Source organism: Tenrec ecaudatus, unplaced genomic scaffold (genome assembly GCF_050624435.1).
Source record: "Tenrec ecaudatus isolate mTenEca1 unplaced genomic scaffold, mTenEca1.hap1 Scaffold_321, whole genome shotgun sequence".
In the NCBI taxonomy this organism is placed as follows: Eukaryota; Metazoa; Chordata; class Mammalia; order Afrosoricida; family Tenrecidae; genus Tenrec; species Tenrec ecaudatus.
This window is the reverse complement of record NW_027459045.1, coordinates 118498-190586: the sequence shown is the minus strand read 5'-3', so window position 1 is coordinate 190586 and position 72089 is coordinate 118498. Positions and strand designations below refer to the sequence as shown.

At 48.0% G+C, this 72089-nt stretch overlaps 1 long non-coding RNA gene across 2 annotated transcripts; it reads right to left on the bottom strand.

Annotated features, from left to right (window-relative positions):
• Positions 1-22861: 22861 nt before the first annotated feature.
• LOC142436476 (uncharacterized) lies at positions 22862-47781 on the bottom strand. Of its 2 annotated transcripts, XR_012781957.1 has the most exons (4): positions 47547-47781; positions 31379-31433; positions 24505-30218; positions 22862-24382 (listed from the first exon to the last, which is right to left on the bottom strand). It is a non-coding gene; the product is annotated as an uncharacterized LOC142436476 (long non-coding RNA). The 2 variants fall into 2 exon arrangements; XR_012781956.1 differs by lacking the exon at positions 47547-47781 and having other exon boundaries at positions 31379-31564.
• Between the last annotated feature and the right edge of the window lie 24308 nt (positions 47782-72089).

Below are 72089 nucleotides of genomic sequence, written 5' to 3'. Positions count from 1 at the left end.
TTGAATTTAAGTTTGGCAGACCTTCCCCAATCCTCCCAAGACTGAAGGAAGTAGAAGTAATGGAAGTCACTACTTGTTCCTTCATGAAGTGCCTGCAGGCTGTCCAGCAGGTGAGACAAATCATCTGCTCCGACACCTTCATTTTGGGCCCAACCAAGGGAAAGGTGAAGAGGCAGCCCACAACTTGCAACCTGGAGACTGAACGTGGGTAAAGAAGCACTGACCCGAGACCTTAGAACCTAGGGGGACTGGCCCATACTAGGTGATACTTATAACACCAACTGCTATTAAAGTAGTGGGGAAGGGGCCGTGGATTCATCAGTCACAAGTCAAAAAAAGCCCTCCCTGAGCATATCCTGAAAAGATGAACACTCAGAAAGACAGAAAAACCCTCAAAATTAAGGCTTTACAGAACTTAATTGTTTTTGTCTGAGCATTGCTGTCAGCACCCGCCATTTCGCCCAACCACAAACACATCTGTGGACTGCTACTCGAACCTCCAACAGTGAATATGTAACTTCTTACACTGGGTCTGACCCCCGTTTCCGCTTTGATTTGTTTGATTTGCTAGGAAAGAGCTGGCATTCCGGATCCTTTAAAGGTAAAGGGCACAATGGGGCCCATAACCGGAATCCCGTCCTATGGGTGCGGAATACCCTCTTTAGAAAGAAGGCTCCAAACACACCATTTCTATAGATGCCCGGCTCATGGGCTCCCTAACTGCCAAGGGGAGGGACATTGCCATTGTGCAGCTTAGGGTTGTGAAACTATCATCTTCAGGGTGGAAACTTGTTAAAGACGACCCTATTGTTTTTACAAGAATGGGACTCAAGTCGGAGGGGTTTGATCCCACCACGTGTATGGTTTCCAAATGTAACCCAATAAGAACTGGATTCAAGCGTTATTGGGTTCACTGGGAACACATGGGAATTCAGTATTATGTAAATGATAGAGATCCCGGGACAACCTTTACTATGCAGCAAAGTAAAATATGGCAACTTCCTGTCCATAAATAGGCCCAAACCTGGTGATAAATCCTGAAGAGCCACAGCTGGGTGTCATTAAGATTCCTTTGCCGCACCCTCCAGACTCTTCAGTAACTTTCCCGTTCACTGCCAGCCCAACTCAAAGGGCCCTTCCCATTCAGGAGCCACCTCAAGGTTCTGTGTTTGATACTCTGGATGCTGTATTCCAATTTATGAACTCAAATCCTAACCTCGCAACTGATTGTTGGCTTTGTCTGAACCCTGCTCCCCCTTACTCGGTAGGCACGGCTACAAATAGCACTATTGGTGCAGAGCGTAATCCAATTAGAAATGTTAGTAAGAAGGATTACACGAAGCAGCAGTCTGTAGGTGAGGTTAGAGTGGACTCAACTCTAGCTCACTTTAAAAGATTACCAAGGGCGAAGACTGTTTTTATTCATCTAATTATCCCTTTAATATATCAAAATATCAAGATTTTTGCCTTCAAGCTGTTCCTATTGAACCAAATGGTGATCCTTATTTGTTATCTGCCCCAACGGGTACTTGCTTTACTTGTTCCACAGGACTAGCACCCTGTCTCCTTTCCCCAGTATTAGCAGCAGACCCGGGTATTTGTGTCCTAGTGCATGTTATTCCTCAAGTGTACCTGTGTTCTGGTGAAGGAGGTAGGGATAACTTTGGAATTTCTGGATGAGCTAAAAGAGCCCCAATGTCAGTCCCACTGTTAACGGGGCTTGGGATTATGGGATTAGCTGCAGTCGGGTCAGTTGCTTTAATACAAGGAAACTTAAACTATCAGACTCTTAGTCAGCAAATTGCTTTAGATTTACAGGGATAAAAATACCATGTTTCCCATTTAGAAAGATCCTTAGACTCCCTTGTAGAAGTGTGTTGCCAAACCGCCGAGGGCTTGACTTGCTCCTTTTGAAACAAGGAGTGTTGTGCATGGCATTAGGAGAAACTTGTTTTATGCAAACCATTCAGGAATCATTAAAGATAGTTTAGCCCTGGTTAGGAAAAGATTAGAGGAAAGAGTCAAGAAAAGAAATGAAGAAACCAATTGGTTTGAAAAGCTACTTAATTGGGCAACCTGGCGAACCACCCTAGTAACGCCCCTAGCCGGACCCCTAATCCTCCTCCTGCTAAACCTCACGTTTGGACCAATAATAACCAATAAGCTAGTGGCAGTCCTCACACAGAAAGTACAAACCATAAAACTCTTAGTGCTGAGCCCACCATACACTGGGCTGGCTACCGCAGATTCAATGATTTGAACTCGGCTAAGAAGAGGAGGGAATGTAGCAGCTCTGGGCAAAGCTTAAACAGCCTTGACAAGAGAAGTCATTTTGAGCTGATAGAAGCCATTATGAACAGTAAATAAACTAGCTATGAACTGTCAACGAACTAGCTGATATTGGGGAGGTAGGCTGTGCAGACGTAGCCCAAGGGAACGTACAGAAGGAAAGACCAGAGCAGGTAATGTTCAACTAAGAATGGCTAACTGCAACACCCTGCTTCTCTACTCTACCTGCTTGCACACCTGCACATTGCAAAAGTACAAAAACCTTTGGAAAATTAGACTGGGGGCCACTCAGTCTCCTCTCAAGAGAGCTGACAGTCTCTGCGCAGAAAATAAAACTTGTTCTGTTGAACTTGCCCGCGGTCTGGGTGGCTTTCTTTCTGGGAAGAGACAGTAGCTACAACAGACACAGGTGGCGCCATTCTGCCTGGGAGTGGAGTCATGTGGCTGGGAAAATGGAAGCCGCAGATTGTGGCCTAGCCGAAAGCCAGCCTGGAGCCAACCACCCAGCCAGAGACCTGCCCAAACCAACAGGGTAGATGTGGGCGCTCCCAGCCATCCTGCTTGGCGGAGCCGCAGCACACCACTGTGTCCCAGTCTTGGTGCAACAGACTCCATTTTGAGGCCTGCACCTCCATCTTAGCTCTCAAGACTGACCCCTAACCGACCTCCCCTCCCCTGCTCTACCCCAAATTCCTGGAACCAGCTCGTCCCAAAGCTAGAATGTTTTCTGAATATATGGTCACTCCACCCCTCCCTCACATATAGATAAGATTAACGACCCCTCTGAAGCACCTATGTGCGCAGATCCTCCCCAGCCATGATCGAAATACTCTACGGACAACCTTTTCTTTTCTCGCCTCTTCCTGCAACTGATTGCCCTCTGCTAGCTTCGTACCTTCCATACTTGTCCTTGCTCCGCAACCTTCTTAGACAACACGAAAACTCCCCCATCCCTGAACCATCTCCGACCTCTGCTGATCACCAAAAACCAGTGCATCCTGGAAATGCTGTGTTAATTAAATCCCTAGCACCCAGAACCTTAGCACCCCGGTGGGAAGGCCCTTACACCGTAGTGCTCACTACTCCCTTGGCAGTCAAGGGTCTTGGAATAGATTCCTGGGTACATTTGTCCCGAGTCAAGGCAGCAGTGAACTCTGACCATGGCTCCCAGTGGTCTGGCTCAGTCTACTGGTCCTATGTCTCTCCGCCTCACTCGCCTCACCAAGCCAGCCAGCTAAACCTAATATAATTTCCCCTTTTGCTAGCGATTTTACTTGACTGAAAACTATACCAATTACGCCCGCACTAAGCGTTATGATTATTTGCTGGCCACCGCTGACTGCCCACCCACAGGGTGCAGAACACCCATATACTTAAATTTCACTGACTTTAAGCGGCATCAAGGAAAAGCTGATCCCATTATTTGCTACCTGTATGACCAGAAGACAACTACCCAATGTGCAAAAGGTGAATACAGAAAAATGTAGGGTGTCCTTGGTCTTCCTGCCAGATACTTTACCTTTCCCTTTGTCCCCAGGGATGATTCTACTACCATAAATCTAAATACACTCTCACAATCCCAGACCCCTGGGATAGCCGCTGGACACCTCTGGTTCCAGGAGCGTGGTACGCCACTCGCCGAGAGAAATTTCCAGACGCCAAACTCTATGTATGGAGGTCGCTACTCCAGGTCCAATCCACCATCCACTGTAATATTCAGATCCAAGACCTTCAACTCACTAAGCAAATTTCTAAACCTTCTGAGTCTCCCTTCTCCCAGCTTACCCTGCTACAGCAGGGACTGGCCATCGCCACTTTGCTGGACTAGCCAACCTCTCCACCTGCTGCATGCGTGCAGCCCTAGAACGCCCTCCTCTGGTAGCAGTACCAGGTCCTGCCCTGTCATTTTCATCCAACGTAAAGACCACAAAACCCATAACCATCCCCAATATTCCTCTGTACATCCAACCAGAAAACACTCAAGTGCCCTTTTGCTACTCCAATCCATCGACACAGACATGTAATGTCACCCAAATCCCCTCCAAACCACTAACAGCGCCAGAAAAAAATTTTCTTTTGGTGCAACTATACACTAAGCATTTAAACATCAGTTCTACCTTACCCTTTTGTGCCTGCCCGTCACTCTGGTTCCGCAGCTCACTACATACACTCCGGCTGAGGTCCAGGACAAATACATCCAGGTATACAGTCGCCAAACTAAAAGAGCAGGTTTTCTTCCGATAGCAGTGAGAATCTCCTTAGCCTCAGCAGCAGGTGCAGTAGGACTCAGCGGCGGGACCCTTAGACCCTCTATCACCACAGCAGACAAGTTATCCACACGCTTCCAGCTGGCAGTCGATGCCTCTGCCAAATCTCTAGCCTCCCTGCAGAAACAAACAACCTCTGTTGCCCAAGTTGCCTTGCAGAGCCGCTGCACTTTAGACCTCATCACTGCTGAAAAAGGAGGAACCTGCTAATTCCTCCAGGAGGAATGCCGTTATTACATCAATAAGCTGGGAATTGTGGAAACTAGAGTCCAGACCCTCAACAAGCTAAACCGTGAGCTGCAAAACAACAGATTCAGAACAGACGGATCCTCTTCCTGGTGGAACTCTTCTCTGTACTCCTTCCTAGCCCCCATACTAGAACCCATAATTTTAGTAGTAATTTTGCTCTTAATTGCTCCTTGTCTCATTCAGCTCCTGCAAAGTTGACTCTGCGAAATCACCCGTATAGCAGTCCACCAGCAACAACAACCTCTCCACCCTGTGCCAGGCCGCAACTCCCAGTACTCTGCCTGGAAAAGCCCCTCCCCTTGCTCTTCGCCCACTACCCACAGGAAGCAGTTACAGAAATGGACTAATGTTGTCCCTTTTCCCTATAGGGTCAGTCTAAAACGTCCTGTCTTGGCACAACAGACCCCATTTTAGCTCTCAAGACTGACCCCTAACTGACCTCCCCTCCTCTGCTCAACCCCAAATTCCTGGAACCAGCTCCTCCCAAAGCCAGAAGGTTTTCTGAAGATATGGTCACTCCACGCGTCCCTGACATATGTAGGTAAGATTAACGACCTTCTCCCTTCGGAAGCACCTGTGTGCGCAGATCCACCCCCCCACCCCAAGCTATGATACTCCCCAGCTGTGCCTGCCAGCAGTGGGCATAAAAACGCCGCCAGGATTTTTTCCCTGGCGTGGCTTCAATAGCTCAATACCCTGAGTTGCTGAACCCGCCACAAGTTCGCAATAAAGCCTGCTTCTAAAACTTAATTAATTGGGTCTTTGATTCTGTTTTCGAGTCCAAATAAACTTTTACACTGAGCCTCGAGAAGGCTTTGGGAGTCAAAATCCTCCCAGCCTCCAGGCAGCAGCGTCCCAGCCCCCACCCAAATGCAGCCCGGGAAGGCAGGCACAGAGAGGCACATCAAGTCCCGCACACCAGCAAGAAACGGCGCAAAGACCGACACCAGCAAGAAACGGCGCAAAGACCGACACCAGCAAGAAACGGCGCAAAGACCGACACCAGCAAGAAACGGCGCAAAGACCGACACCAGCAAGAAACGGCGCAAAGACCGACACCAGCAGGAAACGGCGCAAAGACTGACACCAGCAAGAAATGGCGCAAAGACCGACACAAAAGGCTGGGGCTGCGGCAATACGCTACAAGCGTCCCCAGGGACCTCCACCGTATTGGGTGGGGCGCCACTTGGATTGGCTCACCTAGGCCAGGTGAACTCAACCCAACAATTCTCCCAAGGGTGGTGAGGTGAAAGGAGCCCAGAGGGGCCCACAACCCGTGAGACCAGCATGGGAAGGCCCACTCCTGGGGCCGGCTTACCTCATAGCTTCCAGTCACACAGCACCGCTTCTGTTCGAACATCACCGCTTCTGTTGGACCTCACCTGGGGCAGGTGTGCCTCGGTCCTCGGCTCCACGCCAGAAACAGCTCACGCCGAGGCCTGGTTTGGGATCCTCTTGAGTTTTATGAGCGGTTAGGGAGGCGTGGTCGATGACGTAGTTCGACCTCATTGGCTGTATTGTTGAATTGAATTCACCTGGCCTAGGTGAGCCAATGCAGGTACAGCGCCCACCCAGGCGTAGCTCCCCCTGCTGGCTGGAAACCTGAACTTCTGAGCATGCAGTGAGCCTCTACTTCATGAGCCGGTAGCTCAGACCTCTGAGCTTGTGTAATGGGCCTGCCAGTCCCTATGCTAGCTCCCTAACAGGTTTTCCAGCCAAAGGTCTGCCTTCTGGGGCTGTTCTACAGAAAGCACTTGGTTCCTGACCCCTACGCATTCGGGGTGGTGGATGCCCTTGCTTCCATGCTTGCTTCTATGTAATTCTGGAATGGTCCTTGTTTCACACGGTCGGCGAGGTCAGGAATTCTGGGCTGGTTGGCTACCAGGCACAAAATAAATAGCCAACGGATTGAAATCTCAACCCCTATATTGGTTTATTATGGACCACACAGACTTGTCTTCTGGAACTTCCCTCCTCAATTTCTGAACCCTTGAACTCCTTGCCACCTCTACGTGGAAAACAAGGATTCCAAACTCCGATCACCACATCTGCCTGCCCCCCCCCAGTCCCTCTGTGGTCCCCCTTGTCTTCCAGAGGTGCACTGTCAACCAGCAAAGTCGGGCCTCTCCATTTCTCAGAAGCTGCAGATTGTTACGTGACATCACCCTGTGTTTAAATGTTAGTGATTATGCTATCTAAAAAACAAATCTGAGCCAACTGGGGACAAACAAAACTCATTTCAAACACCAGCTCTGTCTCCCATAAGGTCCCGTGTACAACTGCTACAACACAACAGTGGGTCCTGCTGGGTCTCCACTAGCATCTGGGAGGAAGGCTATTTATTACCGGGAATCCTACCTTGGTCCCTTGGTGTTAATTGCAGACTCACTGGGTGACAGATTGTATGTGACACGCACCATGTTTCCCGCAGCAAACACAACACTTTGTCAAACTCCGTTTGGTATTGCTCCATCCCTCCATCATTCTCCCTAATGACAAAAATAATTAACACATTCATATAAAAGCACAGGATGAGGAGAGCTTTAATTTATTCATCTAGTTCAGGGTCCTCCCTGTTATCAATATATGACAAGTTAATGTCATATATTAATTAAAAAGCAACAGTGAAGCAATTTAGGAAACTGAGGGATTGTCATGGGTCCTGGTTGTGACAGCATGTTTTGGGCATCATGGAAGATTACAGATTTGCCTTCTGTGGTATCTCATATCCATCATCCAAAAACTACCTGCTCTTAAGGGTAGAGAGAGCGAGCTTGTCTTTGAAAAAGGTGCCTGGGTCTCTTTTCCGGTTGCCGCAGCGCTAGGAACCATGAGTACCAAAGTCTCTCGCGACACCCTCTACGAGGCGGTGCGGGAAGTCCTGCACAGGAACCAGCGCAAGCGCCGGAAGTTTTTGGAGACGGTGGAGCTGCAGATCAGCCTGAAGAACTACGACCCTCAGAAGGACAAACGCTTCTCTGGCACCGTCAGGCTTAAGTCCACCCCGCGCCCCAAGTTCTCAGTGTGTGTCCTCGGGGACCAGCAGCACTGCGACAAGCGAAGGCCGTGGAGATCCCTCACATGGACATCGAGGCGCTCAAGAAGCTCAACAAGAATAAGAAGTTGGTCAAAAAGCTGGCCAAGAAGTATGATGCCTTTTTGGCCTCAGAGACCCTGATCAAGCAGATTCCTCGAATTCTGGGCCCGGGCCTGAACAAGGCCGGGAAATTCCCTTCCCTGCTGACCCACAATGAGAACATGGTGGCCAAGGTCGACGAGGTGAAGTCCACCTTCAAGTTCCAGATGAAGAAGGTGCTGTGTCTGGCAGTGGCAGTTGGCCATGTGAAGATGACAGATGATGAACTCGTGTACAACATCCACTTGGCTGTCAACTTTTTGGTTTCGCTGCTGAAGAAGAATTGGCAGAATATCCGTGCTTTGTACATTAAGAGCACCGTGGGGAAACCCCAGCGCCTGTACTAAGCTACAGTTCAATAAACTTTATTGTTCCTGTTAAAAAAAAAAAAAGAAAGAAAAAAGTGCCTGGGTTTGGTAGCTGCTCACAGGATGGCAGGTGTAACGTATTATGAGAATTTAACAAGGCTCTGAGAAGACGGTTATTGGAAGTTCTGGCTGGAGGGCAAGGCCATGACTCCTGAAAGATTCTGGATCCAAAAGTCAAGTCAGAACTGGATGCCACAGACTTTCTCAATCCAGCCCTCTTTGCCCCTCCCCTAAGGCCAATACATTTCTTTTTTTTTTCTTTCATTATTTATTTATTTATTTTAATCGTTTTATTGGGGCTCATAAGGCTCTTATCACAATCTGTACATACATCAATTGAGCAAAGCACCCTTATACATTCGTTGCACTCATCACTCTCATAATTCACCTTCCACTTGGGTTCCTGGAATCAGCTCGGTTTCCCTTTTTTTCCCCCCATCCCCCTCCCTCCCCGATCCCACCCCTGGTCCCTTGATAATTTATAAATAATTATTACATCTTATCTTACACTCCCCGGCGTCTCCCCTCACCCGCCTCCCCCTTGCCAATCTCCCAGAGAGGAGGTTACACATAGATCTCTGAGATCGGTTCTCCCTTTCTACATGCCCTTCCCTCCTGGTGTCGCCACTCCCACAGCTGGTGTTGAGGGGTTCGTCTGTCCTAGATTCCCTGTGCCTCCAGATCCCCACTGCACCGCTGTACATCCTCTGGTATAACCAGGTCCGCAAGGCAAGGTAGGATTGGGGTCATGATGATTGGGAGGGGAGGAAGCGTTCAGGAACTAGAGGAAGGTTTTGAGTTTCATTGTTGCTACACTGAACCCTGAGTGGCCCATCTCCTCCTCACTACCCCTCTGGAAGGGGGTCCAGCTGTCTACAGGTGGGCGTTGGGTCCCCATCATGCACTCCCCCTCTTTCACGGTGATGTGATTCTCACCACCACCCCACCTTTGATGTTGGAGACCTGGTCTCCTCTGTCCTTCATGATCACCTATGTTGGTGTGCTGCTTCCGTGTGGGCTCGGTTGCTTCTGGGCTAGATGGCCGCTTGTTTGCGTTCAAGCCTTTAAGTCCCCAGACGCTACATCTCTCAGTAGCCGGGCACCATCCGCCTTCTTCACCACACTTGCTTATGCACACTTTCGTCTTCAGCCATTATGTGAGAGAGGTGATCACACAATGATTGTTTTTGTTCCTTTGTATCTGCTACATGGTCCATTCAACACCTTGTATTCGCTTAGGCCGTGTGCTTCTTCTCTGTGGGCTTTGTTGCTTCTGAGCTAGATGGCCGCTTATTTGCCTTCAAGCCTTTAAGACCCCAGACGCTATATCTTTTTTTGATAAGCCGGGCACCATCAGCTTTCTTCACCACATTTGCTTACACACACGGCTGTCTTCAGTGATCATGTCGGGAAGATGGGTATCCTGCAATGGCTGCTTAGCAGGGCGAGGTGCTATTGTATTGGGGGATTATGCATGAGGAGGCCCAATGTCCATCTGCTACCCTACTACTGAACCTATAAATATATGCATATAAATCTATTGCCCCCATAATCATAAATATGTTTACATATGTACATGTCTGTATTTAGGCTTCTCTGTATGCACTTTGCCTCCTACTCCTTTCCTCTATTTCCTTTCGCTTTCCTCCCGACCCATTACCATGTTTAGCCTTCATTCTGGATTCAGTAGTTCCTCTCAGTTACCTTGCTCTTGGTCACTCCCTTCCAGTCCTCCCCTCCCCTCCCTCCTCTGGTTTTGAACCATTCGCTGTTCCCTTGTCCCTGTGTTGGGCGACACCTCCTCCCTTCCCCTACCTCCCACGCTCTCATGTCCCTCCAGGACCGTTGGTCCTGTTGTTTTCTTCTCTCATTATTTGTCCAGCCTATCTTGTCTAGGTGGACCTGCTGACATAGTAATACGTGCATACAAATGGATATGACTTTGACTGCGCCCAAGTGGCCCATAAGAACATGGCTTTGACAGAAGCAACATCGACACGCTGATAAGCAGAAAAGCCACTAACATACAAAATTTACTGGGTAAAAAAACAAAACAAGTTTAAAAAGACTAAACAAAAAGATAGCAAATATTAAAAGAAAAAATTGCTAGTAGTTCAAGGTCCTTTCATTGGCCTTTAGGAGTGTTTTCTAGGTGTAGCTTGTGAGGCGCCACGTCCTGGCCCAGAAGACCATCCTTTCTACTCCCTCGGGCTCCCTTTGCTCTGCTTCCTCCGCTGCTCCATTGCATGTCCCCAGTGTTTGCCTCAGTGTGGCGGGGTCAGCTCAGTTGCCCATCCCCCATTGTGTCTCAGGTGCTGTCCCGTGTAGGGCCATGTGTTGGTGCAGGATGTCATATCTCGTAGTGTGGTCAGCTGAATGGTCCTCTCTGTATGATGGGCTCTTCTAGCTGGTCTATCGACTTTGGGCTTGGTGGACCCAGGTGTACTCCACTATGTCCTTTCTCCTTCTTTTGTTTCAGCTTCCTTCTGGATGTGGTGTGGTGGGTCAGTTCCTTTCCCACTCCAGACGATCTATTTTTGTTTTCTGTGGTATTCCCTTCGAGTGTGGGGGTCGGCCTAATTCTGGTTTGGGCCGGCTTGTCGTCCAGCCTCTTTGTGTAGACCTCTGTACTTTGCGTTGTCCTCCTTGTTTGGTGTGTCGTGTTGGGGTCCGTATGCATGTTCCAAATCTGTGGGGACATAACCGATACTCTCCCCCGGGTGGGTTAGTACCCTGCCCCCCCCATACCATCCATTCGGATTCTCCCCCTCCCGGTTCTCCCTCTCCCTACCCCACTACCCCTTCTTTATGCTGGGCTCTTATGTACCTCCCTAGGTGTGGCCTGTCCTCCCTCCAACTATCTATGCTTCCTGCCGTTTATTGTGGGATGGATGTTTATTCTTCTATTTCTGTCATGCTGATTGTACTTACCTCAGGGGACTCATGTTGTACCTGTCCCTTTGGGTCTGGCTTACCTCGCTTAACATAATTCCTTCCAGCTCTTCCCATGAAATAACGTGTTTCATGTGCTCATCGGTGCTTTTCAGTGCTGCATAATACTCCATTGTGTGTATGTGCCAAAGTTTGCTAATCCACTCGTCTGTCGATGGAAACTTAGGCTGTTTCAAAGTCTTTGCCATTGTGAATTGTGCCGCAATAAACATTGGAGCGCATATGACTGGTCGTGTTTTATTTGCTGCTTCAACCGGGTATATGCCCAGTAGAGGGATGGCTGGGTCATGAGGTAGATCAATTTCCATTTTCTTTAGGTATCGCCAGATTGCTTTCCACAGTGGCTGTACAAATGTACACGACCACCAGCAGTGGAGGAGGGTTCCTACTTCACCACAGCCCCTCCAACACTTGTTGCTCTCTGATTTACTGATCTGGGCTAGCCTCAGGGGTGTTAGGTGGTATCTCATGGTTGTTTTGATTTGCATTTCTCTTATGGCAAGGGACTTCGAGCACTTTCTCATATGTTTATTGGCCATATTGATCTCCTCTCTAGTGAAAGTTCTTCTCATTTCTTTTGCCCACTTCCTTAGGGGGTTAACTGTTTTCCTCTTTTTGCAGGTCACGATGGTGTTGTAGATTTTAGTAATGAGCCCTTTGTCTGATGTGTCATTACTAAAAATCTTCTCCCAGTCTGTGGGTTGCCTTGTCACCCTCTTGGCAAAGTCTTTCGAGGTGCACATGCATTTTATTCTTATTAGATCCCATTTGTCGATTTCCAATTCACCTGTGTGTGTCCCCTTCCCTGTTGCAGTGAGCCTATGTGCTCCCTGGGCCAGTACTCTGAGATTAGTCCCAATTCCCTCCTTAATGGTCCTGATGGTTTGGGGTTTGACTTCTAGATCTGTGATCCACCTTGAGTGTATTCTTGTGCATGGGGTGAGGTAGACGTCTTATTTCAACTTTCTACATGTGGATATCCATTGTTTCCAGCACCACTTATTAAAGAGGGCATCTGCTTCCCACTTGACATTTTTGGAACCCTTGTCGAAGATCAGTTGTCTATATGCTGATGATTTTACTCCTGGGCTTTCTATTCTTTTCCACTGGTCTGAGTGTCTATCATTGTGCCAGTACCATGCTGTTTTGACCACTGTAGCTGTGTAGTAGGCATTGAAATCAGGTAGGGCGAGTCCTCCAATTGTGTCCTTCTTCTTGAGGAGTTCTCTGCTAATTCTGGGTTTCTTCCCTCTCCATATGAAGTTGGTGGTCAGTTTTTCCAATTCTTTGAAGAAGGTTGAGGGTAATTGGATTGGTATAGCAGGCCAATACATTTCTAAGGGTTATGGATTCTACTTCAGAATCGTTCTCAATCTCAATCCCAGGGCCCTCTTCACCATTGCTGGCTAGACCTGTTCACCTCTTGCCATATATGTGTGTGTGTGTGTGTGTGTGTGTGTATCACACACACACACACACACACACACACACGTATGGGTTTATTGTAAGTCTGGGTCTGTAGGTTTCTCGGGTGGGAAATGTCTCGGTCCTTGGCTACACACTAGAAAGAAATTCACACCAAAGCCTGGTTGGTGATCCGAGTGGGTTTATATACAGGAGAGAAGAAGGTTCCGGCGTTACAGTAAACTGAACACGGGCACCCTCATGACACTGCACACCCAGCCCTGCTGAGCGGAAGGCAGAGAAGCAGCTGAAGGGAAGGTTCCAGCCTTTTAAGGGCTTTCAGCTGTGAGGCGTCAATTAAGCTCTCCTGGCTTGGCCTTGAATTGGTGCATGCCCTTTAGCCTGCATTGGCTTCCAACCTCCTGTAGGGGGCCCCCTAAGCATGGAGAGGAACAACCCCTTGTCTTGCTACCTAACAGGTCTACATTCCTGTATGGTTACATTGAGATGGAAGTAGCCCCTTTAGACAGCCTGTGAGGTTCACCAGGAGCCACAGGCCCCAGCGTTCCCTGTTACCACCTTAAACCTTAAACTACTGTTGGAGTTTATATTATTTGTGCGGGTCTGTGGACATGGAATGTTTCCATGCCAGACCCTGAAGTTGCACAAATAAGCATCCAGAACAGAACTCATACAGGCTCTAATAAGATGCTCAGATGCTTCTTGCTAGGATGAGAATTCATCGAAGTTTGTGAGCAGTTCAGATCTTGTAAGGGAGAACAGGTCAGTAGTGTATCCAGAGAAGAGAGCAAAGGTCAGGGGAAAGGGAGGAGGCCCACAGACATCTGTGCTCTGTGTTTGGCCACAAGACAAGAAACCAGGTCTCCCTGAAAAAGAAAGCAGAACAGCAAGTCCCTCGGAACTAGGACATCTTTGAACCTGACCTATACAACACTCGGCTCAGGGAGGCGCCTTGGAAAACCGTAAAAGCCCGAAAAGAGGGACAAGGAGGAAGCCCAAGTCTTTGGTTTTCCCTGCTGTGCTTTCAGTGTTGAAATGTCTGTGCACGGAGCCTTTGAAATTTCAGAATCAGAGAGTGGATTCATAAGCCAAGCTCCTGCTTTATTCTTCAATGCATTTTAGCCCAACTCCTCCTTGGTGACACATGCAACAGAAATTCTGGACTTAGGAGCCACTTGGTCCTTGGACACTAGGAGATTACAGTGGAATCTGAAACAGGGCTCTAACCACCAACTGGACTGGCCTAGGAAGCCCAAGTATTCAGTCTCCCAAACACCAACCTCCCGTTGCTCTTCATCTGCCTCCACCTTGTTCAGCTTTAGTTGTCCGTGGAAGCGTTTGGCACCCATCTGATGCTTCAGAACCCAGAAAGGTAAAACTGGGATTCAAATGAAACAAGATGTGCCCGGGGCTCCTCATGGCATTTGTCACCTTCAGTTCCCTCTTCGGACGCAGATGTGGCAAGGTTCACAAACAAGCTTTACCAGAAAGAACAGCCTGCTTCCAAGTGAGAAAAAGCCCTTTACACATGAGTTCCTGAGGTCAGCCCAGCCCTGTGCGCCCCCCACCCCTCCCAGAGTCCCCTGCTCTCCGGCGAAGCATTAAAGCAAGTGGAAGCAGAGATTTGCTCAGAATAAAAAATCATTTTTCACAATAGCATGCCACATTCTGGATGGCAATCATGGCTGCACAAACCGTATCCATCCCCAGTCATAATGTTGCCGCCTCAGTGACCACACACACACATTGTGTGGCGAGACTCAGAGTCTATTCCATTTGTGATCAATTGTTTCCTCCCTCTCCACACTTGGCACTTAGGAGACATGCTCTCTGGAGGCGATTAAGGCTTGTCTTGTGGCCAATAATCATCTCCTACGCCTTCCTTTCCAGTCACTAATTTGATGTCTTCACTCAAAGAAATGCCCATAAGTTGAGGTTTCAGAGGAGAGCTCCTTGAGCTCCCCAGACAACAAGGGGGCCGAGTGTCACCGTCATTATCCTGAGCTGGGAGGGAACACTAGTGTTCCGGAGGCTGGGAATCCGTCACTGCCTGCCCATCGCACAGACAGAGCAGGTGCTGGTTATAATTGCTTCTAGACGTCCTGCCATGCTCAGTTGAACGTCAAAGCCATAAACGCTGCCAGACTACAATAAAACTGGAGTACGCAGACATTTCTGCATCACTGCCGGGTGAAAATACACTGAGTGGAGTTGGATGAGATGGCAGCAAGCGCTTAAGGAGGGGGTGCTGTGGGAATACCAACAAGATGACTGCCAGTCTCCGTTTCCTCCTCTCCTCTGCTTTGTGTTTTCTTTCAGGACCAGAAGAAATGATGCATATGTAAGGATAAAAAATTTTCCATTTCCAGAGGAGTTTTCCACCCCCCAATCTACCCGCAGCCTCCTTTGAGCAAGCCAGTAAAAGCTTTTTTTTAATTTTTTTAAACCTGCCTTCTCACTATGGCAATTTCCGGAGCTGCTATGTGGCTGTGTTTAAAAGTCCCCCTTGGGATCCAGAGTGCAATCCATATCACAAAGGCATCCTCCCAGTCCCAAATAGCAATGCAACCTCAATTCAGAAGGTTGTTCTTGTTTCCATAGACCCAGAATGGAGTTTAAGCTGTTGATCTTGACTGTGGTTGTCGCGTCAGCCTCTCATGGGCACCTCATGGGCAGTGGAGCAAACTGTGCCTATCTGTGCTACCACCAGGACTGGGAGAGGAAGCCAACAGTGGTGGGCCATAGGTCAATGTGTGGATGGGGATGATCAGGTCTTTCTTCATTATTCTGTTTCAGTCTGGAAACACCACTGAAGCCTGCTCAGTGTCATAGCAACACACAAACCTTCACTGACAGTCTGGGGCACATTGGCTGCAAATCAAACCCGGGTCTTCCCGGTGAAAGTCGATGAGAGGTCTACCACTGAAGCACCGTGGCCCTCACCTCAAACCAGGGCAGTCATTTCCGGAGTTCAAACCAGACCACAATGCAGGATGACTGAGATTGCCACCAGAATCTGATACTGATGCAGAAAAAAACCTAACTACCATTTTATTGACTCCCAATAGGACAAAGATCTGCCCCTTTGGGGTTTTGAGACTTTAAATCCTTACAGCAGGGGTCGCAACCTGTGGGTCGCGACCCCTTTGGGGATCAAATAACCCTTTAACAGGGGTCATCCAATTCATAACGATAGCAAAATTACAGTTATAAAGTAGCAATGAAAATAATTTTATGGTTGCAGGTGACCACAACATGAACTGTATTAAAGGGTGGCGGCATTCAGAAGGTTGAGAACCATTGCCTTACAGAAATAGACAACCTCATATTTCTCCCACGGACGGGCTAGTCAGTTCAAACCCTTGACCTTGCGATTAGCAGGTTAATGCATAGTCCACTACACCACCAGGGCTCCTAATGATATAATAAGAGATACTATTGTTAGATCTCTCGTGGGAGAAATATACCTCAGTCCTTGGCTTCGCGAGAGAAAGAATTCACTCCGCAGCCTGGATTGTGATCCAAGTGAGTTTTTTGAGAGAAGAAGTTTCAGGTTTACACAGGCACCTCAGGGCCCCTCACCCCTGCACAGCTTGCCTAGAAGCTGCTGGAGAGAAAGTCACTACGTGGGCTCCAGGATCCTGCCTTTTCTTTCTTTTCTTTTTTTTTGAAATCGTTTTATTAGGGGCTCATACAATTCTTATCACAATCCATACATACATCAATTGTGTAAAGCACATTGTACACTCACTGCCCTCATTATTCTCAAAACATTTGCCTCCACATAAGCCCTTGGCATCAATCAAGTCCTCATTTTTACCCCTTCCTCCCCGCTCCCCCATCCCTCAAGAAACCTTGATACTTTGTGAGTGGTGATATTGGGAGGGTAGCGGGAGGGTGGATTGGAAAGAGGGAACCGATTACAAGTATCTACATGTGACCTCCTCCCTGGGGGACGGACAACAGAAAAGTGGGTGAAGGGAGACATCGGAGAGGTCAAGATCCTGCCTTTTCAATTCCTCCATAGGGAGGCATGGTTGATGGTCCTGGTCAACCCCATTGGCTGGATTGAATTCACCTGGCCCAGATGGGCCAATCCAGATGTAACACCCACCTAGGTGTACCACCCCTTCCTGGCCGGAAGTTTGAACCTGAGCATATGTAATGGATGACCCAGTCCCTATGCTAAGCTACCTAACAGTATTTGCAAGATGCCGAGCAATGTTCTAAGCTTTTTGTATATAATAATTCAATTATTTCACTTAACAAGCCTATGTGTGGACTCTATTCTTGCCTCATTTTACAGATGAAAAATCAGTGGCACAGGATGATAAAGTCATGAGCCTATGACCACACAGTGAGGAAGTGGAAAGGAGAGATTTGAACCCAGGCTGCAGAGCCCATGCCTTGGGTGCCTACAGCGCCACATAGGACACAGGAAAGCATGGAGCAGACTCGGCATAAGACCTTAGGGAGTTGGGAGGACTGTGCATGCATGTATGTGCTAGGACTGCATGAGAGTAGCTGCTACTCAGATCCAGAAGAGAATACAAGGCTATTGCAAAAATTATTTTTGCCAAAAGAGGGTGGAATTCTGCATCTTGTGCGAAATCCCCCAACCTGCACATGGCACAGCTACTTCAGAAGGTTCCCAACAATGTGTGCTGTGCGGCAAACCAAACTGAGCTCAGGGGGAGCTGGTCTGTGGGTTTTGTTAGCCAGAAGGTGAGCAGTTTGAACTCACCAGCCACCACTCCAAGGGAGAAAGAGGAGGCTTTCTGCTCCCATGGACTTACAGTCTTTGAAGTGGCAGAGAGCATTTCCAAGCGGCCTATGATTAGGATCTAGGAGGGTGAGGGTGGATGGAGTTGGTTGAGACCTGGCTTCAGGGCATTTCCCAGAAGGGCTTCCTGCAGTGACTCTGCCTTCAGGAATGTCTGGTGACCCTGAGGGCAGCAAAGTCCTAAGCACACTCAGGCAGTGGTTCTCAACCTTCCTAATATAGGTCCTCTTGTTGTGGTGACCCCCTGACCATTAAATGATTTTCTTGCTACTTCATCACTGTAATTTTGCTACAGTTATGAATTGGACGAGCCCTGTGAAAGGGTCATATGACTCCCAAAGGGGTCGCAACCCACAGGGTGAGAACCACTGCACTAAGGGTTCCCCTTCCGGGCAGCTCTACCAGTGTCTGATGTGCATAGTTCTGTGAGGTGAGAGAAATGAACTTAGTGTCTGCTTCTGGTGACAGTTGATGTGGGTGGGCTTTCTCCCTATGTCAAATCCCTCTCAAGCCATTTGTCACCACAACATAAAGCAAGAAGAGGAGGCAGCATAGCAGGACGGCAAGCAGAACAAAGATTGAATAAACACAATTCACTTCAATCATGAATCGGGTGCCCTTGAGATGTGAGGAAGACCCCAGTCTAGTGACATTAGATCAGGTTTAGGGATTGAGTGATGGGACCCTCTTGGCTCCCCTCAGCCCCTATCTTGCTTTCCCACTGACCCTGCCCCTTACATCGTGATTGGTCCTTATTCCAGCATGATGGTTGGTTTCATAATCACGACATGTGGGAATGTGTTAGTCGATAGGTTATACAGGCACAGTCTCTGGAATGGGTAAGTGAGGAGGCGCGACTGGTGACATGACTGGTGGAATGGATCATGTGAAGTGATTTGAGATCGTTGTTCAGACCTAATAGGTCATCCAGGCCTCTAGTTGATCCTGGCAGTACTCTAGTTTAAGGAAACAGAATGTTAGGCATTTAAGTCATATTTGAGCTTAAATTTTGAGCAATAGGCTGTGGCTCACAGTGAGAGTCTATGTGGAGACCCTAAATCCATTTTGAGGGGCCACACATTCAGCCACCATTGAGTTCCTTCCTACTGCTGACTGGCAGTAGAAAGCTTGTCCATCAGGCAGTGTGCTTGCGTCCACTCCCCGGGCCAGACTCAGCGATATACGGTCGTGTGCACATCCCAATGAAGGTCCCGCTCATGCTCTCACAGGCCCTCCCGCAACTCCATGAATTGATCCGTCTTCAGGGACAGTTTTGTGACAAAGGTGTTTGTTTTCCATGTCTCATTTAAGCTTTCAGGAGCTCAGGTGGTGATGCTGGATAGTGTTGGACTATTAACAGCAAGGTCGCTGGTTCAAAGCCACTAGTCATTCCACAGGAGAAAGATGAGGTTATTGCTTCCTGTAAAGGTAGCAACTTCAGGATCCCTACACAGAGTCACTATGAGTCAGAGTCAGCAGGACAGAATGGGTGTCATTTTATTTAAGTAACTGTGGCTGTGGGTCCTTCCGACACCATTGGGGCCTCATGCGGATGCTCTCCTTCATCCAGAACAGCGGTTTGTGCCTTTTTCTTGTGTAAAACATAGCAAAGGAGTTCCTAATAAAATATAGTTGAATTGGGAGTCTTTTTTCCCTCAAACAAAGTAAATCCATAAATAGAAATGAGACTATGGTGCTAATAACCAGTTGGAGAGTTGAGAGAGCTGAACTCTCAATCCTGGTAGAAACCCATTGTGACTTTAAAAACTTGCTCAAGGTCATCCATAGCCTATGAGGTTGAGTTGAGCAGACACAAAACAGATGTGTTGGGGAGTAATTGTGTACATTAAGTAAACAATTTATCTTTCTAAAGATTCTGTCTAAAACTTACTTTAAATAGTAAGTTTTCCCCTGGGCTAGGGAAAGGTCAGGGAGCTTAACCCCCTAGTATCCACCCCCTCTCAGCATTCATCATGTTAGGCCAGAGGAGCCAAATCACACCCACTACCCAGGGAGCACTGCTTCCAAAAGCCCATTGCCTGTGCCGGGGCAGAGGGCAGGTACCCGGACCAGAAATGCTGACGGAGTGGAACCAGCGGGCTCAGCCCCCAGCTTCCTGAGAGAGCAGCTGTGATGGTTCACTTTTGGAAAAATGTCAATGCATGACTTGGGCAGCACGAAAAGCAGATGTGCAGAGGTTGTTCGCTGTATTCCAGAAGTTCCCACACTCTCCGGAGGCTCCTTGGCTCAATGGCAGGAAGCCGTTGGTGGCTTCCACCTTCAATCCCAAAAGGCCACTGCCGTCCAGTGGATTCCAACCACAGTGACCCTATATGGAGTTTTCAAGACTGTAAATCTTCATGGGAGCCAGCAGTCTCATTGTCCTCCTTGGGACAGGGAGCTAGCAGCCCGTTTCACCTCCAGCACCCCTTCCTCTCTAATTCTGGATCCAGTCCCTCCAAATATCCTGCCCTGCCCTTGTCTAGGCTTCTTAAATGCGTTCCATGCTGCTTATGTTAGTCTGGGTGCCTTAGCGAAACAAATCCACAGAAACGCGTATGTATAAGAGAGAGTTTTATGTAAAGGGTGAGTGCACATCAAGAAAACATGCCCACATTTGCTTATGCACCCGCTTTGTCTTCAGCGATCATGTTGGGGTAGGCTGGTGTGCTTTTTCCATGTGGGCTTTGTTGTTTCTTAGCTAGATGGCCCCTTGTTTATCTTCCAGTCTTTAAGACCCTGGACACTATATCTTTTGATAGCCGGGCCCCAGGGTGCTTAACCAATACACCACAAGGGTTCATTAGCATGTGACTTATCTCCTGCCATTCACACTAGATGCTCAAAATAGCAGGAAACCAGGTTTCTCCTTTGTGGACACACCAGGTACTGACAGAACCAAGAACAGAGACATGCTTAGTTATATATCTTGACTATCATTAGCATATTATATGCCAGGCAATCTGTAAGCCTTCGCTCCCCTGACCTCTCACAGCCTCGGTAAATTGAAGCTAATAAAAGTAGTGCTCTCACAAGCTTGGTAGGAGATTAAACAACTCACCTAAGGGTACACAGCCTATCAACGAGGAGGCGAGATGAGGCAGTGTGTGGCTGCTGAACCCACACCCTTCACAACACCTCCATTAAAATGACTGAGGGCTATGAGGAACCAGACAGAAGCAGGTTCACAGCCCAGATTGAGTCAATTTAACTGCCTATTGTGCCTGACCCTTCTATCTCTGATCTTAGAAATGGGGTTAACAACAACAAAACACTGTAGAAGAAATGTCCAGCAGATGACAGGCACGCGATTAAACAACAAAAAATAAATCACTTAAGTTGAAATTCGAGCTCCTGGAAACCCCTCACATGCGTGCAGAGAAGGATTGGGCCCCATGTGGTGTTTCCAGTGCCCCCGTCCTTCCCCCCTAAAATGAGCAGTTGATAAGGTAATGCCTGGATTGTTCCAAGCCCCAGACTGTGGAGAACTAAAGGAAAACCCAGCATTATGAATCTTTGAGCACAGCCCTGCTGGGAAACCGCCCTGCAGTCACTTGTTGAAGACTGGAGGAGGGACAAGAGTAGGGAGAAGAACGAGGACTGAATGTGACACATAAGCAGGGGTGGCCTACATTCCATAAAGGAAAAAACTCAAGGTCTGCTTTTCTGGTGCCGGAAAGTTAAAACCCATCTGGTGCAGTTGAAAAGGTGTGTGTGTGTAGTGGGGGGGGGGGTGTTAGGGAGGAGGGGCGATGAGTCCAAAGGATGAACTCCATCTGCAATTGTGTCCTCAACTGCTTTCCCCTGCTAGCCACACGATATTTGTGGCTGGCCTGCCCTGCTTTTGTTATCAAGCCCAGAGAGGGCAAGAGACTAGCTCGAAGTCACACTGCAAGTTGGCAGCAGAATCAGGCCGAGAACTCTGGATGCTTAGAAAGCTTCACACAGACCTGAGAAAGTACCAAGGGAAGACCTGTTCGCTAACTGGGCAGCACTCACTGCATGCCAGCGCTGTTCCAGTGCCCCAGCCAGGGCATTGCTCCCTGTGTCCGTGTGTCTTCAGTGATGCACACAGGTGACGGATTGGCTTTTAATAGCATGCTTGGAAGGTTGAGGCCACCCAGCAGCACGTAGAAAGAAGGGCCTGCAAATCTACTTCAGACCAAGCAGCCTTTCAAGACCCTGGGGAGCACAGTTCTTCTTGGACACACAAGGAGGCCAGGAGTTGAAGTTGATTCCATGATGTAGTTGATTCCATGGTTCTAGCTATACCTAGAGTCACATCCACATTCATGTTTATATCTCTTCACTTCATGGGGTGTTCATGGCTCCAACTCTTCTGAAGCAGACCACCAGGATTTTGTTTAAGAGGCCTCTGGATAGGTTTGAACTGCCAACCTTTTAGTTTGTAGCTGAGTGCTAAACAACTTGTGCCATGCAGGGTGCTAAGCTCAGAAACTCAGTCGGTGCTTCATGATCTCAGTTGGAATTATAGAGAGGGTCAGTGATGACCCATTGACTGCTGGGTAATTGTTGATGTAGTCTCCCTGTGCAGACATGTAAAGTACCTGAAAACTTAAAATCCAACTCATTGAGTGCATCATCCTGCCGTGCGCCAGCCCAGCAGCATGCTCTGCTGGGGACATTTGGCCATGCCTGGAGACATTCTGAAGAAGGGAGTCCCACTGCCATCTAGTGGGCTGAGACCAGGGATGCTCGCTTAGCATCCTGGTGCAGGGAACAACACAGCCCCACAAGAAGGATGTTGGCCAAAATGTCAGCAGAGCTGCCACTGGGAAAATGGTCTAGTCCAAGCGCTGACCTTCGTAGAGGAAGAAAGCCAATCCAGAGCAGCTAAGTGACCTGCTGTGGGTTGCACAGCCTGATTCCAAGCCCAGTACTATACCCAAAGCTGTTACCACGCCCAAAATTAAACAGCAATAGCTGCCCAAAGGCCTCTTAGTTTGAGGACCAAGTAAGACAGTAAATGAGAAAGCCCTTTGACAAATGTGGCATGCTGCACAAACATGAGATGTTATTACCCAGGATCTTTTGATATATGTAAATAGATCTTGTACCAGGTCAGTTAATTTTCCAACTGCTCTATCTGAGCTTTCAGATGGCAGCACCTCTGTCCAACCCAGGAAAGGACTCCTGTGCATGCTGAGCAGCCCTGGAAAGCCTCATGCCTGGCTTCTCCCACCCCTCAGCTAATCTCCAAATGATTAATAAGGGCTCTCACTATGTTGTGGCTCCCAGCTGACAGATACTAGGCTATCAATGCATTCGTATCACCTCCTTCATGCCAGAGGGACTCAGTTATTCGAGGGGTTCCAAGGAGGACCCAGCCTGAAAGAGAAACGGGCGAGAGAGAGGAGCGAGACCAAGCAGATTCTTGTCAAGGTCTGAGTTTATTGCTACACAAGCCTCTCTATAAAGGGTGAGGCAAACAAGGGAGTTCAAAGGGGAGATAAAAAAAAGGAAGGGCGGGGGTGTAGAGCACACAGGGCAGGCGGCCGCAAGTCTGCAGTTGGAATGTCCGGTGCTGGAGCAGACAAGGGTGGGCCATCTGGTGTGTGTCAGGGTAGAGATAAGGTTGAGGTGACGTGGCTTTAGCCCTGCTGGGCAGGCAATATGGCCTTGGTTTTGTCAGGCTGATTATGTCCGGTTCCCAACATGAGAGAAGCCAGGAATATCTCCTCTCACAACTGTGCAGCAAACGAGATCAGATCTCCCAATCTGATTTTCAGCCCTCCTGTCTTTCCAAGTGAAGTGGATGGTCCATTTCACGTTGTCTCAAGTCTTTGCACATTGCATGCCAACATTGCGACACAGGGCGCGGCTGTGGGTCTTAGTAGACAAAGCCCCCACCCAGAACCCTGCCCCCAGAGCTCCTTAGTCACCCTTCACAACGCAGGTCCAGGCCGGGCTCCACACTGCAAGGCGATCAACCCTGACCCTCCAGTGTGGCCGTCCTCACACGCTCCCACATCCACCTAGAAGGACTGGAGATGAGAGATTCCGGAAGCTCCCTGCCTCATCTGCCTCCCTCCCCAGAGTGACAGAGCAACTGTAACTGATTAGGCAGGATGCAGCCTCATTCCCAGTCCCCACCCTCTCTGGGAAAGCAGGGCTGTCTGGCACCTCATCCAAGGCCTTTCCCCTGTGATCTCATTACTGAGTAGCTGCTCCTCTACCACCCACCTCCGTCACCTCATCTAAATACAGGGGAGATGAGTATGTCTTCTTTGCTGCTCCTTCCCTGAGTCCACCCCAGGAGCTCCCTGAACAGATCATCAATCACTTCTCATTACACCTGCAGCAGCCGTCAGATACTGCTGAACAGAGACAGGCGCCTCCCCTGCTGCTGCCAGGCTCCAGTGCACATGTGCACACACACGTGCACACACATTGTACAGGCCCACTCACATGGACACACAAGCATGCACACCCATGTGCACAAACTTTGTTCAGAGGTGGGAATTCTGCCCATTTTAGCCTCTAATATTGCAATCAGAGAGTGATAGAACAATGAAAGATGAAGGTGGATGAAGGAAGATCTATTTATTCCCTTACTTGTTACATAACCATTCAGGGCTCTTTTTTTATCCATACAAACACACCACCACCACCATCAACAATCATCAAGTAGCTGTCATGTATGCAGTGCTGCCCTATTCAAGGCGGTGCTGAGTATGTGAGGAGGATTCTCTCTAAAGCACAGCTCTGAGGAAGTCTGTCTCCTTCGCACTTTTACACACGCTGGGAGAGGAGCCTGCAGGAGGCTCCGTGCGTTGGGTGAAGCCACACGATGAGTGAGGAGACCGAGTGTGAAGCCAGGGGAATGAGAGCGCAGAGTTCACCACTTCACCACCATGCTGGTGTGCACAATCGATGAAAGGGTGGCTGCCAGCTGCAGGACAGAAAAAAAGTAAAGCATGTAACTTGTGGTTTTAGCTCTGGCTTACTTCCAAAAGGAATTGTTTTTGTTGTTCTAAAAAGCTTTATACCAAAAAAAAAAAGAAAGCTTTTTACCTCTATAAAAACAAAAGGCTACTGCTGTCAAGCACCTTCAGACTCAAGCCAGAGGAGAGCTCTCCCAGTGGGCTTCCAAGCTGTAAATCTTCACAGAAACACAGTACCTCCTGTGGAGTAGCTGGTTGGTTCAAGCCAGCAACCTGGCAGTTAACAAGTATGTCCCTTGTACCTGTAATACCTGTATAAAGTGTATTAAATATGAACTACTCCTGGTGTGTAATTTTAAATTGAATTATTGTGCCTGGAACTTTTTTTTTAATAGCTAAGAATGGTGAAATCAGACTCCTTTAGATGTTATGAGAAGAATAGACACTACACAGGGCTTGGACCCAACCCAGCTTAATTCAAAGGAAGGCAGATTTATTTTCTTCTGCTTCCCAGAAGGTTCCTCAGCAGAACGTTTAGCTATGGAAATTGTTTAGCTATGGAAAAGAGCAATCTCCTCTTGGGAAGATTCTGGTAGAAAGGGGCTTTGGTTACATATCCAGCTCAACCCAGCCCCAGAGCCCTCGTCATGTTTTATTTTGTTTTGCCCTTGACACTGATTGTCTTGGGAACTGTGGCCCCCGAGCAATGGCCAGGAAGTCAGGTCTTCTTGATGTAAATCCTCTAATATCCCCTACAATGATTTTCAGTGCCAATGGTAAGGCCCGCCTAGTGGCTGCCACATGCCCCTGAGCAGACACGTCAGAGCAGATGAGAGCATGAGACAGCATTTAAGAGAATGGTAGGCTGGCCTTGACTTAGCTGTTTGGCCTCTCCTCAGAAGTCATTTGTGACACTGACTGTCATGGGTTTCATTAAGAACAAGTCTATCTCTACCAAAGAAAACTGCAAGGTAAGAGGACTTTCAGCTCCAGCTACATATGTCTCCAAACTTACTTACATATTGTCCTGTTTTCAGAAGAAAAAAAATTTACTCAGTGCCTCCCGGGCAAATAAAAACTTTGGTACTACAACCTACAATCCCAGATAAAGTGTAGGTATCTGCTTTGGCAGCTCCCCTGGATCGAGCTGCTCCAGTAGCTCTCCACAAAAACCCTGTGAAGAGATGATCAGGCAGGATAGCCTAGTCTGTTCTGCAGAAAGAAGCTACCCCTGGAACCTCAGTGGCTTAAAATCTAGAAGTTTATTCTTGTTCATGCAAATTCTGACACTGGAAGGGCAATTCTACAGGGTGTTTGTCCTGCACACCGTCCGTCAGTGATTCGGGCTGCTTCACAAATATGGTGCCACCAGATCAAAAGGTGGATTCCAGGTCATCACAGAAGAGGAAGAGAGAAGTGGGGGTTGTGGATCAGTCTTTACATGCTTTGACACTTTAGTTGACATAGATCGCTGGATAGGGCTGCTTATATAAAGGTTATCAGTTCAAACCACCTAGCTGTACCACAAAAGGAAGGAGTCATCTGTTTTCATAAAGGGTACAGCCTAGCCAACCTCATGCAACAATTGTACTCTGTACCACAAGGGGTGAGCATGAGTCAGAACTGACTTGAAGGCAACAGGATTTGGGTTTTTTTGTTTGTTTGTTTGTTTGTTTGTTTGTTTGGTTGGTTGATTGGTTTGGTTTGGTGAGTGGGAGGTGGTTCTACCTACAGCATATTAATCTGAAGTAGTCACTTTAGGTTTTTTTGTTTGTTTTTTGAGAGATGTGGAAAAGCTCATTGGCTTTAATGGGGAGTTAACTCTGCCGCAGACGGCCTCCTCAAAATTTCCCTCCCGCTTCAGAAACTAGCAGAGATTTTCAATGAAGGAGCCTGCTGGCACCCGCTGGACATCTCCTTGCAAGGTCAGTCCTTTGGAGCCATTGGGAGGGAGAAAAAAGAGACTTTTATTCCTGTAAAGAATTCCAGCCCCAGAAATCCTGAGGGGGAAATTCTGCCCTGTCCTCTCGGGTCACTATGAGTCCGAATTGAATTTATGGCTATGAGTTGAGTTGTAATTCCATTCACTTACTGCTATTGACAGGTTGCTAGATTAGGGCTTGTCTTCCCAAATGCCAGCACTAAACGAAATTGAGCTGTCCAGGCCACAACAAAGGGGTTGGAAATACATCAGGCACACTCATTAGACACCTATGGCAAAATTCAGAACTGAGCATGCTCTGACCCAAGTCATGTAGACCCAGGTGGAAGGTCCACCTGGTCATACAGAATAGGACTTCACAAAAGTGCACCGAAATCAACCAATACGATCGACCAATGTCCTCCAGTGGTGTTGGGAGGTGATAGAAGTAGGCCTGGGCTCCTTGTCACCCTCCCTTGTTCACGTGCTCTGCAAGTGGAGGGTGAGGCCCTTGGGGGTTCCTGCCGTGGCTCCTCAGCTGGTTCTGCACTCCTGCTCAGGTATTCCTCCCATGAAACCGCCATATTCAGCTGCAAACTTTCCCCACCCCTGCCATGCAGCCCAGCGTGCTTTCCGGAGATACTGGGGACTTTTGGGGACTGCGATACCTGAAACTTTCTTCCATAACATTCACTTGGATTTACAAAACTGCTTCTGCCATATGAATTCTTTCAGCGTTGCTAAGCAAGAACTGAGGTCAACCACCCCAGAAACCTAACACTATCAAGTCAATTCTGACTTATATCAATCTAGGGGGTCCTCAAACTATGGCCTGCGGGCCGCATGGCCCTCAGAGGACATTTATTCAGCACGCCGGGTGTTTTTGCCCCGTTTTTTTTTAACTTCAAATTAGGTATGTGCAGTGCGCATAGGCATTTGTGCATAGTTTTATTTTTAAACTATCATCCGGCCCTCCAGCGGGTTTGAGGGACAATGAACTGGCCTGCTGTTTAAAAAGTTTGAGGACCCCTGAAAGGACAACGTAGAACTATGCCTGTGGGTTCCCGAAGTTCTAAATCTTTACAGGAGCTGAGAACCGCATCTTTCTCTGTGAGCCACTAGCGGATTCCAACTGGCCGGCCTCATGGTCACACACATTCCACCAGGCTCCTTGAGCCTTAACTTGATAATTTAATGAAATGATACTTCTCCAAGTCACACTGTATCATGGTCTATAATCTTGCTATTCTAATATCAAATTTAAAATAAGGAATATAGTTAAGCTCCAAATCCATAAGCAATAAGATCATTGAATCTCTTTGGACACTATTACTTAAAAAAAGAAAAAACTCTGTTCAATTATTTTCAGCACAGAAAAGCTTCCAGCGTTTACAGCTTAGTATTTAATTGCTTTTTCTCTTCTTCTTTTGCATTGGTGAATCATTTTGAGCTTATAATAATGTCAAAATAATAGTTTCCAGAGCCTCCAGGCATTCACTGTGTAATGATCATTTAAAAGATTTCTTGGTTAGAGGGTCCTCAAAAGAATAAAAAGCGTGTCCGCATCCCTGGTCATTTCTATATTCAAAAGAAGAAATTGCTCATCAAATGCTACAAGCCAATTTCTTTCTTCAGCCAAACTGCCCATTTTAGCATCACTGAATTAAGCAAATGGTTCTACATTTCAAAGTCAACAATGATACTCTTTTCCCTTTAACACGAGCATCTTAAACAGCTCAAAAAGTAGTCGAGCTCTTTATTATGGCTTTTCCTGAGAAAGCTGTTTCGTTGTTTATTTTATTTATTCATCTAGACTTTCATGTTAAGATTTGTGTATTTTAAGTTCTGCTAGTCAGGACATTTTAAACGGAGCCAGATTTTTTTTTTTATACTTTGTCTTTTAAAATATAATGAGACTGAGCAGTACATCCCTTAATAAAATATAAAGTCTTCCTATTTCTGTTTGTTTGTAATTTCCCTAAGGATAACTCTTAAAGTAGTAAAACCAAAACCCCCCATAATGAATTACATTTGGTCTACTGGGGGTTGTGGCCAACCTTTAGATAGAAAAATCCAGAGACTCCCTTCTGCATCTCCTTTCCCAACCAAACCCCGGTGGCTGGAGGCCGGAAGGAAGAAAGAGGCTGGGCTGCTGGGGCAGGGTGGGGAAGGGGTAACCTTGCAGATTATTTCAAATTCTACTCTGAAGGCAGAAACTTATCCCAATGAGATAGCTAGAGATTCACTTCCTTAGAAAAAGATTGAAATTAATGTGTCCCTTAGAAAAGCCAAAGGAAAAAAGTCGTTATTAATTTAGGCAATTGAAGAACTTTGAAAGCCATGTCTAGTACATAAAAACACCTGTCCCTAGAGCCCATTGGCCTAGGAAACTGAATTTTTATACCATGTAAAATAAAGGAAGGTCATTTCTTAGACTTGCTCAACAGAAGATTGTCATTTTAAACCGGTTACTGTAATGAGAAGCTGGGTTTTCGTAAAAAGGACTGAATGCTTGAGTCAGTGTGAAATGAAATTAGAGATGCATGTTCTGCGCATGGCAGCATTTCCGGAGGAGTCTGTGTTCCCGTGACTGCTCTCAATCTGTCTCATGCCTTCTGGGAAACTCACAGCGTGGTGCCCACATCTAGTCTCTCGGACTTTCTTGCCAGCTTTGGAAAGGTGTTGAGTCTGTTGGATCTGCTGCACAGAGACAGCATGCAAGTGGACCCTTCCCACATTCCTCAGAGCAGCCCCCCAGTGTAAAGCTGTGGGTGAGGTTTGATGACCTTTGCCCCTTCATCATCCCGCATTCTTTGACGGACCCAAGCGCTCCCCCGAGGCATTACCGGAGAAGCAGCTACCCCATAGTTTCCAGATGGTGGGTATCAGCCTGTGTGCTCATTGGGATTGCCAGAGAGCTATCCAAAAGACATCTTTGTCCCATCTCCACTGAGTCCGATTTTATTGGTCTGGAATGCAGCCTAGGTGCTTGGATTTTTTTCTCTCTCATAAGTTTTTATTGTGAATTGGGTGAAGGTTTACCAAGATCATCAGTTTTTTATTCAACAATTCATACACATTGTGTTTTATGCCACTTATTGCAATCTCCACAATATAATATGACTTATTCCACTCCCTACTTATGTCTTCTGTTTCCCTTCCTCCTCTCTTCCTACCCTTCTGAACTTGGGCCTTGGATTAATACTGCCCTTTTGAGATCAAATGGTTTGCTGTTTTCAGGTTTGTGTGCCTCACTTGTGTAATTGCTCCCATTATAGACCAATCTATTATTTGGCTGAATATTGAACCACAGGTAGGAGTTCATTTTCAAACTTAGTGAATAAGGACCATCATTTCAGAGGTTCTGTTAGTCCCTATCCAGCCAATAAGCCTGGTCTCTTTTATGACTGTGAATTTTGCTTCACTATCTAGGACCTTTTGATGTGATCCCTTTCAAAGAAGTTGGAATTGATAGTTGGAGATCATCTAGTTATTCTGTGCTCAGAGTCATGAAGTCTAATGTTCATGTGGTCCACTCACCACTCTTTCCTCCAGAGTGAGGGTGACAATACTTGCCACCTAGATGGCCACTTGTGAGCTTCTGAGATCCAGCTGCTACTCACCAGCGTGGATGTCGACCATAGTCTTTACAGTCTAGGTAATGACAATTGTCCTTGGTGTCCTTCACAACTATAATCCCCAGCCCCCAAGCCCAATAAAGCACTCCCTCCAGTTGTTCGGTTATGCCTAAGGAGTTTTGATAACTTCATCTTCTGTGTGCTCCGGAATATTCAATTCCCTGGATGATCAGAATGGTCAGTCAGGGCTCAGAATCTTGGTGTTAAGGCTCCTGGTGAGATCCTGGCACATCAGACACAGAGGTTGTGAGGCTAGAGGATGGGCAGAAGGGGATCATACTGAGTCTAACAAGGAAAGAAAAGGAAATGAAGGATATAAGCAATTAAAAGCAAGCGCATAAATAGATACAAATACACAGATGGCCCTTGCAACATTATTCCCAATCTCGCAAACGTGTCAACGGTCTAAATACCCATCAATAGGTGAATGGATAAGTCAAACATGTTGCCTATGGTATATACAATGGACTACTACTCAGCCATAAAGAGAAATGAACTCTTGACACAGGCTACAAGAGGAATGAACCTCATAAGCATTATGCTGAGTGAAATAAATCAGCTTCAAAAAGGACACATTTTGCTTAATTCCACTTACAAGAAATATCTAGGCTAGGAAAATGAATAGAGACAAACATATCCCAATTGTTTCCAGGGATAGGTAGGAAGGTAAGTATGGTTGTTACATAATGCCATGTCAATTGGACAAATAAGTGAGGTGGAGTCTTTCTTATACCTATATGAGTGTCCTTGGATTTATTTCTCTAGTCAACCCAGCCTAACCCAGTAGGGCCTGGAGGGGAAGTGCCATCCCTGAGACGATACTGAGCTTCCATAAGGGTGATGACATAATTTTGGAATGGGTAAGGATGATAATATGAACAACATGCAGAATGCCACTTAGTTATAATCTTGTAGAGCGTGGAAGTGACGAATGTTTTGATGCATGTATATTTAGTACGATTTTTAAAGAGTGTACGCAAAAGAGCAATATGGCAAGTCTGTGTTGCCATTTGCTGTTGCTCAGCTAAAAGCGATTCGGGCCTGTGTAGTCCAAAGGGAACCACAGAGGCTCAGGAGGAAAGCTGGTACCATCTCCAACTAAGACTTGTCTGACCAAATGCAGAGTCTCCCTTCAAGTAACTGACAGGTCAGAGGCAGCTCATCTCTGCTGCAGAAGCAATGATTTGTCTCAATTCCCAGACCACTGTCACAACCATGTCTTGTTGCCCTCGGTGCCCCCCTTCCCCACCACAATAAGTCACTAGAAAGCCATGCTTCATTTAAAAACAAACAAATAAACCCCTTCTGCCTCCATCCTGGCACTGTTTCAGCTTATTTAGCATCATAACATATGTCATCTGTTTCCCTAAACAATCTAACATGGACATGGCACGATGGGACTGATGAGTTAGGCAAATGAGAACCAGCCTGCCCTCTGAACACACACGATGGCATTTGACTTGCTGTCAGTAGATGCTGTCGCGTTTCTTCTCCTCTTTCCTGGAAAATAAATACAGAAAAGAAAGAGGACATGAAAAGGGCTGCAAGATGTTTAGCTCTGGTCTTTCTAGAAAGTGTAGAAAAAAAGTATGTGACCCCTGCCTGCCTTTAGATGCCCCACTCCTCTGGCTAACAAGGATTGCGCACTGACCATGGACAAGACATCTGGATCTGGGGGGAGGATATAACAATTGCCCCCACCAGCAAAGAGTTTCCAGATTTACGGGACTGCACAGGCCAGGGAGCAGCTCATAAAAAGAACAAGAAGAATCGCAAAGGAGGGTGTGCTCCAGCACCACTTCGTCCAGCTGCAGACACATGAAGGCAAAGTTTCCTTTGCTTTCAGTCAAGTTTATGATTTCCGCGGCATCCCTTACCAACACCTTCACAAAGATCTAGGTTCTTGGGTTGTTTCGTTCCAGGGCGGACATCACCTTGGTAAAGCCACACTCTAAGGACAGCTCATGGTCCAAGAATTCCACCTATATGTTTTGAAAGGGGCCATGTTAAAACCCCTGGCTCAGACTTTCAGGACTGGGCACAATACAGCAAACCCACCATGGGGACAGCAGGATTTGGTAACACTCTCATCTCCATCACAACCTGGACCTGGCAAAGCTATTTTCTTCCACTCACCATCTTTCAATCAATATTTACTCAGCTATTAGTTGCTCCCCAGGCTCAGCATCAGAAAAGTGTTCAAACGTTACCTAATTGTCCATCTAATGGTAGAGGTCTGTGCAAGGGATATGAGAGCAAGAGGCTCAGAGATGATCAGTGGGTAACGAGAGAGGGATTCACCTTTATCATTTGTAGAAAGCCCCTGGCAGACTTTCCCTGGAGCAAGCAAATAAAGCTGCTCCTGGCTCAGCTCCATTCCTGATCTGGTCTTGCCATGAGACTATCCAGGCTTTGTCCCAACCCCACGTTCTGGAAACCACGAGTGGAAGGAGGTGGATCTTGGGGATACCATGGAAAAGAATGGGCATTGCACAACACTTCATTGTACTCATATGGAGCTTATACAAAGGCCAAGAGATAGAACCAGGTGAGACTGTGAACAGGACAAGGTGATACTGCATGGTTTAAAATCAGAAAAGGTGTGCATCAGGGTTGTATCCTTTCACTGTTTTTATTCCATCTGTATGCTGAGCAATTTATACAAGAAGCTGGTCTATGTGAAAAAGAACATGGCATCAGGATTAGAGGAAGACCCAAGTAATGTCATTAGGAACATTTTCTCACTAAAAATTTTAGGTCATGGCATCAAAAAAGTGTCATTTTAACCTAAATGGGTTTTTAGACCAGTGAAATAACAGCGAGAGTGAGTCAGCATTGTGCACAGAATTGAGCGATACTGGTTCTTTGGGAAATTCATAATCCAACACTGACACTGCTGAGATAAAGGATGACAGTGAGGAAGATTCTACACCTGAGCTCTGTGATGGGCCAACGTGGTGCTCTACTCTCTTCAGGAATGGATGAGCCAGCTCCACCAAGATTCCCCTTTACTGGAGCACCTGCTATGTATGTAGACGTTGAACACAAGAACGCTTTGGCGTTCCTACAATGATTTCTGACCGATGAGGTCATCGAAAAATTGATTATGATAGCCCGGAGGTTTACTTTCAGGTTTTAACCCCTCTTCAGTTAATTTCTGTGCATGGGGGAAGGTTTGGGGCTTGCTTCATTTTCCTACATACGGTATCTCAGTTTGTCCAACACCATTTGTTGAGCAAGCAGAATTTGTCCCTTTGGATATTTCTGTGTCCTTTTTCGAAGGCTAGTTTCCTGTTGACTGGTGAATATATGTGTAGCTTTTCTGTTCGAATCCATTGATCTATATACCTCTCAGTGTACCAATACACTGCTCTCCCTTAGGGAAAAACAACAACAAAAGTTGTATGAGCCCCTATATAATGATTTTTTTTAATGGACGACGAACTATTTTCCAGGCCAGCACTATCCTATGTTTGAGCACATTGCTGCAGCCACTGTGTCAATCCATCATGCCTTATAGCCTGCGGTACTCATGTTCAGGTATAGTGTTCTGCCATTCACAAGGTTCACACTGGCCAGTTCTTTCAGAAGTGGAAGACCAGGTCCTCCTCCCTCGTCTCTCTGTCTGGAAACTGCTGAAGTCTACCTGCAGTGAGTGACCCAGCAGGCATTTGAACTACTGGCTGCAAAATTTCCACCATTACAGCCAAATGCAGGCCACCACAGTACAACAGACAGTAACAGCATCTTAACACCACACAAAGGCTCCTCCCTGGGGAGACCACGTGTTCAGGCAATTGCTGCTGTTACACATGTAAGTGGGGGCTACATGAAGTCGCACCATCTCCTGTGGCCCTTCCAGGAACAGGCCATTCTGCTGTTGTTTCTACTGGACTTAGGCTCAGCTGCCAACCTGCCCTCTGCACGCATTCTTCTCCTTACCCTTCCATGTCACCTTCTCTTTGCCCAAGTCAATACTGCTGGTCAGTCACCTACTGGTGGATGCTTGCTTCTGAAGTTTCTGAACCACATTTCCCCATGGTTATGAGACATTGCTGCTGCCACTGCGCGCATTTAACAGGTTACTTTACACCTTCAATGAGAAATCTAGGGGAATAGAAAGAAAGCTTCTTCTTTCTCCCAAGGAGTGGGTGGTGGTTTTGAACCGTTTCCCTTGAGGTTAGCAGCCCAATGTGTAACCCACTACACCAGTAGAGCCTTGGTGGCACTGTCCAGCAATTATTAGACTGCTAAATATGAGGTCAGGGTTTCAAACCTACCAACTTCTCCTTGGGAGAACGATAAAGCTGTTCCCATAAAAGACTGACAGCTCCAGAAGCCCTCTATAGGGTGGCTATGAGTTGGAATTTTGCGGTCATTTAGGGCTTTTTGGTGGCATGTGATTTTTTAGGGCTTTTAGGTTGTTTGTGGACGTTCAAGGTGTGTTTGGGGCATTCGGGTGGTTTGGGGTTTTTAGGGTGTTTTATAAGATTTTAGGGAGTGTTTAAGGGATTTAGGGGTGGTTTTTTAGAGTGTATAGGTATTTTTCAGCACAATAGGGTGTTTTTAGTGATGTTGCAGAGTTCCTTAGGGATTTTAGGGTATTTTTAATATTATATGTGTTTTTTTCCCCCAGCATTTTAGGTTTTCTTAGGGCTTTCATGGTGTTTTCAGGGCATATATGGGGTTTAGGAATGTTTAGGGTTTGGGAATCTTCTAAGGATGATTTTTGGAAGTTTCACATGTTTGGGTGGGCATTTGGTGTTTTTTTTGTGGCTTTAGAGTGTTTATGGGATCCTGTCAATTTGCAGCTTTAATTCCGCAAAGAAAAGTCAGACAGCAAGCCAGAAAGGAGCAGGAAATGAAGGGGAAGCCCAGGCCACATGTTACAGCTGCCAAGTCCGGAGAACCTAGGTGTGGTCGTTGGCTACCTGGGACCGGGAGTGGGGCTGTGCTCCTGCCCAAGGGTGCTAGGGAGTAAACCAATCTCAGCTGGACGTTTGGCTTTTCTACTAATTAGCCGACTCCATGAACTTTCCCAAGGGCAGCTGGCGAATTGCCAGGGGAACCCAGCTAGACCCCCCACACAAAAGCACAGGGATGGTTACAGGAACAGGAGGTTTCACACAGTGGATGTGCAGGGCTTGGGGTCGGGATTGGGGGCCAAGGTGAGGAAGGGGCAGCAATAAGGCCTGGTCCCAAATAATCAGACACTGAGCAATAAAAGTACAAGGACTGCCAAGAGAACATGGGGACGAAGGATGGCTGGACTTCATTTGATATCTTTGGACGTGCTGTCAGGAGAGACCAGTCCCTGAAGGGACATCAAGTCCATGAAGGACATGATGCTTGGCAAAAAGTGGAGGACGGGCAATAAAACAGCTCGAACCAGTGGCTACATCAGTGGGCATAGTAACAATGGTGAGGATGGTTCGAGACCTGGCAGTGTTTTATTTTACTGCTTGTGTTTTTCTAGAACTGTCTTTCCTGGATGCACGAGGAAGGATAACTGTGCTTGTGGGAAGCAAATGCACAGTGGGCAGCGCTTTGGCCAACATAGGTACACCACCGGCACACAGTGCCCCCTTACTTGGCATCCAAAGTGACAGGGTTTGTCTTTCCCCAGAGCTCTCCAGCCCTGGGGGAAGCGGCCCTGCCTTCGGCGCACCGCCAGGGGGCAGCACTGCTGCTCTCTCACTGGCTACATCTGTGAGGACCCAGAGAGCAGCTCCTTTCTGCTGCTCTCCTCTCAGACTTCTGCCAGAAGCCTTGGCTCGTCCTGGATCCTCCCTTGATTCCCACTCTGCACCTTTGGGGACGCCCAGCCCATTAACTCTCTCCCATCCTTCCTTGCTGCCTCTTGTCCAGATGCCTGAGCTGGGCTTCAAGTAGTTGTAATGTTATGCTTAGGTGAGATGTGTTCAGCTTGTTTACTGTCTGTATACAAGAAAAGAGTGCAGCCCAAGACATCCACCCTTTTGTTCCTCTATGGAAAGCCTGTTACGTGTCATAGTCTTCTCTCTGTGCAGTGCTTTCCTCTGCTGCTGATGCTTTTACATGAAATAGGACTCGGTGTGTCACCGCTACAGGAAATTATCTCTGAAAAAATAATATGCCCAGAACTCAGAAACAGTGTCAGCTTGCATCTGGCATCATGGAAGCATCATGGGTGTGTTTCCATTCATTCGCTCCTGAGTGTCACATGTTAAACTCAGTGCATAGCATAAACAGCAGCAGGCACAAACTGAGACAAAGCACACCCTTTGCTGTGAAGCACATTCCGACTCCTGGCTGCCCCTGTGCCACAGAGTAGAACTGCCCCGCAGGGGCTCCCTAGCTGTCATCTTTACAGAGGCACATGGCCACACCTCCCTTTTGGGAAGCCACTGGGTAGGTTTGAACTTCAGGGTTGTAGTAGTTGATGTTGTAGAGCCCTGGAGTCAGTTCGGATTCATAGGGGCCTGTGCACTAGAGAGAGAAACAAAGCCCAGTCCTGCGCCATCCTCGCACTTGTTACTGTATTTGAGCCGATTCTCGCAGCCACGGTGTCAATCCACCTAAGTAAGGGTCTTCCTCTTGTTTGCTAACCCTCTGCCAAAAATGACGCCCTTCTTGCAGGACTGGTTCCACCATAGTAATATGTCCAAAGTACCTGAGACAACGTGTCCGCATCCTCTTTCAGATCTCCTGCCTTTAGTTTGTCAGCTCACTTCGATGGAGTCGATGCTGAGCCATAGCGACTCTATGAGATCAGAGCAGAACTATCTCTGTGGGTTTCCCAAAGGCTAACTCTATGGGAGTAGAACGCCTCATCCTTTTCTTCTGAGGACTGACTGGTGGTTCCCCACTGCTGACATTACAGTTGACACCCAAGGCATAAGGTACTATGCCACCAGAAGTCCCTTGCCCCTGTGCAATAACCAACACCACCTACACACAAAACCCACCCCTTCTCTGTCAGTTGGATGTATGGTGATGGCTTGAGTTGCTATGAAATTGGAAGCTACTAGGGGGAACCCGACAAAAACTACAATTTTTTCAAAACTATGCATTTAAATTTTTTATCCCCTTCATAGTACTCTCCATTACACTTCACACATTTGTCTAATCTGTGATTACATTCTTGGAAACATTTTTCAAACTCAGCAGTTTGGGTGACACCCTTGTTTTTTTCCCCCCCTCTTCTGTGTTGTCAAACCACTGTCCTTCATTCATGGAAACAGAAAGAAGTCACATGGAGTGAGTTCAGGTGATTAGGATATGAGGGACAAGAGAGGCATGCTTTTTTGGGGGATGTTTTCATACTGTTATTTCTTTTCTCTTTTTTTATAATCAATTTTTGGGGCCTCATACAACTCTTATCACAATTGATACATACATCATATTTGTACATTCATTGCCCTCATCATTCTGAAAACATTTGCTCTCCACTTAATCCGCTGGCATCAGCTGATAATTATTCCCCATCCCTCATGAACCCTGAATAAATTCTAAATTATTATTTTGTCATATCTTACACTATACAATATCTCCCTTCAGCCACTTTTCTGTTGTCTGTCCCCCAGGGAGATGGTTATATGTAGATGCTTGTAATCGGTTTCCCCTTTCCATTCCTCCCTCCCTCTACCCTCCTCGTATCGCCACTCTCACCACTGGTCCTGAAGGGATCATCGGCCCTGGATTCCCTGTGTTTCCAGTTCCTATCTGTACCAGTGTACATCCTCAGGTCTAGCTAGATTTGTAAGGTAGAATGGGGATCATTTTAGTTGTGGGGGAAGAAGCATTTAGGAGCTAGAGGAAAGTTGTATGTTTCATTGTTGCTACAGTGCACCCTGACTGGCTCCTCTCCTCCCTGCTACCCTTCTGTAAGGGGATGTCCAATTATCTACAAATGAGCTTTGGGTTTTCACTCCACACTCCCCCGTATTCACAAAGATATGATTTTTTTGTTCCGATGATGTCTGATACCTGATTCTTCCGACACCTCGTGATCACACATGCTGGTGTGCTTCTTTCATGTGGGCTTTGTTGCTTCTCAGCTACATGACCACTTGTTTAACTTCAAGCTTTTAAGACCCCAGAATGTATAACTTTTGATAGCCGACCACCATCAACTTCAGTCACCACATTTGCTTATGCACCCATTTGCCTCCAGCAATTGTGTCGGGGAGGTGAGCATCACGGAATGCCACTTTAATACAACAAAGTATTTTTGCATTGAGGGAGTACTTGAATGGAGGCCCAATGTACATCTGTTACCTTAATACTAAACCTATAAATATATGCATATAGATCTATTTCCCCATCGTTATACATAAATATATTTACATATGCACATGCCTTTATTTAGACCTCTATAAATGCCCTTTGCTTCCTACCTCTTTCCTTGATTTCCTTTTACTTTCTGATTGTCCCACTCTCATGTTCAGCCTTCATTTGTGTTTCAGTAATTCCTCTAGGTTACATTACTCTTGGTCACACTCTAACAAGCCTCCTACACCCTCCTCACCATCTATTTGGATCACTTGGTGTTCCCTTGTCCCTGGGTTTGTTAACAGCACTTCCTTTTTCCCTACACCCCCCTTTCCCATCTCCCTCCCCCAGCTGTCAGTCCCATTGTTTTCTCCTCCAGATTGTTCATCCAGCCTATCTCATTTAGACAGACCTGTGGAAATCATAGCATGCACAAAAACAAGACAGAGCAAACCCAAGCAACAAAATGAAACAAAAGAACAACACCACCACCAACAAGCCAATGACAAAAAGCAAAACAAAACACAAGAAAGAAAAGCTTTTAGTTAGTTCAAGGACTGTTTGTTGGCCTTTAGGAGTGCTTTCTCATAGAGTATGATGGGTCAGCTAGCCCTGGCCCCAAAGTCTATTTTTGGTATTCCCTGGGGACTTCGTTGCTCTGTTCCCCTTCCTGTTCTGTTGTACACCCTTAGTATTTTGCCTCGGTGTGCTGGGATCAGATCGGGCGATAGAGGCATGCTGTTTTTTGTGTGTGAGCAGGTGCACTGTCATGGTGGCAAAACCAGTCCCCTGTCTACCACTAATCGGTCCTTTTTATTTTAAATAAATCATTTTATTGGGGGATCTTACAGCTCTTGTAACAATTCATACACCAATTTGTATGAAGCACATTTGTACATACATTGCTATCATCATTTCCAAACATGTTCTTTCTCCTTGAGCTCCTTTTTTCCCCTCCTCCCACCCACGTGAACCACTGATACTTTATACATACTTTTTATTTTTATATTTTACGCCTCTGCTGTATCCCTTCACCCAAACTTCTGCTGTTTGTTCCCCTGGGTGGTGGAGTGGGGCTGTATGTCCATCATTGAGATTGGTTTCCCCTTTCTTCTGCTTCTCCCCCCTACCTTCCCTCGTGGTGTTGCTACTCTCAGTATTGGTCCTGAGGGGTTTATCTGTCCTGGATTCTGTGTGTCGGAACTTCTAGTCAATAGCAGTGTGCAAGCTCTGGTCTAGCCAGACAACTCAGCCCTTCTTACACAATATCTTCAGAACCTCTATATAGGAAGCTTGATTAACAGTCTGACCTAGTGCAATGACTAAACTCCAAATGCACTATCACCCTCACATCAACAAAACCAAACAAATGAGCATCTTCTTGAAGTTTGAGTTCACTTGACGAGGTGTATTTGAGTGAGGTGATGATGGCGTCTTACACTGACTTGATTTATGTTTGCATTCTGGCTTGTGAGAAGAGCACAAGGTCTTGTCACCAGCAATGACCTTGGGAAAAAAGTGTGGGTGCACTAGCTCAGAGTAAGTTGCCAGATGCCTGCCCAAACAGGAGAATGTATATTTTGAAATGTGTACCCAGTGGAGCTTTGTACCGCTTGGTTTTTTGGCGGGGGTGGGGTGGGGGTGGGTGGAAGGCCGGCTACTCCTTTGTAGGTTAGATAATCTGAGATGTGCTATTTGAAATTTCCTGGGGCCAGTTTTAGACAAAACTAGAAAAGTTAATTTTGCTGTATGGAAAAATCTGACAGTCTGGAAGTATCTAATTTTCCTCACATGCCATCATTCCCCTAGTAGCATTATTCTTAGTTAAAGCTCTCCTCTGTTCCTCCTTAGGGTTTCCCCCACTACCTGATGTTCCTTTTCTCCTACTCATCATCAAGGGACTTGTGTCCAAAGTGAGGACAGCAAATAATTAAGAGACCCTCCTGACTCTCTGTTAAGAAGGGTGCTCTGGTGCATGCGTGTGTTTATGTGTGCACATACAATCACATTTGAATTTTGTTGGAAGAGGCTTCATAGAGACAGAGAGTGACATGGTTAGAGCTGCTGCACATGTAGAGCACTGTACTCTATGGTGTTCTAATTCAAATGCATGTAAGGTCCAAGAGAGGTAATAGAAGCAAGTGACCAGGGTCAGGGAAGGCAGCAGGAGGAACTGAGGGAGCCTGAATGCCTCACACCCTGCCAGTTTCACTGATTCTTGGATGGGAGAGTACCAACCTAGTGCTGTGAAATCTTCGCAGTTTTCAGAGGCTTGGGGGATTTAAATTTTGTATGTAAAAAATAGACATCAAAAATGCTTGTAATTTATTGATTTCGATAAACACACTGAATGCCAGTACTCAAGTCAAACAAATCAAAATGACAGCCATCGAGTCTTTGCCAACTCATAGTGACCCTATTAGACAGGGTAGAACTGCCCCTCAGTTCAGCTCCCAGCCCTGGAAGCCCACCAGTTCCTCGTTATTATCATGAGGAATACTATTTTCACAAGAGCATTACATACCCCTAGAGACTAAACCATAAAGCCATATAGGCTTTGACCATCAATTCTGATATGCTTTTTCCTCAAACTGATGGGTCATTTGATGGAATCCTTGTATTACTTCCCTAACATAAAAATTAATCAAGCAAAGGAGATTCAGTGCTCAGTACTACAGCCCCCTATTTAGAGATTAACTCTTAAAAACCACCACCACCACCACCACCACCACCACCACCGCCACCTTATCTGTGTTGATAAAAACTTGAGTAGGCTGTATAAATATCTCAAGTATTTAGGATAAAATGGATTCTTATTCTACTGTCACATATTTAGTTTGAGTTATGTGTTTCCATCTGAACACAAATTAAATAGACCTCATTGACATCTTTTCAAAATGCCATAAAAATTAAATGATTACCTTAAAAGATACTCAGTATAATTAGGCATCAGAAAAATGTACATCAACACTAGAGCGAGATAGTGTTTCAACCCATCAAGATGACACTAGCCAAGAATATTAAAAATACCATTGAGTGCTGGAAGAATGAACAGATTTGTGTCAGAAGAACAGTCTGAAAGGTCCTTAGAAGCAAGCACGGGGAGACTTCACATGCTTTGGGTATGTTATCAGGAGATGCCAGTCCCTGGAAAAGGCTGAAATGTTAGGTTCAAGTATAACAACAGTTTTGAAGATGGTGTAGGACTGCGCAGTGGTTCATTCTGCCTTGAGTTGGAACTGACTCAATAGCACCTAATGCTAAAAGCTAGATGCTTTTGATCCTAAATGAAAAGTGGATGGTCCAGCCTCCATACCAGTGGACAACTGCCCCTCCCCCCAGAAGAATTTACTTTAGAAGACGGCACTGAACCTGTAGCTAGGGGAGATGGACATGTCTGATCAGAGCACACAGGGGCAAATGAAGGGGGAGGAAGAGAGTGGAGCACACACTGGTCCACCAGGCTTGGAGGATGATTTTGGCACTCTGAACAGCCAATGTACAGAGTGGACCATATGGCTGATCCCACTATGAGACATGCCATCCCTTGCTGGCCCAGGGCCCTATGGGGACAATACCGGAGACTCTGTGTTGGGACTGACCCGACTGGCCCTCCAACACGGAGGCAAATCACTAAAAGCATGCAGCAGAGCAACCATGGGAGCAGAGCGGGTAGCCCCTGAGGGAGTACAAAGGACAGACTCTGGGGCCAGAGCATGATACGCCATCAGACCTGACTGAAGGACACACCTATAGAAAAAAAAAATCAGACCTTGATCTATTTACAGGTTTTTCTTTCTTAAAAATTTTTTTTGTCTTTTAATTAATTTACTCTTTTATTGATCATTGGTTTTCTGTTGTTTTTTTTTGTCATCACTGTGTTCTCACCCATCGCCTATCCTGCTATGGTTTGATTTTTGGTGCATATTATTATCTCAACAGATCTATCTAGATAAGATAGGCTGGAAGAATAGGCTGGAGGAGAAAACAACAGGACCAATGGTTCCCGGGGACATGGGAGAGAGAGAGGAGGGGGTAAGGAGGTGATGCTGACCAATCCAGCGACAGGGGAGCAACAAGTAATCCAAAATCCGTCGCAAGGAGGGTGTGAGAAGCCTGGTAGGTATTCAGCAAGGGCAATGTAACCAAGAGAAATTACTCAAACCCAAGTGAAAGCTGAGCATGATAGTCGGACAAGAGGAAAGTAAAAGTAAATAGAGGAAAGAACTAGGTGACAAAGGGTATTTCTAGAGGTCTACATACTGGCATGTACATATGTAAATATATTTATACAGGAGGGTTCGTAAATAGATCAACGTGCATATATTTATAGACTTAGTATTAAGGCAGTAGATGGACATTGCCAAATACTTACTCAATGCAAGAACACGTTATATTAAATTGGCATTCCATGATGAACACCTTTCTAACATGATGGTTGAAGAAAAATGTGTGCACTAGCAAATGTGGTGAAGAAAGCTGATGGTGCCTGGCTATCAAAAGTTATAGCATCTGGGATCTTACAGGCTTGAAAATAAAGAAGCGGCCATCTAGCTCAGAAGCAACAAAGCCCACATGGAGGAAGCACACCAGCCTGTGTGACCATGAACTGTTGAAGGGATCAGATATCAAGCATCAAAGAACACAAAAATCATGTCATTGTAAATGAGGGTGAGTGCAGAGTGGAGACTCAAAGCCCATTGGTAGGTAACTGGACACCCCCTTCCTGAAGGGATGTGGGGACGAGATAAGCCAGTCAGGGTGCAGGGTAGCAACAATGAAACATGTTTCCTCTAGTTCCTAAATGCTTCCTCCCCCCACTATCATGATCCAAATTCTACTTTACAAATCTGGCTAGACAAGGGGATGTACAGAGAGATCGCCTTGGAGATTGGGTGGATGTTCCCACAGTAGCGTGGAGCCTCACAAGTGGTGGTCAGGCGTTTCCCACAGTCACTTGTAGGACCTCAGGATTTAGGCTGGGGATGCCCCCACTTTTTATAGGGGAGAACAACCTGTGGCTTAGTGTGTGGGAGAGGACCAGCGTGAATTCCCCAGCTGCTTGCCACACCAATAAGTGGGGGGGTGGGAGCTCCCTCAGTTGGGCCTTCAGGTTTGCCCTAGGCAGAGGGGAGTGGCCTGGAGACAGCTATTGTCTTGTGATGGGAAAGAGAGTGAAAGGAGAGGAAAAAGAGAGAAAGAGGAAGACACAGACTGGGGCAATAATGCCAACCAGACTGACAACCACTCACCCACAGACAACTAAAATGCACAGAGTAAACAAAGGTGACAACAGTAAAAAAAAAAAAAAAAAGAAAACAACTAAAAAGGAGAACCAAATCTGTGGAGGCTGTGGTAGGAAGTAGAGAAGAGCTAGATGGAGCGGAGAAAAGCAGAAAACCTGTAAGAAGAGCCCAATAAAAGGAAAAAGAGAGAAGAGAAAAGGAAGGAGGAGGAGAGAGTATTTTTTAAATGGTTAAAGAAATAACTGACCCTGTGTTATGCTGTGTGTAGCTCTGACTCGTCCTGTGTGCAGTACTGTCTTAGGGGTCAGGCTGCCCACTAGGAGGACAGGGTTGCCCTAGGCAGAGTGTAGGGCTCTGGAAACCAGCAGTGGTATGTGCAAGCAATGAGAGGGAGCAGAGAGAATCGTACAAGCTAAGAGAGAGGTGAAGAAAGCAAAGACAGAAAGAGGAAAGAAAGAAAAAGAGAATAAAGAGAAAGAAGGAAATAAATCCAACTGAGTTCACTAAGGTTGGCTGTGATGGTAAAGAGCAAGGAGAGAGAGAAGGAGGAAATAAAGTATAAAGTAGTAGCTGATCCCTGATTGCTTGGATGAGGGGCCAGAGGGGTTTAGACACTGCTCCAACATGGCAGGTCAGTGTGCCCTTTTAATGCCGGGACCCAGTGGTGCTGGGCAGAATTGCCCTAGTTGACGAGATCACCTTAGGGGCATGACGGAGGTTTCTTCAACGGTGCAGCGCACTGTAGGTGTTTGTCCCAGGTGCCTTGTGTGGTGTACAGCACTCCCACACAGGGCAGGCTGGAGTGCCTCCTGCTATTTGGGTTGATTTGCCCTAAGCGGAGGGAAGTGACCTGGAAGCCTTTAGTGGCATATGAGAGGAGAGAGTGGGAGAGAAGAGGAAAAAGAGGGGAAAAGGGGAAAAAAAGAGGGATAAAGAAGAAAGCGAGTAAATAAAAGCCCAACACCAACCTGAGCACGTTGAAACTGAGTGCGGTGGAAAAGTTAGAAGGGCTAGTGAATAAAGTGAGAATAAGTAGAGCAGTGGGTAAGGAGGTAATGATACTTGATCACCTGTCCTTGAGGCCAGAGGAATTCCAACTCTTCCTCAAGGTCACAGGGTCATGGACTTGTAAGGTCTCTCTCTCTGGCCTAAATTCCAACCCCAGTCCTTGGCTCCCCGCGAGAAAAATTTCATGCGGAAGCCGGGCTCGTGATCCAAGTGAATTTAATGAGAGTTAAAAGAAGCTTCAGGTTTTACAAGGCACCCATAGGATTCCTTTGACCATGGGGCCTGGCAGAGACTGCCTCAGGTCATGCAAGGATCTCTCTCCTCCCAGGAAGACGACCTGGACCACCCGTCTCCCTTCTGGTTCCTGCCTTTTCAAGGGTTCCCTGGGAGGCTGGTGAAGGACCCCAGGTCAATCCCATTGGCTGAACTGCAATCATCTGGCCCAGGTGGGCTGCTCCAGGTGCAACATCCATCGGAGCCCACGGGCAGGAAAATCCAGCTTTCCTATGCTGGCTCTCCTGGGCATGTGTTAATGGACTTTCCCATCCCTGATGTAGGGTTCCACAGATGCTGTGTGAGATTACTTCAAAAGCAAGATCGCGCCCGTGGCCAGGGGTCACTTGGGTGCTGGAGTACCTGCCTTGTGCTGCATGTAGCACTGCAGCAGGGGCTGGGAGGGGGCACTGGGGGGCTCCCTCAGCCCCGTCTAGGGCTCCAAGACCGGCAGGGCCTCCCCAGCTATGTGTAGAATCACTGAGAGGGAAGCTTGTTGTCCTATCTAGACTGCTGATGCTTCCTAGATCAGAGGATTTTCTTTTTTATCCCTCTGGCCAGCTAGAATGAAATTGTCTCCCACAGTCTCTGGGCTACAGCTCAGTGCTGTTTAAGGCTGACACTGCTACAGCGGGTCTTTGTTATGGTAAAAGCTGCCAGGCCCTGTGGCTGAGTTCTGGCATTCCTTAGCTAGGTTGCTTCTTATGCTGATTTATGTTAAGGGACTCCCCATGTGGTGCTTGGAGCTGAGCAACCAGACTTGGGTTTGAGTTTTAAACCAATCATTTATGTTTCACCCTTAAAAAAAAAATTCTACTTGTAATGTGCTCAGATTTGGTGGCTGTCAAGCTGACCCCCAGAGGGGGAGATGCAGCTTATCAGGGGGGTTGTTTACTAGTCGGCCAATTGGAACTAAATTTGCTCCCTGGACTCCCGACTTTCTGCCTTTTTCTCCCACACCATGATCTTCCTAAGGTAATAATATATTTTTTCTTCTACTCTAAATTATGGCTACCCACCACCAACCCCTGACCGTGAGCTCAAGGCATCCAACCGCATGGAGAGCTCAGTGTGGGGTTCCCCTCGTGTCTGAGATTCTGCCCCCTCTCAGGGCGTCCACCTGCAGGGATCCCTGCTCCAGGCAAGGGCATATCTGGCGCCTGCCACTTCGTCAAAATTATAGTGCTGCTTTAAAGCATTCTTGGTTTGCTTTGTGAGTGGAAATCCCACAAAAGAAGGGGTTCAGGAGAAACCCTGTTACCCTAGTTCTAATTTCAGAACTCCACCTCCCCGTTTCCTTCACCTAATTTCCTATTTTTCTGGTCTGGCAGCAGGAGCTCCAGATAGATGGGTCCTATCTGGTTGCCATTTTCTCTGAATCCCTCCATCTATTTTTTTTTACACTCTTAAAAAGTACAAAACATTTACTCTACAAGCGCAAACAGATTTTCAAAAGCAGGGAAAAACCTGAACGTTCAGTACATGGTTCAATCGTCTTTTCATCTCTGCGCCCTAACTATGCTGAGCTCCATGGAACTGCATGGAGGGGAGCTATTCTGGCGTCATCGAGCCAAGTGAGTGTTTTGAATTACCTCAAGTGAATATTTGACTGGAAAGCATAGGGTGTAAAAAAACCCTGAAATCAGATGGTGCACATCTATCACAAAGAACAGGGCCTTGTACTTAAACCTTTTTTCTGAAAATAAGCAGCCATCTAAGTGAGATGTCAACTAAGTCCGCCCAGAACAAGCAGCACAGCCAGTGTGATGCCAGGGTGATAAATAATAGAATCTCAATCTGCAGGTATGAACAAGAATCAGAGCTTAAGTTCGGAACACCCAGTTTGCAAAAGGACTCAAATGCACATGCGGGGTGAATTCCCTCTGACCACAGCCCATGGACATGAACAGATACAGTTAAGTTCAAATGTAACACCTGATCATTTGATCTCTTCAGACTAATTTTAATTTGGTTCCAGTTTTTAGTATTTTTCACTTTCTGTTCGATTGAGGTTTTTCTCTCTTTTATCATTGTTAGTTTTTCTTTTCTACTTGTTTCTTGATTTTGTTTTGTATTTTTTTTTAATACATATGAAATCCAGGAGAGGCAAATCCAGAGAGACACTAACAGAATTAACAATCTCTTAGGGACAGGCAGGGAAGATTTGGGGGAGTGAGGGGGGGGCTAACAAAAATTAATATAAAAGAAGGAAATGATGTAAACCTGATTGTGGTGAGGATTACACAAATCTTAATATGACTGAAGTATTGAATGATATATGTGAATTATATGAGAATTAAAATAAAACAAAAGCTGAGGTCAGAGATAGGGCAGCAATTTAGCCCTGAATCTCTTGGTGAAGATTGAATGTCATTTTGTGCCAAGAGCCCATTTTTCCACTCATGAAGTTTGGGGAACCGGCGGCGGCGGCGGCTCGGGACGGGGGGGAGGGGGGGCGCCAGGGGAGGGGGCAGACACCAGGGGCAGCGATGGCGGCGGTGGCGGTGGCGGCGGCGGCTCGGGGCCGGGGGGGGGGGGGCGCCAGGGGAGGGGGCAGACACCAGGAACAGCGGTGGCAGCGGCGGCTCCCGGCGCCATCTTGGGCTGATCGATGAATTGAACAAAGAGGATCAATTTCCGATCAAGCGAGTTATCAATGGGGGCCGGGGAGTGAGAGGGACTTGTCCCCGAGTCGGCCCCGCTTTTCCCGGCACCCCCCTCCTCCCCTCCGCCGCGGCCCCCCGGCGGCGAGGCAGCCCGGCGCCCCCGGGGAGGCCGCGACCGCCCGCAGCCCCCACCCCCGAGTGAGAGGCCGAGAGAGGAGAAGCCTGACCTGCAGCTGCTGTAAATCAAAGCGCTTCCAATATTGAAACATCGATCCCACATTGGCCGCCATCTTGAGACATATTGAGACGGAGTGAGAGGCTGATAGAGAGGGGGCTGGAGTTCAGGAGCCGCCAGGAGGCAGCAGGCGGGTGGCGCCAAAACCCAGCCTGGAGCCGGCCGCCGCCGCCGCCACAGAGGAGCGCGGACTCCTCCTCACGGCGCCACCGCCGCCAGGGCGAGCCGAGCCGGAGCCAGAGTCGGAGGCCGAGGGCGCGGCGGCAGCTGGCCCGGCCTCGCGCGCGGCCGCCCGGCCCCCGCCCCCCGCCAGCGGCCGAACGAGCGACCCGCCCGCGACCCCCGCCCCTCCCAACCCCCAGCCCCGGCCGGCGGCCGCCCAGCTCGTCGCGGCCCGGCCCCGAGGGGGCGCTGGAGGGCGGCGAGAGGGCAGCCCCGCGGCCCGCCGAGGCCCAGGCCCGGCTCACCTGGCGCGGGGGGGCGCGGAGGGAGGGGGCCCTGGCGGCGGCGGAGCGCAGCCCCCCCGCCCGCCTCTACGCCCGGGTGCTGGGTGCCGGCGACGCGCCGGGGGTCGTCGGTCGTCCTGCTGGGCGCCCGCCCGCCCGCGGAGCCGCCGCGACCACCTGCCTGAGCCCAGACCCCCGCACGGCGCAGGCCTCAGCGCACCCGCGCGTGTGCCCGAAGCCTTGACCGTGGGCGGCCCCGCCAGCCGGGGCCTCAAGGACCCAGCACCCCAGAGCGCCCTTGCTGGGGGAGGGCAGGGGCGTGGGGAGGCATCAGCCCCTGACCCTCTTGAACTTGCACCTGTCAGCGTCCCACGCCCGGGCCCCAGAGTCCCTGCTCAACACCACCCGGTGACCCAGGGCCCCCAGCTGTCGCCGCCGACTTTTCACGACCGGAAAAGTCTCGACGCGCAGTCCTTGCAGCCCCCGAGGCGCGTCTGGGGAACAGCCCCGGAAACTTCCAGGGCTGCGGACCCCCTGGTTGGGTATTCGTTTTGAGGCAGACATTTGGGAAACCGAATTCAAAAACAGAAAGCAAGGCGAAAACGGCGACATGGGGACCGAATCCGAATAGCACGATCCCTCTTGATTGGCTTCCTCACGGACACCTGGCAAAAGCATGTTTGGGGATGGTCCTAAGTGTTGACACGCACGTGTGGCTCAGCGCTTCCAGTGGGACACCGCGCCGCGCTGGCTCGCACTGCAAGTAAAGTGCAGTTAGATCAAACCAATCCCCATCTCCAGGACTCGGGGTACATAAACCCTGTAGGGACTCCAAACTAAAATGCATATACGTGGGAGAGCATTCCTTTTCCCACTGGGCTGGGTGTGTGCCACTGATCAGGCGAGCGGGGTCGGCCTGCGTGAATGGATGGAGGAACCAGAAATGAGACGACGCAACATTCGAGGAGCCGCGCGTCCCCACGGTCTCGCGCTGCTGACCAAGGGGGGTCTCTCGTTTTATCCAGCCGCAGGTCCTGCGACACCCCCGCTCGCAGCCCCTCGGGGGGGCCGCGGGCAGGAAGACGGTGGGGTGCGCGAGGGCGTCGAGGGGCGCGTCCAGAGTCCCCGCCTGCAAGGCCGCCCGTGCGCCCTGCGGGGCGCTCCCAGCCTCTGGCTGCGCTGGGCGGCCCGTAGCGCGCGACGCCCGGGCCCGCGCACCCAGCGGGCGGGTGGCCGCCTCCTCAAGTTCTTAATGCTTCCTCTTGCCCCACTAACCTGAACCCAGTTCTACCATACTAATCTGGCCAAACTAGAGAAGGTATTGTAGTACCGATAGGAATTTCAAACACGGGGAATCCAGGGTGGATGGGCCTGTGAGGACCAGTGTTATGAGTGGAGATACTGGGAGGGTGGAGGAAGGGCAGGATGGAAAGTGGGAACCGATTACAAGGATCTTCATTGACCTCAAAAGAAAGGTGGGTGAAGATATGACAAAAGAATTAGTACATTTCCAAGGATTGATGAGGGATGGGTGGCGGGCATTGAGGGGGGAAAAAATGAGGAGCTGAGGCCAGGGGCTTGGGTGAAGAGTGGAGATTTTGAGAATAATGAGGGCAATTAATGGTCAGATGTGCTTCAAACAGCTGATGTATATATGGATTGTGGTTAGTGTTGTAAGAGCCCCTAATAAAATGATCATAAAAGAAACAAAAATAATCTGGGCAGAGGGCTCATGCAAGGATGATCTCAGGCTGGATTAGACCAGTCAAAACAGCTACTGGAGTCGCCTCACCCTGTGTCAATTCCTGAGTCAGGCATGAAGCTTAGGGCCCACAGCCCCAGCAGCTGGCCAGTGAGGGACGTGGGTCTCTGAGGCCATTCCACAGGGGGAATGGTCCTCTGTGCTGCAGGGCCCACCTTCTATGTAAGCGTGCTGTCTGGGACAGGGCTTACATGGAGTCCACACCATGGGAACTCTACTACTCATGGGGGATTGGCAGGAAGCCTCTGCTCATGCGCACACACCACCAACTAGCTGGAGGATCTCCGTGAACAAAGCCTGAGGCAGACAACAAGCCCACTAACTGATGCTGTAAGAGATACAGCGAGAGTGAGTCAGCATTGTGCACAGAATTGAGCGATACTGGTTCTTTGGGAAATTCATAATCCAACACTGACACTGCTGAGATAAAGGATGACAGTGAGGAAGATTCTACACCTGAGCTCTGTGATGGGCCAACGTGGTGCTCTACTCTCTTCAGGAATGGATGAGCCAGCTCCACCAAGATTCCCCTTTACTGGAGCACCTGCTATGAATGTAGACGTTGAACACAAGAACGCTTTGGCGTTCCTACAATGATTTCTGACCGATGAGGTCATCGAAAAATTGATTATGATAGCCCGGAGGTTTACTTTCAGGTTTTAACCCCTCTTCAGTTAATTTCTGTGCATGGGGGAAGGTTTGGGGCTTGCTTCATTTTCCTACATACGGTATCTCAGTTTGTCCAACACCATTTGTTGAGCAAGCAGAATTTGTCCCTTTGGATATTTCTGTGTCCTTTTTCGAAGGCTAGTTTCCTGTTGACTGGTGAATATATGTGTAGCTTTTCTGTTCGAATCCATTGATCTATATACCTCTCAGTGTACCAATACACTGCTCTCCCTTAGGGAAAAACAACAACAAAAGTTGTATGAGCCCCTATATAATGATTTTTTTTAATGGACGATGAACTATTTTCCAGGCCAGCACTATCCTATGTTTGAGCACATTGCTGCAGCCACTGTGTCAATCCATCATGCCTTATAGCCTGCGGTACTCATGTTCAGGTATAGTGTTCTGCCATTCACAAGGTTCACACTGGCCAGTTCTTTCAGAAGTGGAAGACCAGGTCCTCCTCCCTCGTCTCTCTGTCTGGAAACTGCTGAAGTCTACCTGCAGTGAGTGACCCAGCAGGCATTTGAACTACTGGCTGCAAAATTTCCACCATTACAGCCAAATGCAGGCCACCACAGTACAACAGACAGTAACAGCATCTTAACACCACACAAAGGCTCCTCCCTGGGGAGACCACGTGTTCAGGCAATTGCTGCTGTTACACATGTAAGTGGGGGCTACATGAAGTCGCACCATCTCCTGTGGCCCTTCCAGGAACAGGCCATTCTGCTGTTGTTTCTACTGGACTTAGGCTCAGCTGCCAACCTGCCCTCTGCACGCATTCTTCTCCTTACCCTTCCATGTCACCTTCTCTTTGCCCAAGTCAATACTGCTGGTCAGTCACCTACTGGTGGATGCTTGCTTCTGAAGTTTCTGAACCACATTTCCCCATGGTTATGAGACATTGCTGCTGCCACTGCGCGCATTTAACAGGTTACTTTACACCTTCAATGAGAAATCTAGGGGAATAGAAAGAAAGCTTCTTCTTTCTCCCAAGGAGTGGGTGGTGGTTTTGAACCGTTTCCCTTGAGGTTAGCAGCCCAATGTGTAACCCACTACACCAGTAGAGCCTTGGTGGCACTGTCCAGCAATTATTAGACTGCTAAATATGAGGTCAGGGTTTCAAACCTACCAACTTCTCCTTGGGAGAACGATAAAGCTGTTCCCATAAAAGACTGACAGCTCCAGAAGCCCTCTATAGGGTGGCTATGAGTTGGAATTTTGCGGTCATTTAGGGCTTTTTGGTGGCATGTGATTTTTTAGGGCTTTTAGGTTGTTTGTGGACGTTCAAGGTGTGTTTGGGGCATTCGGGTGGTTTGGGGTTTTTAGGGTGTTTTATAAGATTTTAGGGAGTGTTTAAGGGATTTAGGGGTGGTTTTTTAGAGTGTATAGGTATTTTTCAGCACAATAGGGTGTTTTTAGTGATGTTGCAGAGTTCCTTAGGGATTTTAGGGTATTTTTAATATTATATGTGTTTTTTTCCCCCAGCATTTTAGGTTTTCTTAGGGCTTTCATGGTGTTTTCAGGGCATATATGGGGTTTAGGAATGTTTAGGGTTTGGGAATCTTCTAAGGATGATTTTTGGAAGTTTCACATGTTTGGGTGGGCATTTGGTGTTTTTTTTTGTGGCTTTAGAGTGTTTATGGGATCCTGTCAATTTGCAGCTTTAATTCCGCAAAGAAAAGTCAGACAGCAAGCCAGAAAGGAGCAGGAAATGAAGGGGAAGCCCAGGCCACATGTTACAGCTGCCAAGTCCGGAGAACCTAGGTGTGGTCGTTGGCTACCTGGGACCGGGAGTGGGGCTGTGCTCCTGCCCAAGGGTGCTAGGGAGTAAACCAATCTCAGCTGGACGTTTGGCTTTTCTACTAATTAGCCGACTCCATGAACTTTCCCAAGGGCAGCTGGCGAATTGCCAGGGGAACCCAGCTAGACCCCCCACACAAAAGCACAGGGATGGTTACAGGAACAGGAGGTTTCACACAGTGGATGTGCAGGGCTTGGGGTCGGGATTGGGGGCCAAGGTGAGGAAGGGGCAGCAATAAGGCCTGGTCCCAAATAATCAGACACTGAGCAATAAAAGTACAAGGACTGCCAAGAGAACATGGGGACGAAGGATGGCTGGACTTCATTTGATATCTTTGGACGTGCTGTCAGGAGAGACCAGTCCCTGAAGGGACATCAAGTCCATGAAGGACATGATGCTTGGCAAAAAGTGGAGGACGGGCAATAAAACAGCTCGAACCAGTGGCTACATCAGTGGGCATAGTAACAATGGTGAGGATGGTTCGAGACCTGGCAGTGTTTTATTTTACTGCTTGTGTTTTTCTAGAACTGTCTTTCCTGGATGCACGAGGAAGGATAACTGTGCTTGTGGGAAGCAAATGCACAGTGGGCAGCGCTTTGGCCAACATAGGTACACCACCGGCACACAGTGCCCCCTTACTTGGCATCCAAAGTGACAGGGTTTGTCTTTCCCCAGAGCTCTCCAGCCCTGGGGGAAGCGGCCCTGCCTTCGGCGCACCGCCAGGGGGCAGCACTGCTGCTCTCTCACTGGCTACATCTGTGAGGACCCAGAGAGCAGCTCCTTTCTGCTGCTCTCCTCTCAGACTTCTGCCAGAAGCCTTGGCTCGTCCTGGATCCTCCCTTGATTCCCACTCTGCACCTTTGGGGACGCCCAGCCCATTAACTCTCTCCCATCCTTCCTTGCTGCCTCTTGTCCAGATGCCTGAGCTGGGCTTCAAGTAGTTGTAATGTTATGCTTAGGTGAGATGTGTTCAGCTTGTTTACTGTCTGTATACAAGAAAAGAGTGCAGCCCAAGACATCCACCCTTTTGTTCCTCTATGGAAAGCCTGTTACGTGTCATAGTCTTCTCTCTGTGCAGTGCTTTCCTCTGCTGCTGATGCTTTTACATGAAATAGGACTCGGTGTGTCACCGCTACAGGAAATTATCTCTGAAAAAATAATATGCCCAGAACTCAGAAACAGTGTCAGCTTGCATCTGGCATCATGGAAGCATCATGGGTGTGTTTCCATTCATTCGCTCCTGAGTGTCACATGTTAAACTCAGTGCATAGCATAAACAGCAGCAGGCACAAACTGAGACAAAGCACACCCTTTGCTGTGAAGCACATTCCGACTCCTGGCTGCCCCTGTGCCACAGAGTAGAACTGCCCCGCAGGGGCTCCCTAGCTGTCATCTTTACAGAGGCACATGGCCACACCTCCCTTTTGGGAAGCCACTGGGTAGGTTTGAACTTCAGGGTTGTAGTAGTTGATGTTGTAGAGCCCTGGAGTCAGTTCGGATTCATAGGGGCCTGTGCACTAGAGAGAGAAACAAAGCCCAGTCCTGCGCCATCCTCGCACTTGTTACTGTATTTGAGCCGATTCTCGCAGCCACGGTGTCAATCCACCTAAGTAAGGGTCTTCCTCTTGTTTGCTAACCCTCTGCCAAAAATGACGCCCTTCTTGCAGGACTGGTTCCACCATAGTAATATGTCCAAAGTACCTGAGACAACGTGTCCGCATCCTCTTTCAGATCTCCTGCCTTTAGTTTGTCAGCTCACTTCGATGGAGTCGATGCTGAGCCATAGCGACTCTATGAGATCAGAGCAGAACTATCTCTGTGGGTTTCCCAAAGGCTAACTCTATGGGAGTAGAACGCCTCATCCTTTTCTTCTGAGGACTGACTGGTGGTTCCCCACTGCTGACATTACAGTTGACACCCAAGGCATAAGGTACTATGCCACCAGAAGTCCCTTGCCCCTGTGCAATAACCAACACCACCTACACACAAAACCCACCCCTTCTCTGTCAGTTGGATGTATGGTGATGGCTTGAGTTGCTATGAAATTGGAAGCTACTAGGGGGAACCCGACAAAAACTACAATTTTTTCAAAACTATGCATTTAAATTTTTTATCCCCTTCATAGTACTCTCCATTACACTTCACACATTTGTCTAATCTGTGATTACATTCTTGGAAACATTTTTCAAACTCAGCAGTTTGGGTGACACCCTTGTTTTTTTCCCCCCCTCTTCTGTGTTGTCAAACCACTGTCCTTCATTCATGGAAACAGAAAGAAGTCACATGGAGTGAGTTCAGGTGATTAGGATATGAGGGACAAGAGAGGCATGCTTTTTTGGGGGATGTTTTCATACTGTTATTTCTTTTCTCTTTTTTTATAATCAATTTTTGGGGCCTCATACAACTCTTATCACAATTGATACATACATCATATTTGTACATTCATTGCCCTCATCATTCTGAAAACATTTGCTCTCCACTTAATCCGCTGGCATCAGCTGATAATTATTCCCCATCCCTCATGAACCCTGAATAAATTCTAAATTATTATTTTGTCATATCTTACACTATACAATATCTCCCTTCAGCCACTTTTCTGTTGTCTGTCCCCCAGGGAGATGGTTATATGTAGATGCTTGTAATCGGTTTCCCCTTTCCATTCCTCCCTCCCTCTACCCTCCTCGTATCGCCACTCTCACCACTGGTCCTGAAGGGATCATCGGCCCTGGATTCCCTGTGTTTCCAGTTCCTATCTGTACCAGTGTACATCCTCAGGTCTAGCTAGATTTGTAAGGTAGAATGGGGATCATTTTAGTTGTGGGGGAAGAAGCATTTAGGAGCTAGAGGAAAGTTGTATGTTTCATTGTTGCTACAGTGCACCCTGACTGGCTCATCTCCTCCCTGCTACCCTTCTGTAAGGGGATGTCCAATTATCTACAAATGAGCTTTGGGTTTTCACTCCACACTCCCCCGTATTCACAAAGATATGATTTTTTTGTTCCGATGATGTCTGATACCTGATTCTTCCGACACCTCGTGATCACACATGCTGGTGTGCTTCTTTCATGTGGGCTTTGTTGCTTCTCAGCTACATGACCACTTGTTTAACTTCAAGCTTTTAAGACCCCAGAATGTATAACTTTTGATAGCCGACCACCATCAACTTCAGTCACCACATTTGCTTATGCACCCATTTGCCTCCAGCAATTGTGTCGGGGAGGTGAGCATCACGGAATGCCACTTTAATACAACAAAGTATTTTTGCATTGAGGGAGTACTTGAATGGAGGCCCAATGTACATCTGTTACCTTAATACTAAACCTATAAATATATGCATATAGATCTATTTCCCCATCGTTATACATAAATATATTTACATATGCACATGCCTTTATTTAGACCTCTATAAATGCCCTTTGCTTCCTACCTCTTTCCTTGATTTCCTTTTACTTTCTGATTGTCCCACTCTCATGTTCAGCCTTCATTTGTGTTTCAGTAATTCCTCTAGGTTACATTACTCTTGGTCACACTCTAACAAGCTTCCTACACCCTCCTCACCATCTATTTGGATCACTTGGTGTTCCCTTGTCCCTGGGTTTGTTAACAGCACTTCCTTTTTCCCTACACCCCCCTTTCCCATCTCCCTCCCCCAGCTGTCAGTCCCATTGTTTTCTCCTCCAGATTGTTCATCCAGCCTATCTCATTTAGACAGACCTGTGGAAATCATAGCATGCACAAAAACAAGACAGAGCAAACCCAAGCAACAAAATGAAACAAAAGAACAACACCACCACCAACAAGCCAATGACAAAAAGCAAAACAAAACACAAGAAAGAAAAGCTTTTAGTTAGTTCAAGGACTGTTTGTTGGCCTTTAGGAGTGCTTTCTCATAGAGTATGATGGGTCAGCTAGCCCTGGCCCCAAAGTCTATTTTTGGTATTCCCTGGGGACTTCGTTGCTCTGTTCCCCTTCCTGTTCTGTTGTACACCCTTAGTATTTTGCCTCGGTGTGCTGGGATCAGATCGGGCGATAGAGGCATGCTGTTTTTTGTGTGTGAGCAGGTGCACTGTCATGGTGGCAAAACCAGTCCCCTGTCTACCACTAATCGGTCCTTTTTATTTTAAATAAATCATTTTATTGGGGGATCTTACAGCTCTTGTAACAATTCATACACCAATTTGTATGAAGCACATTTGTACATACATTGCTATCATCATTTCCAAACATGTTCTTTCTCCTTGAGCTCCTTTTTTCCCCTCCTCCCACCCACGTGAACCACTGATACTTTATACATACTTTTTATTTTTATATTTTACGCCTCTGCTGTATCCCTTCACCCAAACTTCTGCTGTTTGTTCCCCTGGGTGGTGGAGTGGGGCTGTATGTCCATCATTGAGATTGGTTTCCCCTTTCTTCTGCTTCTCCCCCCTACCTTCCCTCGTGGTGTTGCTACTCTCAGTATTGGTCCTGAGGGGTTTATCTGTCCTGGATTCTGTGTGTCGGAACTTCTAGTCAATAGCAGTGTGCAAGCTCTGGTCTAGCCAGACAACTCAGCCCTTCTTACACAATATCTTCAGAACCTCTATATAGGAAGCTTGATTAACAGTCTGACCTAGTGCAATGACTAAACTCCAAATGCACTATCACCCTCACATCAACAAAACCAAACAAATGAGCATCTTCTTGAAGTTTGAGTTCACTTGACGAGGTGTATTTGAGTGAGGTGATGATGGCGTCTTACACTGACTTGATTTATGTTTGCATTCTGGCTTGTGAGAAGAGCACAAGGTCTTGTCACCAGCAATGACCTTGGGAAAAAAGTGTGGGTGCACTAGCTCAGAGTAAGTTGCCAGATGCCTGCCCAAACAGGAGAATGTATATTTTGAAATGTGTACCCAGTGGAGCTTTGTACCGCTTGGTTTTTTGGCGGGGGTGGGGTGGGGGTGGGTGGAAGGCCGGCTACTCCTTTGTAGGTTAGATAATCTGAGATGTGCTATTTGAAATTTCCTGGGGCCAGTTTTAGACAAAACTAGAAAAGTTAATTTTGCTGTATGGAAAAATCTGACAGTCTGGAAGTATCTAATTTTCCTCACATGCCATCATTCCCCTAGTAGCATTATTCTTAGTTAAAGCTCTCCTCTGTTCCTCCTTAGGGTTTCCCCCACTACCTGATGTTCCTTTTCTCCTACTCATCATCAAGGGACTTGTGTCCAAAGTGAGGACAGCAAATAATTAAGAGACCCTCCTGACTCTCTGTTAAGAAGGGTGCTCTGGTGCATGCGTGTGTTTATGTGTGCACATACAATCACATTTGAATTTTGTTGGAAGAGGCTTCATAGAGACAGAGAGTGACATGGTTAGAGCTGCTGCACATGTAGAGCACTGTACTCTATGGTGTTCTAATTCAAATGCATGTAAGGTCCAAGAGAGGTAATAGAAGCAAGTGACCAGGGTCAGGGAAGGCAGCAGGAGGAACTGAGGGAGCCTGAATGCCTCACACCCTGCCAGTTTCACTGATTCTTGGATGGGAGAGTACCAACCTAGTGCTGTGAAATCTTCGCAGTTTTCAGAGGCTTGGGGGATTTAAATTTTGTATGTAAAAAATAGACATCAAAAATGCTTGTAATTTATTGATTTCGATAAACACACTGAATGCCAGTACTCAAGTCAAACAAATCAAAATGACAGCCATCGAGTCTTTGCCAACTCATAGTGACCCTATTAGACAGGGTAGAACTGCCCCTCAGTTCAGCTCCCAGCCCTGGAAGCCCACCAGTTCCTCGTTATTATCATGAGGAATACTATTTTCACAAGAGCATTACATACCCCTAGAGACTAAACCATAAAGCCATATAGGCTTTGACCATCAATTCTGATATGCTTTTTCCTCAAACTGATGGGTCATTTGATGGAATCCTTGTATTACTTCCCTAACATAAAAATTAATCAAGCAAAGGAGATTCAGTGCTCAGTACTACAGCCCCCTATTTAGAGATTAACTCTTAAAAACCACCACCACCACCACCACCACCACCACCACCGCCACCTTATCTGTGTTGATAAAAACTTGAGTAGGCTGTATAAATATCTCAAGTATTTAGGATAAAATGGATTCTTATTCTACTGTCACATATTTAGTTTGAGTTATGTGTTTCCATCTGAACACAAATTAAATAGACCTCATTGACATCTTTTCAAAATGCCATAAAAATTAAATGATTACCTTAAAAGATACTCAGTATAATTAGGCATCAGAAAAATGTACATCAACACTAGAGCGAGATAGTGTTTCAACCCATCAAGATGACACTAGCCAAGAATATTAAAAATACCATTGAGTGCTGGAAGAATGAACAGATTTGTGTCAGAAGAACAGTCTGAAAGGTCCTTAGAAGCAAGCACGGGGAGACTTCACATGCTTTGGGTATGTTATCAGGAGATGCCAGTCCCTGGAAAAGGCTGAAATGTTAGGTTCAAGTATAACAACAGTTTTGAAGATGGTGTAGGACTGCGCAGTGGTTCATTCTGCCTTGAGTTGGAACTGACTCAATAGCACCTAATGCTAAAAGCTAGATGCTTTTGATCCTAAATGAAAAGTGGATGGTCCAGCCTCCATACCAGTGGACAACTGCCCCTCCCCCCAGAAGAATTTACTTTAGAAGACGGCACTGAACCTGTAGCTAGGGGAGATGGACATGTCTGATCAGAGCACACAGGGGCAAATGAAGGGGGAGGAAGAGAGTGGAGCACACACTGGTCCACCAGGCTTGGAGGATGATTTTGGCACTCTGAACAGCCAATGTACAGAGTGGACCATATGGCTGATCCCACTATGAGACATGCCATCCCTTGCTGGCCCAGGGCCCTATGGGGACAATACCGGAGACTCTGTGTTGGGACTGACCCGACTGGCCCTCCAACACGGAGGCAAATCACTAAAAGCATGCAGCAGAGCAACCATGGGAGCAGAGCGGGTAGCCCCTGAGGGAGTACAAAGGACAGACTCTGGGGCCAGAGCATGATACGCCATCAGACCTGACTGAAGGACACACCTATAGAAAAAAAAAATCAGACCTTGATCTATTTACAGGTTTTTCTTTCTTAAAAATTTTTTTTGTCTTTTAATTAATTTACTCTTTTATTGATCATTGGTTTTCTGTTGTTTTTTTTTGTCATCACTGTGTTCTCACCCATCGCCTATCCTGCTATGGTTTGATTTTTGGTGCATATTATTATCTCAACAGATCTATCTAGATAAGATAGGCTGGAAGAATAGGCTGGAGGAGAAAACAACAGGACCAATGGTTCCCGGGGACATGGGAGAGAGAGAGGAGGGGGTAAGGAGGTGATGCTGACCAATCCAGCGACAGGGGAGCAACAAGTAATCCAAAATCCGTCGCAAGGAGGGTGTGAGAAGCCTGGTAGGTATTCAGCAAGGGCAATGTAACCAAGAGAAATTACTCAAACCCAAGTGAAAGCTGAGCATGATAGTCGGACAAGAGGAAAGTAAAAGTAAATAGAGGAAAGAACTAGGTGACAAAGGGTATTTCTAGAGGTCTACATACTGGCATGTACATATGTAAATATATTTATACAGGAGGGTTCGTAAATAGATCAACGTGCATATATTTATAGACTTAGTATTAAGGCAGTAGATGGACATTGCCAAATACTTACTCAATGCAAGAACACGTTATATTAAATTGGCATTCCATGATGAACACCTTTCTAACATGATGGTTGAAGAAAAATGTGTGCACTAGCAAATGTGGTGAAGAAAGCTGATGGTGCCTGGCTATCAAAAGTTATAGCATCTGGGATCTTACAGGCTTGAAAATAAAGAAGCGGCCATCTAGCTCAGAAGCAACAAAGCCCACATGGAGGAAGCACACCAGCCTGTGTGACCATGAACTGTTGAAGGGATCAGATATCAAGCATCAAAGAACACAAAAATCATGTCATTGTAAATGAGGGTGAGTGCAGAGTGGAGACTCAAAGCCCATTGGTAGGTAACTGGACACCCCCTTCCTGAAGGGATGTGGGGACGAGATAAGCCAGTCAGGGTGCAGGGTAGCAACAATGAAACATGTTTCCTCTAGTTCCTAAATGCTTCCTCCCCCCACTATCATGATCCAAATTCTACTTTACAAATCTGGCTAGACAAGGGGATGTACAGAGAGATCGCCTTGGAGATTGGGTGGATGTTCCCACAGTAGCGTGGAGCCTCACAAGTGGTGGTCAGGCGTTTCCCACAGTCACTTGTAGGACCTCAGGATTTAGGCTGGGGATGCCCCCACTTTTTATAGGGGAGAACAACCTGTGGCTTAGTGTGTGGGAGAGGACCAGCGTGAATTCCCCAGCTGCTTGCCACACCAATAAGTGGGGGGGTGGGAGCTCCCTCAGTTGGGCCTTCAGGTTTGCCCTAGGCAGAGGGGAGTGGCCTGGAGACAGCTATTGTCTTGTGATGGGAAAGAGAGTGAAAGGAGAGGAAAAAGAGAGAAAGAGGAAGACACAGACTGGGGCAATAATGCCAACCAGACTGACAACCACTCACCCACAGACAACTAAAATGCACAGAGTAAACAAAGGTGACAACAGTAAAAAAAAAAAAAAAAAGAAAACAACTAAAAAGGAGAACCAAATCTGTGGAGGCTGTGGTAGGAAGTAGAGAAGAGCTAGATGGAGCGGAGAAAAGCAGAAAACCTGTAAGAAGAGCCCAATAAAAGGAAAAAGAGAGAAGAGAAAAGGAAGGAGGAGGAGAGAGTATTTTTTAAATGGTTAAAGAAATAACTGACCCTGTGTTATGCTGTGTGTAGCTCTGACTCGTCCTGTGTGCAGTACTGTCTTAGGGGTCAGGCTGCCCACTAGGAGGACAGGGTTGCCCTAGGCAGAGTGTAGGGCTCTGGAAACCAGCAGTGGTATGTGCAAGCAATGAGAGGGAGCAGAGAGAATCGTACAAGCTAAGAGAGAGGTGAAGAAAGCAAAGACAGAAAGAGGAAAGAAAGAAAAAGAGAATAAAGAGAAAGAAGGAAATAAATCCAACTGAGTTCACTAAGGTTGGCTGTGATGGTAAAGAGCAAGGAGAGAGAGAAGGAGGAAATAAAGTATAAAGTAGTAGCTGATCCCTGATTGCTTGGATGAGGGGCCAGAGGGGTTTAGACACTGCTCCAACATGGCAGGTCAGTGTGCCCTTTTAATGCCGGGACCCAGTGGTGCTGGGCAGAATTGCCCTAGTTGACGAGATCACCTTAGGGGCATGACGGAGGTTTCTTCAACGGTGCAGCGCACTGTAGGTGTTTGTCCCAGGTGCCTTGTGTGGTGTACAGCACTCCCACACAGGGCAGGCTGGAGTGCCTCCTGCTATTTGGGTTGATTTGCCCTAAGCGGAGGGAAGTGACCTGGAAGCCTTTAGTGGCATATGAGAGGAGAGAGTGGGAGAGAAGAGGAAAAAGAGGGGAAAAGGGGAAAAAAAGAGGGATAAAGAAGAAAGCGAGTAAATAAAAGCCCAACACCAACCTGAGCACGTTGAAACTGAGTGCGGTGGAAAAGTTAGAAGGGCTAGTGAATAAAGTGAGAATAAGTAGAGCAGTGGGTAAGGAGGTAATGATACTTGATCACCTGTCCTTGAGGCCAGAGGAATTCCAACTCTTCCTCAAGGTCACAGGGTCATGGACTTGTAAGGTCTCTCTCTCTGGCCTAAATTCCAACCCCAGTCCTTGGCTCCCCGCGAGAAAAATTTCATGCGGAAGCCGGGCTCGTGATCCAAGTGAATTTAATGAGAGTTAAAAGAAGCTTCAGGTTTTACAAGGCACCCATAGGATTCCTTTGACCATGGGGCCTGGCAGAGACTGCCTCAGGTCATGCAAGGATCTCTCTCCTCCCAGGAAGACGACCTGGACCACCCGTCTCCCTTCTGGTTCCTGCCTTTTCAAGGGTTCCCTGGGAGGCTGGTGAAGGACCCCAGGTCAATCCCATTGGCTGAACTGCAATCATCTGGCCCAGGTGGGCTGCTCCAGGTGCAACATCCATCGGAGCCCACGGGCAGGAAAATCCAGCTTTCCTATGCTGGCTCTCCTGGGCATGTGTTAATGGACTTTCCCATCCCTGATGTAGGGTTCCACAGATGCTGTGTGAGATTACTTCAAAAGCAAGATCGCGCCCGTGGCCAGGGGTCACTTGGGTGCTGGAGTACCTGCCTTGTGCTGCATGTAGCACTGCAGCAGGGGCTGGGAGGGGGCACTGGGGGGCTCCCTCAGCCCCGTCTAGGGCTCCAAGACCGGCAGGGCCTCCCCAGCTATGTGTTGAATCACTGAGAGGGAAGCTTGTTGTCCTATCTAGACTGCTGATGCTTCCTAGATCAGAGGATTTTCTTTTTTATCCCTCTGGCCAGCTAGAATGAAATTGTCTCCCACAGTCTCTGGGCTACAGCTCAGTGCTGTTTAAGGCTGACACTGCTACAGCGGGTCTTTGTTATGGTAAAAGCTGCCAGGCCCTGTGGCTGAGTTCTGGCATTCCTTAGCTAGGTTGCTTCTTATGCTGATTTATGTTAAGGGACTCCCCATGTGGTGCTTGGAGCTGAGCAACCAGACTTGGGTTTGAGTTTTAAACCAATCATTTATGTTTCACCCTTAAAAAAAAAATTCTACTTGTAATGTGCTCAGATTTGGTGGCTGTCAAGCTGACCCCCAGAGGGGGAGATGCAGCTTATCAGGGGGGTTGTTTACTAGTCGGCCAATTGGAACTAAATTTGCTCCCTGGACTCCCGACTTTCTGCCTTTTTCTCCCACACCATGATCTTCCTAAGGTAATAATATATTTTTTCTTCTACTCTAAATTATGGCTACCCACCACCAACCCCTGACCGTGAGCTCAAGGCATCCAACCGCATGGAGAGCTCAGTGTGGGGTTCCCCTCGTGTCTGAGATTCTGCCCCCTCTCAGGGCGTCCACCTGCAGGGATCCCTGCTCCAGGCAAGGGCATATCTGGCGCCTGCCACTTCGTCAAAATTATAGTGCTGCTTTAAAGCATTCTTGGTTTGCTTTGTGAGTGGAAATCCCACAAAAGAAGGGGTTCAGGAGAAACCCTGTTACCCTAGTTCTAATTTCAGAACTCCACCTCCCCGTTTCCTTCACCTAATTTCCTATTTTTCTGGTCTGGCAGCAGGAGCTCCAGATAGATGGGTCCTATCTGGTTGCCATTTTCTCTGAATCCCTCCATCTATTTTTTTTTACACTCTTAAAAAGTACAAAACATTTACTCTACAAGCGCAAACAGATTTTCAAAAGCAGGGAAAAACCTGAACGTTCAGTACATGGTTCAATCGTCTTTTCATCTCTGCGCCCTAACTATGCTGAGCTCCATGGAACTGCATGGAGGGGAGCTATTCTGGCGTCATCGAGCCAAGTGAGTGTTTTGAATTACCTCAAGTGAATATTTGACTGGAAAGCATAGGGTGTAAAAAAACCCTGAAATCAGATGGTGCACATCTATCACAAAGAACAGGGCCTTGTACTTAAACCTTTTTTCTGAAAATAAGCAGCCATCTAAGTGAGATGTCAACTAAGTCCGCCCAGAACAAGCAGCACAGCCAGTGTGATGCCAGGGTGATAAATAATAGAATCTCAATCTGCAGGTATGAACAAGAATCAGAGCTTAAGTTCGGAACACCCAGTTTGCAAAAGGACTCAAATGCACATGCGGGGTGAATTCCCTCTGACCACAGCCCATGGACATGAACAGATACAGTTAAGTTCAAATGTAACACCTGATCATTTGATCTCTTCAGACTAATTTTAATTTGGTTCCAGTTTTTAGTATTTTTCACTTTCTGTTCGATTGAGGTTTTTCTCTCTTTTATCATTGTTAGTTTTTCTTTTCTACTTGTTTCTTGATTTTGTTTTGTATTTTTTTTTAATACATATGAAATCCAGGAGAGGCAAATCCAGAGAGACACTAACAGAATTAACAATCTCTTAGGGACAGGCAGGGAAGATTTGGGGGAGTGAGGGGGGGGCTAACAAAAATTAATATAAAAGAAGGAAATGATGTAAACCTGATTGTGGTGAGGATTACACAAATCTTAATATGACTGAAGTATTGAATGATATATGTGAATTATATGAGAATTAAAATAAAACAAAAGCTGAGGTCAGAGATAGGGCAGCAATTTAGCCCTGAATCTCTTGGTGAAGATTGAATGTCATTTTGTGCCAAGAGCCCATTTTTCCACTCATGAAGTTTGGGGAACCGGCGGCGGCGGCGGCTCGGGACGGGGGGGAGGGGGGGCGCCAGGGGAGGGGGCAGACACCAGGGGCAGCGATGGCGGCGGTGGCAGCGGCGGCTCGGGGCCGGGGGGGGGGGGGGGGGGCGCCAGGGGAGGGGGCAGACACCAGGAACAGCGGTGGCAGCGGCGGCTCCCGGCGCCATCTTGGGCTGATCGATGAATTGAACAAAGAGGATCAATTTCCGATCAAGCGAGTTATCAATGGGGGCCGGGGAGTGAGAGGGACTTGTCCCCGAGTCGGCCCCGCTTTTCCCGGCACCCCCCTCCTCCCCTCCGCCGCGGCCCCCCGGCGGCGAGGCAGCCCGGCGCCCCCGGGGAGGCCGCGACCGCCCGCAGCCCCCACCCCCGAGTGAGAGGCCGAGAGAGGAGAAGCCTGACCTGCAGCTGCTGTAAATCAAAGCGCTTCCAATATTGAAACATCGATCCCACATTGGCCGCCATCTTGAGACATATTGAGACGGAGTGAGAGGCTGATAGAGAGGGGGCTGGAGTTCAGGAGCCGCCAGGAGGCAGCAGGCGGGTGGCGCCAAAACCCAGCCTGGAGCCGGCCGCCGCCGCCGCCACAGAGGAGCGCGGACTCCTCCTCACGGCGCCACCGCCGCCAGGGCGAGCCGAGCCGGAGCCAGAGTCGGAGGCCGAGGGCGCGGCGGCAGCTGGCCCGGCCTCGCGCGCGGCCGCCCGGCCCCCGCCCCCCGCCAGCGGCCGAACGAGCGACCCGCCCGCGACCCCCGCCCCTCCCAACCCCCAGCCCCGGCCGGCGGCCGCCCAGCTCGTCGCGGCCCGGCCCCGAGGGGGCGCTGGAGGGCGGCGAGAGGGCAGCCCCGCGGCCCGTCGAGGCCCAGGCCCGGCTCACCTGGCGCGGGGGGGCGCGGAGGGAGGGGGCCCTGGCGGCGGCGGAGCGCAGCCCCCCCGCCCGCCTCTACGCCCGGGTGCTGGGTGCCGGCGACGCGCCGGGGGTCGTCGGTCGTCCTGCTGGGCGCCCGCCCGCCCGCGGAGCCGCCGCGACCACCTGCCTGAGCCCAGACCCCCGCACGGCGCAGGCCTCAGCGCACCCGCGCGTGTGCCCGAAGCCTTGACCGTAGGCGGCCCCGCCAGCCGGGGCCTCAAGGACCCAGCACCCCAGAGCGCCCTTGCTGGGGGAGGGCAGGGGCGTGGGGAGGCATCAGCCCCTGACCCTCTTGAACTTGCACCTGTCAGCGTCCCACGCCCGGGCCCCAGAGTCCCTGCTCAACACCACCCGGTGACCCAGGGCCCCCAGCTGTCGCCGCCGACTTTTCACGACCGGAAAAGTCTCGACGCGCAGTCCTTGCAGCCCCCGAGGCGCGTCTGGGGAACAGCCCCGGAAACTTCCAGGGCTGCGGACCCCCTGGTTGGGTATTCGTTTTGAGGCAGACATTTGGGAAACCGAATTCAAAAACAGAAAGCAAGGCGAAAACGGCGACATGGGGACCGAATCCGAATAGCACGATCCCTCTTGATTGGCTTCCTCACGGACACCTGGCAAAAGCATGTTTGGGGATGGTCCTAAGTGTTGACACGCACGTGTGGCTCGGCGCTTCCAGTGGGACACCGCGCCGCGCTGGCTCGCACTGCAAGTAAAGTGCAGTTAGATCAAACCAATCCCCATCTCCAGGACTCGGGGTACATAAACCCTGTAGGGACTCCAAACTAAAATGCATATACGTGGGAGAGCATTCCTTTTCCCACTGGGCTGGGTGTGTGCCACTGATCAGGCGAGCGGGGTCGGCCTGCGTGAATGGATGGAGGAACCAGAAATGAGACGACGCAACATTCGAGGAGCCGCGCGTCCCCACGGTCTCGCGCTGCTGACCAAGGGGGGTCTCTCGTTTTATCCAGCCGCAGGTCCTGCGACACCCCCGCTCGCAGCCCCTCGGGGGGCCCCGCGGGCAGGAAGACGGTGGGGTGCGCGAGGGCGTCGAGGGGCGCGTCCAGAGTCCCCGCCTGCAAGGCCGCCCGTGCGCCCTGCGGGGCGCTCCCAGCCTCTGGCTGCGCTGGGCGGCCCGTAGCGCGCGACGCCCGGGCCCGCGCACCCAGCGGGCGGGTGGCCGCCTCCTCAAGTTCTTAATGCTTCCTCTTGCCCCACTAACCTGAACCCAGTTCTACCATACTAATCTGGCCAAACTAGAGAAGGTATTGTAGTACCGATAGGAATTTCAAACACGGGGAATCCAGGGTGGATGGGCCTGTGAGGACCAGTGTTATGAGTGGAGATACTGGGAGGGTGGAGGAAGGGCAGGATGGAAAGTGGGAACCGATTACAAGGATCTTCATTGACCTCAAAAGAAAGGTGGGTGAAGATATGACAAAAGAATTAGTACATTTCCAAGGATTGATGAGGGATGGGTGGCGGGCATTGAGGGGGGAAAAAATGAGGAGCTGAGGCCAGGGGCTTGGGTGAAGAGTGGAGATTTTGAGAATAATGAGGGCAATTAATGGTCAGATGTGCTTCAAACAGCTGATGTATATATGGATTGTGGTTAGTGTTGTAAGAGCCCCTAATAAAATGATCATAAAAGAAACAAAAATAATCTGGGCAGAGGGCTCATGCAAGGATGATCTCAGGCTGGATTAGACCAGTCAAAACAGCTACTGGAGTCGCCTCACCCTGTGTCAATTCCTGAGTCAGGCATGAAGCTTAGGGCCCACAGCCCCAGCAGCTGGCCAGTGAGGGACGTGGGTCTCTGAGGCCATTCCACAGGGGGAATGGTCCTCTGTGCTGCAGGGCCCACCTTCTATGTAAGCGTGCTGTCTGGGACAGGGCTTACATGGAGTCCACACCATGGGAACTCTACTACTCATGGGGGATTGGCAGGAAGCCTCTGCTCATGCGCACACACCACCAACTAGCTGGAGGATCTCCGTGAACAAAGCCTGAGGCAGACAACAAGCCCACTAACTGATGCTGTAAGAGATACAGCGAGAGTGAGTCAGCATTGTGCACAGAATTGAGCGATACTGGTTCTTTGGGAAATTCATAATCCAACACTGACACTGCTGAGATAAAGGATGACAGTGAGGAAGATTCTACACCTGAGCTCTGTGATGGGCCAACGTGGTGCTCTACTCTCTTCAGGAATGGATGAGCCAGCTCCACCAAGATTCCCCTTTACTGGAGCACCTGCTATGAATGTAGACGTTGAACACAAGAACGCTTTGGCGTTCCTACAATGATTTCTGACCGATGAGGTCATCGAAAAATTGATTATGATAGCCCGGAGGTTTACTTTCAGGTTTTAACCCCTCTTCAGTTAATTTCTGTGCATGGGGGAAGGTTTGGGGCTTGCTTCATTTTCCTACATACGGTATCTCAGTTTGTCCAACACCATTTGTTGAGCAAGCAGAATTTGTCCCTTTGGATATTTCTGTGTCCTTTTTCGAAGGCTAGTTTCCTGTTGACTGGTGAATATATGTGTAGCTTTTCTGTTCGAATCCATTGATCTATATACCTCTCAGTGTACCAATACACTGCTCTCCCTTAGGGAAAAACAACAACAAAAGTTGTATGAGCCCCTATATAATGATTTTTTTTAATGGACGATGAACTATTTTCCAGGCCAGCACTATCCTATGTTTGAGCACATTGCTGCAGCCACTGTGTCAATCCATCATGCCTTATAGCCTGCGGTACTCATGTTCAGGTATAGTGTTCTGCCATTCACAAGGTTCACACTGGCCAGTTCTTTCAGAAGTGGAAGACCAGGTCCTCCTCCCTCGTCTCTCTGTCTGGAAACTGCTGAAGTCTACCTGCAGTGAGTGACCCAGCAGGCATTTGAACTACTGGCTGCAAAATTTCCACCATTACAGCCAAATGCAGGCCACCACAGTACAACAGACAGTAACAGCATCTTAACACCACACAAAGGCTCCTCCCTGGGGAGACCACGTGTTCAGGCAATTGCTGCTGTTACACATGTAAGTGGGGGCTACATGAAGTCGCACCATCTCCTGTGGCCCTTCCAGGAACAGGCCATTCTGCTGTTGTTTCTACTGGACTTAGGCTCAGCTGCCAACCTGCCCTCTGCACGCATTCTTCTCCTTACCCTTCCATGTCACCTTCTCTTTGCCCAAGTCAATACTGCTGGTCAGTCACCTACTGGTGGATGCTTGCTTCTGAAGTTTCTGAACCACATTTCCCCATGGTTATGAGACATTGCTGCTGCCACTGCGCGCATTTAACAGGTTACTTTACACCTTCAATGAGAAATCTAGGGGAATAGAAAGAAAGCTTCTTCTTTCTCCCAAGGAGTGGGTGGTGGTTTTGAACCGTTTCCCTTGAGGTTAGCAGCCCAATGTGTAACCCACTACACCAGTAGAGCCTTGGTGGCACTGTCCAGCAATTATTAGACTGCTAAATATGAGGTCAGGGTTTCAAACCTACCAACTTCTCCTTGGGAGAACGATAAAGCTGTTCCCATAAAAGACTGACAGCTCCAGAAGCCCTCTATAGGGTGGCTATGAGTTGGAATTTTGCGGTCATTTAGGGCTTTTTGGTGGCATGTGATTTTTTAGGGCTTTTAGGTTGTTTGTGGACGTTCAAGGTGTGTTTGGGGCATTCGGGTGGTTTGGGGTTTTTAGGGTGTTTTATAAGATTTTAGGGAGTGTTTAAGGGATTTAGGGGTGGTTTTTTAGAGTGTATAGGTATTTTTCAGCACAATAGGGTGTTTTTAGTGATGTTGCAGAGTTCCTTAGGGATTTTAGGGTATTTTTAATATTATATGTGTTTTTTTCCCCCAGCATTTTAGGTTTTCTTAGGGCTTTCATGGTGTTTTCAGGGCATATATGGGGTTTAGGAATGTTTAGGGTTTGGGAATCTTCTAAGGATGATTTTTGGAAGTTTCACATGTTTGGGTGGGCATTTGGTGTTTTTTTTTGTGGCTTTAGAGTGTTTATGGGATCCTGTCAATTTGCAGCTTTAATTCCGCAAAGAAAAGTCAGACAGCAAGCCAGAAAGGAGCAGGAAATGAAGGGGAAGCCCAGGCCACATGTTACAGCTGCCAAGTCCGGAGAACCTAGGTGTGGTCGTTGGCTACCTGGGACCGGGAGTGGGGCTGTGCTCCTGCCCAAGGGTGCTAGGGAGTAAACCAATCTCAGCTGGACGTTTGGCTTTTCTACTAATTAGCCGACTCCATGAACTTTCCCAAGGGCAGCTGGCGAATTGCCAGGGGAACCCAGCTAGACCCCCCACACAAAAGCACAGGGATGGTTACAGGAACAGGAGGTTTCACACAGTGGATGTGCAGGGCTTGGGGTCGGGATTGGGGGCCAAGGTGAGGAAGGGGCAGCAATAAGGCCTGGTCCCAAATAATCAGACACTGAGCAATAAAAGTACAAGGACTGCCAAGAGAACATGGGGACGAAGGATGGCTGGACTTCATTTGATATCTTTGGACGTGCTGTCAGGAGAGACCAGTCCCTGAAGGGACATCAAGTCCATGAAGGACATGATGCTTGGCAAAAAGTGGAGGACGGGCAATAAAACAGCTCGAACCAGTGGCTACATCAGTGGGCATAGTAACAATGGTGAGGATGGTTCGAGACCTGGCAGTGTTTTATTTTACTGCTTGTGTTTTTCTAGAACTGTCTTTCCTGGATGCACGAGGAAGGATAACTGTGCTTGTGGGAAGCAAATGCACAGTGGGCAGCGCTTTGGCCAACATAGGTACACCACCGGCACACAGTGCCCCCTTACTTGGCATCCAAAGTGACAGGGTTTGTCTTTCCCCAGAGCTCTCCAGCCCTGGGGGAAGCGGCCCTGCCTTCGGCGCACCGCCAGGGGGCAGCACTGCTGCTCTCTCACTGGCTACATCTGTGAGGACCCAGAGAGCAGCTCCTTTCTGCTGCTCTCCTCTCAGACTTCTGCCAGAAGCCTTGGCTCGTCCTGGATCCTCCCTTGATTCCCACTCTGCACCTTTGGGGACGCCCAGCCCATTAACTCTCTCCCATCCTTCCTTGCTGCCTCTTGTCCAGATGCCTGAGCTGGGCTTCAAGTAGTTGTAATGTTATGCTTAGGTGAGATGTGTTCAGCTTGTTTACTGTCTGTATACAAGAAAAGAGTGCAGCCCAAGACATCCACCCTTTTGTTCCTCTATGGAAAGCCTGTTACGTGTCATAGTCTTCTCTCTGTGCAGTGCTTTCCTCTGCTGCTGATGCTTTTACATGAAATAGGACTCGGTGTGTCACCGCTACAGGAAATTATCTCTGAAAAAATAATATGCCCAGAACTCAGAAACAGTGTCAGCTTGCATCTGGCATCATGGAAGCATCATGGGTGTGTTTCCATTCATTCGCTCCTGAGTGTCACATGTTAAACTCAGTGCATAGCATAAACAGCAGCAGGCACAAACTGAGACAAAGCACACCCTTTGCTGTGAAGCACATTCCGACTCCTGGCTGCCCCTGTGCCACAGAGTAGAACTGCCCCGCAGGGGCTCCCTAGCTGTCATCTTTACAGAGGCACATGGCCACACCTCCCTTTTGGGAAGCCACTGGGTAGGTTTGAACTTCAGGGTTGTAGTAGTTGATGTTGTAGAGCCCTGGAGTCAGTTCGGATTCATAGGGGCCTGTGCACTAGAGAGAGAAACAAAGCCCAGTCCTGCGCCATCCTCGCACTTGTTACTGTATTTGAGCCGATTCTCGCAGCCACGGTGTCAATCCACCTAAGTAAGGGTCTTCCTCTTGTTTGCTAACCCTCTGCCAAAAATGACGCCCTTCTTGCAGGACTGGTTCCACCATAGTAATATGTCCAAAGTACCTGAGACAACGTGTCCGCATCCTCTTTCAGATCTCCTGCCTTTAGTTTGTCAGCTCACTTCGATGGAGTCGATGCTGAGCCATAGCGACTCTATGAGATCAGAGCAGAACTATCTCTGTGGGTTTCCCAAAGGCTAACTCTATGGGAGTAGAACGCCTCATCCTTTTCTTCTGAGGACTGACTGGTGGTTCCCCACTGCTGACATTACAGTTGACACCCAAGGCATAAGGTACTATGCCACCAGAAGTCCCTTGCCCCTGTGCAATAACCAACACCACCTACACACAAAACCCACCCCTTCTCTGTCAGTTGGATGTATGGTGATGGCTTGAGTTGCTATGAAATTGGAAGCTACTAGGGGGAACCCGACAAAAACTACAATTTTTTCAAAACTATGCATTTAAATTTTTTATCCCCTTCATAGTACTCTCCATTACACTTCACACATTTGTCTAATCTGTGATTACATTCTTGGAAACATTTTTCAAACTCAGCAGTTTGGGTGACACCCTTGTTTTTTTCCCCCCCTCTTCTGTGTTGTCAAACCACTGTCCTTCATTCATGGAAACAGAAAGAAGTCACATGGAGTGAGTTCAGGTGATTAGGATATGAGGGACAAGAGAGGCATGCTTTTTTGGGGGATGTTTTCATACTGTTATTTCTTTTCTCTTTTTTTATAATCAATTTTTGGGGCCTCATACAACTCTTATCACAATTGATACATACATCATATTTGTACATTCATTGCCCTCATCATTCTGAAAACATTTGCTCTCCACTTAATCCGCTGGCATCA